The 72,089-nt window shown below is 37.3% G+C and overlaps 3 protein-coding genes across 3 annotated transcripts in view; 1 reads left to right on the plus strand and 2 right to left on the minus strand.

Moving 5' to 3' along the window:
- Positions 1-6,721: 6,721 nt before the first annotated feature.
- LOC114360793 (trypsin 3A1-like) lies at positions 6,722-20,934 on the minus strand. The gene is made up of 2 exons (XM_028315590.1): positions 20,244-20,934; positions 6,722-6,732 (listed from the first exon to the last, which is right to left on the minus strand). The coding sequence occupies exons 1-2, from the start codon at positions 20,932-20,934 to the stop codon at positions 6,722-6,724; spliced, it is 702 nt and encodes a 233-aa protein (XP_028171391.1).
- A 5,364-nt stretch (positions 20,935-26,298) lies between these two features.
- Positions 26,299-27,207, minus strand: LOC114360801 (trypsin 3A1-like). Its single transcript, XM_028315598.1, has one exon. It carries the CDS (start codon positions 27,205-27,207, stop codon positions 26,299-26,301), a length of 909 nt encoding a protein of 302 aa, XP_028171399.1.
- A 43,843-nt stretch (positions 27,208-71,050) lies between these two features.
- The window catches only part of LOC114360800 (uncharacterized), a 7,369-nt gene continuing 6,330 nt past the window's right edge, over positions 71,051-72,089 (plus strand). The window contains exon 1 of the mRNA XM_028315596.1: positions 71,051-72,089. This exon is cut by the window's right edge and continues 4,381 nt beyond it. Coding sequence (XP_028171397.1) covers positions 71,819-72,089 — 271 coding nt within the window. The 5' untranslated portion in view covers positions 71,051-71,818.

Consider the following 72,089-nt stretch of genomic DNA (forward strand, 5'->3'; position numbering starts at 1 on the left):
ATTGCCCGTTTTCACCATCAATCCATAATTTGTAAGTGACCTCTATGGTGATACATAACAGGAATTTTGTTTTTATAGGGGTCACTTAAAAATTTGGGATTAATGGTGAAAACGGGCATAAAACTCATTTATTTTTGCAAGAAGGCTTTTTTAAAGCACTTTTATAGTTTTACACTCCCAGTATTAACCCAGCCACTGCTTCAGGACATTTTTTTTACGGAAGCGGTAGATAGATATTTTGTAAAATTACCATTTAAAACAGAAAATCCACAATCACCATTTACAGACACCAAACCGAGGAATGAACTGCCGTTTGCAGTATTTGCGGACCAATACGACTTAAAACCTTTAAGAGCAGACTCTAATACTTTAAAGACAATCAACGCACCTGTAACTCACCGAGGAGCGGGTGTCTATGGGCGGTGGGTAAACACTAACCATCAGGTCATTCGTCTGCTCGTTTGACTCCTTTCCCTTAAAAAACCCAGAAACATAACCACTCACAGGTCCGTTCAATTAGAAAGGAAGCTACAGAAAAAATATAGACCTGAAAAAATATTAACGAACACACAGATTTTTTTTATTAAAAAAGGAAAAGAAACAAGACTGACAGTATACTTACCTCATCATGCGGTCGTCTGGAATAATACGGAGACAACTCGCGCACGATTATATTTGATGCTTTGTGTTAAGGTTCGATTTATATTTCACTGAATAATGAACTGCTTGTAGGTTCCCAGCTGCAAGAAAACCCGAGAAATATTATAATGAGATGAAACGTGTTTGCTTCATAGATGACATTATGAAGATAATCTTCAGATTTATATGACAAAAAATGATTCGTATTACCGGAGTACCGATTTTTATAAAATAATAAAACAATATTTTTATATCAACGACCTTTTATCAGGAGTGGACTGGTCAATTGAAGCTATAATGCTATAATTTAATGAGAACTTACAGAGCAGATAATAATACATCTGATGTGACCATCCACCAGGTTACACTTCAGAGACTGTGCGAAGGAATTACACGACCTAATTCCACCAGCCCCCTTCCATTATCAGACGCTGGTTAAAACGTATCATTCCTACATTGTCGACATTCCACCAGCTTGCACTAAGCGTTTTGATAAACTCTTTTATAATGCGAACAGGTCGCTGCCTGCTGCTGTCTCTCCTGAGCACTATACCGGACCTTATAGGCACTTACAGGTAGATATCTATCATCTTATACTGCATCTCACTTAACATCACATGCAATTGCGGTCAAATACCTTTTGCTACCTAGTTCTGCGTCGAGTTTATGAAGTCAATAGAAGACAACAAAATATAAGCTAGTGCTAAAGTAGTTTTATGAACCTTGATGGAACAGTAAAAGCATTGGGTATTGAACGGAATTTGAGCACAGATTTCAATACAATGTGAATATACCACAAATTGCAAAACCAACCATGAAACGTAACATTTTATCTGATACATCTGATCAAACTTTTTGATTCCCTTGACTGGAGCTTAGCGTTAAGTACAGTCATGGCTAAGATTCTAATTGAAATAGAATATAATGTATTTATTTGTTTAAAAAAAAAGGAGTGTAAAACTATAAAAGTGCTTTAAAAAAGCCTTCTTGCAAAAATAAATGAGTTTTATGCCCGTTTTCACCATTAATCCCAAATTTTTAAGTGACCCCTATAAAAACAAAATTCCTGTTATGTATCACCATAGAGGTCACTTACAAATTATGGATTGATGGTGAAAACGGGCATTAGTCCTTTTGATAGCTCGTCTCTCCCTAAAAATGCAATTTCTGAAAATTATAATATAGTTATGCAAAATTATTGTAACTTTTTAATTTTGAATAAAGCTATAATTTTAAATACAACCATAAGTAATGTAATTTTTCACAAGGTAAAAGTACGTTATCCTTTTTACGAATTTACTTCAATACGAATAGTTCGAGGAAAAACTACGTAAACTACACTTACACGTTGAATGCACGACTAAATCTGAACGCCAATAAGTGGTTATCTGCAATAATACCAAACAGCATGTATTCCTTTACATGTCAACAATGCAATATTCATAATTACAACAACAAGGTGTTAAATATGTTTCGCGGAATAAGTACGCAACGCTCTTTTTTAAGTTTTTCTCAAAACCTATTAAGTGTATTTTAAATATAAATACATAGGCCCCTCACAGACATTCTTAGCTATCTTTTGATGTATAACACATATTTTTAATAATGGTAATAAATTTTTAGGACAGTTTTTTTACGCTCCTGAAAAGTTGGCATTTTTCACTTGCGTACTTATTCCAGGAAGGGTGCGAAATGTGTGTAGTGTGTCTAGGCTTAAGCCCGAGTTTTAGGCGAAACAAAGCTTGGCAGAACCACTTTAGCATTACAATGGAATATAAATTTTAAATAAATGGACGTGGCTTGATTATATTATTATCAATAATAATGAAGAAATATTTGACAATATTCAATATTTCTTCATTATTTTCTCCTCATTCTCTTGCCATAAAGAAATACGTACGAGCATTTAAAGCAACCGCTTTACGAAAAATAAGTTTAGTGTTTATAATATCTATTAAAAGTTCTCGAGTGGCGACCACGGGCTGGAAGAAGTTGCGTGGGCAGGCCTCCTTCTAGGTGGACCGACGATCTGGTGAAGGTCGCGGGAAGAGCCTGGATGCGGGCAGCGCAGGACCGTTCATTGTGGAAAACCTTGGAGGAGGCCTTTGTCCAGCAGTTGTCATTTGGCTGAAACGAACGAACGAATTATCTTTGTCGACTAAAAATAATTATTAAATTGAAATGTCTTTTGTAAGCATTTACAAAATACCTAAATATAAAGTCGCTCTTGCAAATGAGTCTTTTCAGCCTACCCATAATTAGCTTCTTTAATTAATTAGTTAAGAAATTATCATACATCTTTGGGGTGTGTTCGTTGGCGGATATTTTCGGTTAATTGCACCTATACTTATCTAAGTAGTAAGCCTATCACCCGTATTCACAAACGATACTTGCTTAAGTGAAGCAGAAAATCGAACGCACAGCGTTGAATAGAGCTCTGTGATTGTTTCGTGTGTCACCATGTGCGTCCACGCGCACTGTGAGACCTCATAGTAATGTTTGTGAATACGGGCGTAAATAGATCTCTATAGGCTTTGTTCTAATTTTATGTAGGTAACATTTATTAATATTATGAGTAGAAAAATAGACTGAAGAAAATATATTGTCAACTAGCGGCCGCCCGCGACTTCGTACGCGTGGATCTTGTTTTACCCCCCCTTCATCTATCTTACGCGGTTCAGATTTTTTCATACAATTTTTTTTCCCGCTAACTCCCGTTCCCGTGGGAATTTTGCAATATCCTGTAGCAACTAAGCTTTAAGTTTACTAAGGTACCTGCATGCCAAATTTCAAGCGTCTAACTTAAGGGGTTTAGATTTTTCATACAAATGTTTTTTCCCGCTTACTCCCGTTCCCGTGGGAATTTTGCAATATCCTGTTGTAACTAAGCTTTAAGTTTACTAAGATACCTGCATGCCAAATTTCAAGCGTCTATCTTACGCGGTTTAGATTTTTACATACAAATGTTTTTTCCCGCTAACTCCCGATCCCGTGAGAATTTTGCAATATCCTGTTGTAACTAAGCTTTAAGTTTACTAAGGTACCTTCATGCCAAATTTCAAGGGTCTATCTTACGCGGTTTAGATTTTTTCATACAAATGTTTTTTCCCACTAACTCCCGTTCCCATGGGAATTTTGCAATATCCTGTAGCAACTAAGCTTTGAGTTTACTAAGGTACCTGCATGCCAAATTTCAAGCGTCTAACTTAAGGGGTTTAGATTTTTCATACAAATGTTTTTTCCCGCTTACTCCCGTTCCCGTGGGAATTTTGCAATATCCTGTTGTAACTAAGCTTTAAGTTTTAAGGTACCTGCATGCCAAATTTCAAGCGTCTAACTTGAGTAGTTTAGATTTTTCATACAAAAGGATTTTCCCGCTAATTCCCGGTACCGTGGGAATTCCTAAGTATCCTATAACCTGCATAGGAGTATGAAGAATAATTGTACCAAGTTTCGTTAAAATCCGCAGTGGACGTCCTATGGCTGAAATGATGCTGGTGATGACATCAGCTGTCTTTAAATATCCATGATATTTTTTGTGATATTTTGACAGTTATCTATTGGAAAAATCTAACAAATTAAAAACCATTAAAATCAGTCCAGCCGTTCTTGAGTCATAAGGTGTAAACTAACACAACGACCCCGTCTATCGAATGTGCAGAGCCTACAATGGCTTGAGTAAGGAAGTGGACCTGTTTTCGCAGTCTTATTCATCTTACTTAAAGATATGCAAGTGTAAGTTATAATAGAGCCATTTATCTGTGAAGTTTTTGTTTTGGAACTATTTTTGTATAAGATTAAGCTAAACAGTCGTGTCATGTACTAAGCAAATGTCGTGTATAGCTATAACTGGAGTGCAAATTTATTTGATGTACCTTTTTATTGTCTAAATTATTTGTAAAAACTAATTTGTATTCTGTTGCTGTACCTAAATAAATAAATAAAAATAAAAAAACACTTTGAGAATGAAATAGCGTGGGTACTCACGCAAACCTAGTTATTTCTGTACATCGTAGCTATCAATATTGGAACAATGTGAAATGGCACATAGCGTGGTTATGGACACGTTGCTAGGAATTTTTAAAGGTCTGTCGCGTTTAATTGAGTCAATGCCTGAGGTATGGCAGCGGTACGGGAATGGTGAAATTTATATAAAATATTATGACAATATAATAGAGCAGGGTTTCCCAATTTTTTTTTGCCCTAATTGATTATACTTTTCCTAGCGGAACCCTACTTTGATAACTGGAAATTTAAATGAAAAACAATAAAGTTTTTATGCAATTATTTGTAAACAAGTCGGTGCGCGCGAACAACGTCGGTCACGAAACGTGGGATAATATTTTTTACGGAACCCTTGCGACCACCTTTCGGGAACCGCTGTGATAAAGCATACAAATCTAGTCTCACTGACGTTTGACTTCTCAGAAACACTCTCCCGTACCGCTCCCATGTTTTTTTTTTATTTGAGTTGAGCGGCTATTCTAGTTCAATAAAGTCCTAGTATCACTGCGACCGGTACCGATCTATTGTGGCCGCCGCTATTTTCCTTACAATTCGCCTCCGAGTCCTGCATCCAGCAGTATCTTTTGGGGGGCGATATGTTTTACATCTAATTCTTCTTCTGTTCATGTCGACAACAAACATTCACATCTTGTGGGCTTAGGATGTGTTTGCCCAGGTGTAAGCTCCGCTTCTGCATCAAAGGTCCGCAGCCCGTGAGAATGTGTTGTGGCGTTTCATCTGCCTCTTGGCACATCCTGCACGTTCTTGATTCGGACAGTCCTATAGTGGACAAGTGCTTGTTTAAGCTGCAGTGTCCAGTGAGGGCTCGAACTAAGATGCGCATTTTGATCCTACTCAGTCCTTTCAGTGCTTAGAGCACTTTCGGTCATAGGCTTTTATGAGAGCTTTGGAATGAGTTAATCCTGGCGTGTCTGACCATGCCTCAGGCACTGAATGGGTTAAATGCTAGACCTGTAGTGAATACTGCGACGTAACTCGCTCGAGTCCCTGGCGTGTTGGAATCGAATGATTCCATTCTAATCGATCCTGAGGGAACGACTCAAAGGCAGTCGTGTTAGTCCATTTTGCATATGGGATCTCTAGTGAAGGTATTTTGTCTCTTTTCTTCCTTCAATAGAATGATGAAACAACAAAAACAAAAGCTTTTGACGGACTTCGTTACCAGCCGTGGGTTCCTTCATTGGGGCAAATTAATAGTGAGTCGTATTCCAGCGAGATGCGCAGTTAGCTCGATCGAGATGTAAGTGTCATATTTTTTCATAAAAATATGTTTTTACATAAAATATTTTATTGATATTTTTCAAAAAAAAAAAAATAAGAAAAAATACCTTTCGGATAATTATTGAACGACGTTTGATTAAGATTACAATCCATTTATTACAATCGTTCATTCTCACTCACTCAAGATCATTCGTTCGTTCACTTTATGACAATTCGAGTATCGATTAATCAGTCTCTATCCAACCTCCGTCGTGACAAGACGTCTCGAGGTGAAGTTAGTTAGTGTGTGTGTGTGTGTGTGTGTGTGTAAATGAAGTGATTTTTGCTGCTGGAGACGAAAATACTGAACGGGAAAGGAAAGTGCAGGTTAGTGCTCATGTATTTTATTGTGATCTAATTAGAACAAATACTTTCACTGATTGGTAGCCTCTTTTATTCTAGCTTATAGTTGTTGCAATTCACAAAGGCGAAAGAGCTTTACATATGTGGTGGCTCGCTGCTGTTCTTCTTTCAAAAGTTTAGGTAGACATTACACTATCGTTATGTGCATGTACACGTACACACAAGTAAAGCTCACTCGCCTTCGTGAGTTGCAAGAACTATAACAAGTATATTGATATAAGAATAAATAGTTACAAATAATAGGAATAACGCTGGGCTCACTGTTACCATAATGTCCACTATTCATTAATTCACCAAGATTATTGTCTTTTGTGCCATATTTTAGGCTTTATTCGCCTCTCTTATCTACCGAAAATAGGGACATCGCTAGATATCTAGATATTATTATCGATATTGCTACGTCCACCAGACTTGATCCTGTTGCAAACTAGGGTTAGAATGGCCCTGAAAAGGGTTTGCATTTTAATTTCACAATGTATCTCTGGTTTTATCAACTTGCCAAGTAAGAGAACATTACGTACAGAGGAGTCCGTATTATATGACTAAGTCAAAAATATTATCAAACCTCTAAAAATTATGTCACACTGTAGGTAGGTCAGTCTTGGTTTAAGCCAACAAAAATGACGTCCACTGCTGGACAAAGGCCTCCCCCAAGGATTTCCACAATGACTGTACGAGTATCGCGACCATCACCAGATCGTGAGTCTACCTAGTGGGAGGCCTGCTCACGTCTTCCAGCTCGAGGTCGCCACTCGAGAAGTTTTCAGTTTAAAACCAGTTAATTAGTTTGCCAACTTAATGCAACACAAAAATAATGTAATTTTTTGAACGGTTTACAAATTTGCCCTTTCGTGGAAAATATAAAGCACTATAAACCAAATACTAAGGTCTATCGAAAATACAGACATACTTGTTTGCGAATGTTCTTCTATCCGACAGACAGTGGTGACTGAGTTTGTTGCGGCGCTTCTTCTCAGCACTTGCCAAATGTTGGTCTCGAAGCGCTGGTAGGGCAAAAAGATTGTGATACATGTGAAGGCTCCATAAGAGCAAGACTTTTAAAGTATTTTTTATTATTATTCTTTTATTTTTTACTAATATTTGACGATTTGTAAAAGCACCATTTTTAATAGTCCATGCAAATAAAGGAATTTTAACTTTGACTTATCGTCACAATGGGGAGATATGAACCCTGAAACGGAATGTCAATGTTATCGCAAAGCCATCGTAGATTGATACTCTCAAATCCGGTGGAAAATGCTTGTAAAAGGCTTGGCCATAATAAAGTGAAAACAGTAGACCATCCCAAGCACTGGTTCACGAGGAGTTGAGGACAGCAATAGTGTGATTTTTTTATGATACTTATGTCTGTTTTCACCATCAATCCCTAATTTTAAAGTGACCCATAGGAAAACTAAATCTCTTTTGAAGTTATCGAGCTGTACGACTCTCTATAATTACTCAGAAGTTGTAGTGCTAGAAGAAATAGTGTTAAATCTATTCTGCTGTATTTCGGATACAGGAATACTTGTTGAAGCTCTTGAAAACAGCCTACTTTTAGATTTTTGTTGCAAAATATCACTTTTCCTATTAAAAAAGTTCCACAGTCCTTAATATACCATCGTTTGTGCGTACACACTTACTTGGAAATTCATTACTTTAACGTGTAGCTACTTGACTCATAAGTTATTAATCTTATTAGTTATCTTTTGCGAATCTCCTTGAATGGTCCTTACCTTGCCCATTGTGTCTCCGGCGCCAACTTAAAGGTAGCCTTTCGAACTAAGCGTCACAGACGCAGCGTCTTTAGCTTTGGTCTTACAGGTAGCCTTTCGAAGCGAGTTAGTGACGTGGCGTTGGTGGCTCAAGACCAAAGTTAAAGACGCTGCGTCTGTGACGCTTAGTTCGAAAGGCAAGCTTTAGCAGGCGTCTGTCCCCTCCGAGCTTTTATAATACTGTTTTCTTATACTGTGGCACCGAGCTAGACCGTCAGACAGATCGATTGTTTGACCTCAAGCTCTGGAACAGCTCGGTGGGACGTGGCCTCTCTATTCGCGGACACTCGCTATTCTTGGACTAAACCAGGTAACACGAGAGGATTTTATTCTTGGACTAATAAATCAGACTTATTTCGAAGGGATTAAACATTGAGTTAGACGGATTAGCAAGCTGAAGTGGCAATACGCAGGGCACATAGTACGGAGAACTGACGGCCCAGGGGGCAGAAAGGTTCTGGAATGGAGGCCGCGTACCGGAAAACGCAGCGTGAGACGTCCACTTATAAGGTGGATCGACGACATCGTAAAGGTAGTAGGGAAGCGCTGGAGGCAGCCCGCTACCAATCGATCAACATGGAAAGCATTGGGGGAGGCCTATGTTCAGCAGTGGACGTCCTATGGATGAAACATTGAGTGACTGGCTTTTGAAATAAGCAGTTCGTGACTAAAAAAAAATCCTTATTTGACCGCCATCGCACCTGTGTGCCTACCATGAGTTTACGTTAGGTGAGTTCGCTAGCGAATACGTCAAAAAATTCTATGAAGGTCTTATTTCTTGAAAGTAGCCACTAGGGGCGCTGCACAATATGTCATACATTTAAATGTCATTTTTTTACGCAGTCGCTAGCGAGCACACCTAACGTAAACTCATGGTAGGCACACTGATGTAAAGTGAGATGCAGTCTAGGATGGTACATTTCTGCCCTGTGTGTGCCTATTTACTACTAAGCTAGTGTAGATACTTTATCATCGTCATCATTTCAGACACAGAAATTTCTACTGCTGAACATAGGCCTTCCCCGATGATTTCTACGTTGCCAGATAGCTGCTTATATCCAGCGTCTTCCCGCTGCCTCTATGAGGTCGTCTATTCACCTTATGGGTGGACACACGCTGCGTGGCCTCCATTCCAGAACCTGACTGCCCCATCTCGGCCGTCACTTCTACGTGATTGTATGTTCTCTACCCATTGCCACTTCAGCTTGCCAATCTGTCTGGCTACGTCAGCGACGTACACGCTCTCGCTCTCATCAAATTAATGGTGATTCTTTGCGATAGAACGAGACGACATGACAGGCAATGGATAGTTAAAACTGTTGTCGATTGTACGTACCTACTTGTAAGTTATGGTACTACATACATGCATATGACGTAAAAGCATGTGAAGTAATATCAGTCCCCAAAGGCACCGACCAATGTTGGAGCTCCATACTCATGCAAATCACTTAGTCATTTGACCCAAAATCAATTTAAGGAGATCAGAAAAACTCGCAACAGATGTCGGGATTGTAGGAAATTCGTTGAAACTTTAGGGATTCCCAAACTATGTAAATGAAAACAATCGAGCATGTACCGGCTGCTTAAATTCTTGGGGGTATGTGTCTTCAATACCAAGTACAATGTATGTATACAGTATACAGTAAGCTTACGTCTACCCACCTTAGCGAGAAGAGAAGCGAGCAAGCAAAACAGAACCGTATGCGATATGACCAAGGTACATTTTTCTTTGTTAAGGAACCAGCGCACTTTGTCGAGTCGACATAAAATATGCACCTTATTTGCTATCGCATTCGATTGTTATTTGTTTAATGCGACTCGACTGCTCTGCTTTTGCTGCTTCACTTGTATCAGTTTATGCTACGTAGCTTTAGTTGAAATTATTCCTATAAGTAGGAACTAGGAACATAAGAACCAATTTCGTAGGCGTTAAATTATGAAAGACTGAAAAAAAAGCCGGAAGACGTAACGTGGGCAGGCCTCCCACTAGGTGGACTGACGATCTGGTGAAGGTTGCGGGAGGTGCCTGGATGCGAGCGGCGCAGGACCGGTCTTTGTGGAAATCCTTAGAGGACGCCTTTGTCCAGCAGTTGACGTCTTTCAGCTGAAACGAACGAAAAAAAAAAAACAATTTTAAAGCATAATTTTAGGAGATTGCTACTTATTATACCTTCTTTCATACCACTACCTTAATCTTATAGAAGTAGACTGTAAAAAATAACCACGAATAGAATAAAGATTTTTTTAAGTTCACCGACTTTCAATAGATCTTCAACCACTTTTCAAGTTAATAAGTTTTCAAAGGCTGGACAGTGAAGTAGGCTGAAACTTTTAATTTTGAGACTTCTTTTTATAATTTTAATTAAGAGACCAATTAACCTTTCCAAGGTACCTACCACAATTAAGGTAAAAAAAAGTTCGATAGTGGTTTCCTAAAAGTTTTGTAAGCATCTATATGTATAATTATGATGAAATTATTTTCCAAAGGTTATAAATATGTAGGTTAATTAAATGCAGAACGAGTCACTCTATGAAATCTAGAGTTCACACTTTCACGAACCAACCAAGCTTCGTAGATTTTGTCTATATTATGTATAAATCTTGTACCATTTTTATGAACGTTACAAATTACATAGAAAGTTTGTAATGAAGAGAATAGATGAAAATTAATGAGCGATAGCTGCCAAATTAATTGATTTATATTAAGTCCGCCCGGTTAATGCAGTGACGTAGGACGTAGGAAAGAGAAAACCCATGCACAATAACACAAGCAGATATAAAATAATAATTATTATTTCCACTTTAGTTGTAGCAATTTGACAAAACTAAATTGTATCCAAATAACTTCTAGTAGTCCCCAAATGGAATACCTGGTGTTGTAGGTGTTTAAAAATATACCTACTTGTTCAATTTACAGAGAAAAATATTTTTTATTATTATAAATAGACATTATTATTATAAATCGCTCACAATATGGCCGCGAACTAGACCGAGTATACAGCTTTGTAACGTGAGGGTTTAAAAGGCAATCTGAACAAAATTGCCTCAGAACGTTACGTTATGTGGCCACGTTGCTTGGCGCCTTTATTCTACGTTACTTCTTTATTAATATTAAAGCGCTTCATCCCTAGTCGTCATCATCATTTTAAACTATTGGTAGTTACTGCCAGACGTAATTCTGCCTAGGGCGGCAACAGGCGCGATTTTCTTTTTTCATCCACTTACAGCAATCCTGTTGAAGTCGTCGGTCTTTCGAGCAGGATCTTCCTACAACCCGATCGAGCTTAATTCAATACAACATAAGGGAGAGTCCGCTAATTTGGACCAGTTTTTTTCAATCCAATTTTATACATAGTTTTCTTTTGTTTTTGCTAATGTCCATGGTATATAATAAAAGATACATTATTCAACTTACTATTTCATAAGTATTAATTAACATGATTGTTGTATATTTAGCACAAATCAACAAAGTACGAGTTCAGAGCTTCGGTCCAATTTAGCCAACCGGTTGGGTAATTTGTACCACAGGGTTACTAAATTGAATTTCAATAAATTTCAAGCCTATAAAAAAACTATGGCAAAATATTATATGATACATTCTTAACAAATTAGGAAACGAAAAGGAACAGTAGTTAATAACATAGACAATCGATATTGTTTTACACATTATCACGATTTTGAGTACAAGTTTTGTAATTCCAATTATCGTAACGCACACTTGTACCTAATCTACTTTGCCAGTCTTTTGCTTTCATTTATTGTTAGTCAAACATAACTACGCTATTATAACTTCAAAATATGATTTACTAAAAAAAATTTCAAAATCCTTTGGTAAAGTTCCATACAACTTGATGTGGTACAATTTAGCCGACTAGGTGATAGTGCTTTTAAAAAAACGGTAAAAAATATAGCTCATAAATACCGAAAAATGTTTCAAATAATTGTAATCCACACTAATTTACGCTTCTAAATAATATATTAGAAACACCCTGTGATTAAATTTAACAAAATTACAAACTAAACATGTATTGTCAAAAGTTACTTGAAAACAATGAAAAAATACTTTTCAAAATAAAACACACGTGTTTGTTGTCACGACAAAAACCACATGGCCGATATTAATTTATTTTAGTTGTGTATCGCTGAGTGTTGCAATTACAGACATTCAATAAATACTTTACGAAATATGAGGGTGGTACAATTTACCCGGCGGTACAATATACCGAACTCTCCCCTATATCTGTTTCCGCAATTTATTACACCGATCTTGTCGCGACAAGGAGAAATTTCCGTGCTTTTAAGCGATTTTGTGAAAAATATTATTAGCAGGTAGCATTGCTCATAAGATAGACCCCCCTTAATTGATATTTATTGTCCTTGGTGCATATATCTTTTCTTAAAGGTTATATTAAACCTTTGTTTGTCACCTGTCATCCGCTTTGCAGCGGAGGGAAGTCGAACCAAAATTTCGAACTCCTATGTTCTTCTGATTAATAGCAAAACTCACTGACTCTATAGGGTGGAAACGATAAATGATCTCACTTCACTTGATTATTTCTAAACCACACAAGATATGAAAAACTAGTTACAGTTCCTGAAAGTGCGTCATGAGCTCTATCAAACGGTATTATAATAGGTTACAGAATAAACTGAATCTATCCGAAAATTCAATGTTTCCAGAAGCACTTTCAGGATTTTAACCAGTTTTTCGATATTTTTATTTTATTTACCTACCTATTTGGAAAATAAAAAAACGAAAAACTAGTTACTGATCCTGAAAATGCTATTTTTCCAGAAGCACTTTCAGGATCAGTAACCAGTTTTTCGATATCTTGTATACATAGTTTAGAAATAATTGAGTGAGATCATTTATCGTTTCCACCCTGTATACAATGTTCCTGATTTCTATGAATAGTGAAGTCCCACACATCAATGGAACTAAACCCACTGCGTGGACGTAAGCCCAGATAATTAAATAGTTTTCTGTGAACGCGTGGGTTTTAGCAAACATTAATAACATAGTCTCTGATGACAAGGCTGGAGAAGAACAGCTAGAACAATACGAAGGAAGACACGTGACGACAATATTAACAGATTTTTTTATTTATTATTTAAAATTATTTGAACCAGATTTTTTATTGGTTTTTTTTATTGTAGAGTATTGGTACAGGCGTACAGGAAAAGAACTGAGAATACCTATAGATACTGAATAAAATACTTACTTAGAAGTGTACTGGTACTGCATTTCGTAGTTTTTTGCCACTACCAAGTTTAAACCAAGAAAGGAATACCAAAAGTCGCGTTGTTCATCAGAACAGTCGACTTGGTCCACTTTTAGCAAGTCGCCGGAAGACTCAAATTTGTCCCGGGGGAAGTTAAACTTTATTTTTTTGTAGAAGGTAAACTTTAATAAAAAAGCATTATGAGTTGTTATTTATATTATTTTGGGCTATGCCATCGATCACGATCCTCATTCACGGTGAAAGCAGAAAAGACATATCTGAACATTCACATGTACAGTTAGCGTCAGATTATATACATTGCTGTTGCAAAATAGCACTTAAGACAAAGTACTTAAGTGCCTCAGTGTCAAGCTTGATGCGCCGTTGTCTGTACCTACGAGTAGGATTGAATTTAAATGTTCAGTTATTACTTGATCTGTTTGCAATGTGAGGACTTTGCGTAGGTTTTATTGAACATTGATCGGCGAATATGAATTTTAAAAGCATTTTTTTTTACACTAGCTTTTACCCGCGGCTTCACCCAGGTAAAATTTGGTATATCTAAGAAAAACTTCAGAACCGGAATCAAAAATTCAAATTCAAATAGTTTAATCAGTACGTAGGCCCTTTCCAGGGCAGTTATACACGTCCCAAATATAGCTTGCCCTACCACTACTTCGGGACAACACAATAATAATATTAAGGGCCATACCTATTATAGGCTGGTGCTGAGAAGAAGTGGCTGAAGAAACTCAGTCAACTTTGTCAAAAAACTATCCTGTCCTTTCCCGGAACTTAATTAATTCTATACCTTATCAAAATCTGTTCAGTGGTTTAGTGGTTTACTAGTGCTAAAAGCATAAACAATTCTTTTGCAAGAGTTTCTTTCCTTTTTGTCTGATAAACTTAAATTCTTAAACGGAGTAGTAAGCTTAATTATTTTTTTACCAATTTCTAGTGAAGAATTAAGCTACCTAACCAATTTTTTCTTTCGGATTTTTGTGATGGCTATGCTTACCATTCTCACTACTTTTTTAACAAACCTAGTATTAAAATATCATGAGTTACTTGAGATTTTTCGTTCATACATTGTGGACCTTCTCTTACGGCGGAAATTTTGTAATTCAGACAAGATTAGCAGCATTTCGCAATATCTTGGAATCCACAAATGATTTCCCGTGAGCATTCGCCGATTCGTGGTTCGCACGTTACAAAGTTAAATCTAATTTTGTTCTAATAATTTGGCGACATGTAATTATGTTATACTAGCTTTTGCCTGCGGTGAACGCATGAAATTCAGTTTGTCACAAATCGTCAGAAGTTTTAAAGGCTTATTTACGCGCACCATAGTGCCTATCAAGATGTGTTTATTTTTCTATAAACGAATCATAAAGTTAATATATCTAGCGGAAAAGAGCAACAAAGAACAGAGGGCTGAGTGTAAGTTAACTTTAAAAGTGGTCACGACGTCACGAGTAAACATTTAATAAATGTATGGCGGATTGTACAGCGCCCCTAGTGGAAACTTTCAAGAAGTAAAATTTTCATACATATTTTTAAGGCTTGGGCAGACCAAACGCGGGGCAGTAGCAGCGCAGTTTGAATGCGGGCCCGCGCAAGTTGCAATACAAGAAACTCTTTGAAGTGTGTCACACCAAATTTGAACGCGGGCCCGCGCTCCAACCGCGCCGCACTGCAACTGCCGAACGACAAACGAGGCGGCGCGGGTGCGGGACAGAAGCGGCACGAACGCGGGCCCGCGCTGTTGTATTACTATGGCGGCCACATTAGCATGACACACCAGACGCAGGGCGGCACTTAGCAGCGCGTTGAAAGCGGTTTTCAAATATTGAAATTTTTGACAACCGCCCGCGTTGCAACTGCTTTGAAACTGCGCTGCTTTCAGTGTGCCTCAGCCGCGCTGCAACTGACCCGCACTGCTTCTGACCCGCGTTTGGTCTGTGGAAGCCTTTAACGCAGTCGATGTCGAATGTCTTTGATGTAAACTCACACTACGCCCACTGAGCGAGCGAGATATCACAAATTACTGATTCTGAATCACTCCTAATTTGGCAACTGTTTGAAAATTCAGCCTGTATTAGGAGTTTCTTATTATAGTATTATAAGTATGACTTCGTATCCTTTTTCGAGATAATGGATGACCTGAGATTTGATGACAAACTATGAATATTTACGCTTTTAGCGCTCCTGCATACGACGCCGCTGCCGCGCCGCCGCCGCGCCGTCGCCGGCGCCTTTGCACTGTTCATACGCACCGAGTAAAACCGCCGCCGCAGACTTTTGCAAGTTCCAAACATTGAAAGTAAATTCGTCATAAACATAAAGCAATATTTAAAATAATTTGCTACAAACTAATACAAGTGTGACGAATTTACAAAAGCTATTTTCGTGACGTTGACTTTGTGGCAAATGCTTTTTATTTGACTTTGTGGTAAATCGACAATAACCGATTTCTTTTTCGTTTAAAATAAACAACGTGGGAAAGCGATATTTTTATTATTTTAGCGGATAAATACATAAAATATAGTATAATTTCACTAATAGTGAACAATGTTAAATTATTCTAATTGTAACCTATCAAATATTCAGATGTCACCCTTATTGATAATAAGGGTGAGTTGCACCATCTAACTTTGACTGTAACTTTAACGATAACCGGTGGTTTTTGTATGGAGTTTGACAGATTTTTGACGTTTGTCAAAGTTTGCCTTAGTATTAGAACTGAACTGTGCCCTCGAGTTCATACGCGTGAAAGTCGTTTGAGGATTTTGCAAAGTTTTTTATGACGCTCTGTAGGAGTAGGAATAGCACCAATAGGAATTAGTTGTACCAGAATGGTAATTAGCCTATAGGCATCCGCAGTAAATGTGCATAGCGCAAAAGGTTATTAGCACCATCTACCAAACAAGCTCTTCAGCTTCGACGTGACCACCAACTAACGGGAGCACGGGAGATATTGTTCCTCCTTAAACGTCTTGCTTCAGCACTTTCATGAGTGTTCATATTTGCCCTTATCCAGTCTAAATAAGGACTGACCGGAGTGTGAATCTCATACAAAAATTTATTCAAGTCATCATTATTTAAAAATTTACCACCACTGACAACTGCGACAATTTTTTCATCGAGAAACACTGGCCCTCCAGAGTCCCCCATTGCTGGTCTATGATCCTTCAACGTGCATTTGGCCACCGCACATAGCGCCGGCCCTCGATCTATTTTTTCATCGGGGATATCAGATTGTGGACAAGAAATGACCATGCTTTCACCCAGCTGAAGTGTCTTAAAGTGATCCATCAATATTTCTTTTATTTCCAACAACTTATTTTTCTTCCTTTTGCCAGTTCTTCCGTAACCAGCATACGTCACTTTCTGTCCACTTAAAGTCCTGTAATCTACAGAAGATACCTTGCCAAGTACAATTATCGGTATTTTTTCCACTAAAGCCAAACCGATGTCATTTGTACGTTTAAAGAATAATTTGTAGTTGGGATGAGGTATTTTCTTCAGTATTCTTCTGGAGAATTCGGTGGAATTCCTCGGGTTAGACATATTTCCATATCTGACAATCTCCAACTGTGGTAACAGACAATGCCCTGCTGTTAATACCCATTCTGAAGCTATAAGAGTGCCTGTACAAATGCGGTACAACTCCAGGTCAGGAACTTGACTTTGAAGACTTTCTAAGCTAACCACGTAAGGATATTTGTTGTCTTCATCATCAACTCCTTGAATTACGCGGAATTTGGGATGTGATGTAGTAATGGCAAACACCACAAATAAAATTGACATAATAATGAAAATCTTAGATTGCATTTTTTAAAGTTAAACTTAATAAAATTTTATAGTACAATACATTTTATTCAAATTCTAGATTCGTATTTCCTACAGGTAGATTTTATGAAAATGTAATCGATGTTTGGTTTTATTGGTATTACAGTACCTATCCTTTTACATTAAACTGTAGTTTTTATTGGGTACAAGGAAATTTGCTGTGTTAGTTACGGTAGAGTACCATACCAACACTGCTCTTTCCGTGCAATCAGAAAATATTTTCTAAATTTACCTCCTATGGGGAGGCAAGATTCTGGAGTGGAGGCCGCGTACCGGAAAACGCGGCGTGCCACGTCCACCCACAAGGTGGACCGACGAAATCATAAAGGTAGCAGGAAGGCGCTGGACGCAGGCCGCTATCAACCGGGCAACATGGAAAGCATTGGGGGAGGCCTATGTTCAGCAGTGGACGTCGTATGGCTGAGATGATGATGATGGGTAATGTAGGACTCCTCTAACCAGAAGAATAGGGCCTGGTACCCACTTAAAAACCTGTATGTTTCCGGTGGAGAGCATATCGCTTGAAAGTCGATAGATTGCATTAATTTGGATTCTGTAGGCAATAATTTGACATGTCCTTTAAAATGTGTTATGACAGTTAAGAAAATGGAATTTACTTGTCGTTTTTGTAACCATGTTTCATAACCAGCTCCTACGAAAATTGTTTATTTTTTCTCTGTTCATAACTGATTATTGATTAATAATATTTTAATTGATAATTTTGAATTTTGATTGATTAAAAATAGAAAAGTTAGGAACAGATAAAAACATCTTTTTTTTTATGCATAACAAGGCAGGTATTTGACCACAATCGCACCTGATGTTAAGTGGGATGCAGTCTAGGATGGTACATATCTGCCATGTAAGTGCTTATTCATTCTCGCCTTGAAGAGGCCCGGATTATAGTTTTTGGGAAAGACAGCAAGCAGGCAACGAATTCCAGTCCCTAGCTGTTCGCATTATAAAAGAGTCATCGAAACGCTTAGTGCGAGCTGGTGGAATGTCAACAATATAGGGATGATACGCTAACCTGCGTCTGGTTCCCCGATGTTGGAAGGGGGCTGGTGGAATTAATTCGTGTAATTCTTTCGCACATTCTCCGAAGTGTAGCCTGTAGAAAACCGATAGGGATGCTACCTTACGGCGATGGTCAAGTTCCTGGAGCGCCGCTTCAACAAGGGTAGGGCTGTCGATAAGTCTTCTGGCACGCCTTTCCACCGAATCCAAAGCAGCCAAATGTTTCTTGGCAGAGCCGTCCCAGAGGTGGCAGCAGTATTCCATGCAAGGTCGGATCTGTGCTTTATAAAGCTGCAGCCTTTGCTTCTTGGAGAAGTACTGCCTTGCCCTCGAGAGGATACCAAGTTTTTTGGCAGCAGTTTTCGCTATGGATTCGATGTACTCGCCAAAGTTCAGCTTGCTGGACATTTCAATGCCCAAGAGTTGCAGTCGCTCGGTGATTTTGACAGGCACACCTCGGAATGTTGGAGCCATAAGAAATGGACTTCGTTTTGCGGAGAACAGACACGCCTGTGTTTTTGACGCGTTAAATTTACGTAAACTCGGCTACAAAAGTGGATAAAATATTTATTCATTAATAACCAGTTATGAACAGAGGAAAAACAAACCATTTTCATAGCTGGTTATGAAACACGGTTACAAAAACGACAAGTAAATTTATTTTTTATAACTGGTTATCAAGCAAAAAAAAATCCATGTCCGTAGCTGGTTTTCAAATTTCAGTTACGAACGTGGACTAAAAGTAGGCGCACACCGTTGATTTTTTATCGGCCGATAGTTTAGTGTGGCAGTTGATCAGTATGGGCATGTATGGGAGTGCGCACACTACGCCGATTCGATTTGGCCGATTCTTCATACAAATTAAAATCTTTCACAACTATCGGCCAACTAAAAATCAACGGTGTGCGCCTACTCTAAAGGGAAGCGAGCTGCGCGGCGTCAATTTTCTCCGTTCATGGAGAGGCGGCAAGCTTAGTTTCACTTACAGAAGAACGGGGGGCGCTATACACGCCACACAGGCCGCAGCGGCCCACACAAACGTCACTTGCCGCGACACCTGTAGCGGTAACCGCAGCTTTCTTTCATCCTGTCAGTCTTGTTTGAAGTCCGGTCGCCGAGCAGATAGAATTTCGTCCAATGACCCCAAGCTCCCCATCCTTATCGCTCTCATGTAATTATAAAATATTGCTGCCGCAGTGAGTGTGCGAGCGCGACAGGTTACAGAATAAACGGGATTTATCCGAAAAATCTATGTTTCCATCTTCCATACATTTAGTACTACCACAGTCATGGCACTAGTCTCTTGATATAGCAAGTAAAGCCTATAAAGTAATGTTTCCATGAATAATTTTTAATAAAAATGCAATTTTAGAGTTTATTATTTACTTCAAAAAATACACTTCGTATCTTAGACACATAATAATATATTTAGTATGGAAGCTGAAAACTTTGAATTTTTGGATAAATGCAGTTTATTGTGTAACCTACTAATGGTATCTACCGTTTGAAAATGCTTGTGTGAAGCACTTTCAGGATCAGTAACCAGATTTTCGATACCTTGTATAGTTTAGAAATGATCATTTTTGTTTTTACCCTGTATGTTTGTTTGACAGCGCCCCGCGTCGGGTACCGCGGCGCCTGCAGCCACGCGTCTCCTTAGTTTAAGAAAATATGTTTTAATGTTGTCTTGGCTGCCTAAGGCAACATAAAATTTTATTTCAGCAAAGTTTTATGCGAAGAATTTTATTGCGCCTCATACGATTGCATGTATGTAATCTTATAAAACGCACGTAGCAACTGATAGCAAACAATGTTACATAATTCTTGTGTACCAATGTAGTTCACATTTATTCAATATTACATTTAACACAAAAAGTTTTCTATATCGGATCAGAAGAAGCATGTTCAATGAAACATCTTTAGCTAACGGACCACCAACTGACGGGAGCACGGGAGATATTGTTCTTCCTTGCACGTCTTGCTTCAGCACTTTCGTGAGTGTTCATAGTTGCCCAAATCCAGTCTAAATAAGGACTGACCGGAGTGTGCAAGCTATACAAAAAAATACTAAAACTTAAATATTTATTACCACTGATTACTGCGACAACTTTGTCATTGAGGAACACTGGCCCTCCCGAGTCCCCTGCTCCTGGTGCATGGTCCTTCAACGTACATTTGGGCACCGCACAAAGAGTCGGCCCCCAATCCCTTATATCAAAAGGAATTCGGGGATCGGGGATATTAGATTGTAGACAAGAACGGACCATGCTTTCACCAAGCTGAAGTGGCTTATACACATCCAAAGTTTCGCCAGTTCCTCCGTAACCAGCATACGTCACTTTCTCTCCATTTAATGTTCTGTAATCTACAGCTGATAACTTGCCAAGTACCATCATCTGTATTTCTTCCACTAAAACCAAACCGATGTCGTTTTTTATTATAGCAATGGATTTAATAAATAAGGCACCTTTGTAGTTGGGATGGGGTATTCTCTTCAGAATTCTCCTGGTGGATTCGGTGGCATTCCTCGGGATGGACATATTTCCATATCTGACAATCTCCAACTGTGGTAACAGACAATGCCCTGCTGTTAATACCCATTCTGGAGCTATAAGAGTGCCTGTACACATGCGGTAGAACTCCAGGCCAGGAACTTTACTTTGAAGCCCTTCTAAGCTAACCACGTAAGGATATTTGTTGTCTTCATCATCTACTCCTTGAATAACGCGGAATTTTGGATGTGACGTAGCATTGACGATCACCACAAATAAAATCGCCATAATAAAGAAAATCTTTGACTGCATATTTAAAAAGGGAAGCTTATTTGATGTTGTAATGTATTTTATTGAAATACTAGTTTCGTGTTGTCCACAAGACGTGGATTTTATGAAAATGAAAAACAATAAAGAAAAATAATCGATTTTGGGTTTTATTGCCATTACAGTTCCTGTCCCATTACATTATAATATAGGTAGCTTTTTATTGGGTACACAATATTTTGCTGCATAGAGTTGCATTTCATACGCTTTCTCCGCGGAAGGAAACCAAATCCTCCATTTGCTTCCTGTAAACTAGTCTTGCTCCAGCAGTGGAGACTAAATGAGCTGCAGAGCTCCTCTAAAAAGCTGTTTACTTTTCGCTTTGTGTAAGGGCTATATTTCGCCGGGACACCATGGCGGCGCAACTAGTCGCCGCTACCAACAATGTATACAGCTTTGCGCAACCAAACGGACACCAGGTGAGTAACTCTCTATAGAGCCGTATAACATTTTGTTGGTAGCCGGCGACTGGTGGCTCCGCCATGGTGTCCCGGTGAAATATAGCCCAAGAGTGATGGCAACATTATAAGCTGTAGTATGTAGTTTTTTAATGTGCACACATTGCTACGTAACATACATTTTGCAAGAACAATGTTGCCTCCAAAGGCATTTAAATAGTTTCATGTAACATTCCTTCAGTATGACTTCGTATCCTGTGTCAAGGTAATCGATGACCTAAGATGAGATAATATGTTTTTTTGTGTTATTGTTGATTTGTCACATCTTAGGCAATTCGTCATACTTGTAAGTTCCACACATTGAAAGTAAATTCGTCATAAAAGTGTATGGAATAATATTCCAAAATAATTTGCTTCAAATTAATACGAGTGTAATGAATTTTATTGACAACTATAAGTACTTTTTTGTCACAATGCGTCAAATTGATAATAACCCGAATTTTCAGTAGGTTTTACGCAAACGCTGATCGTTGAAAGACCGATTTTTTATTTTTTATTATTCTGGCGTATTAATTATAAATTTCATTATGTACTATATTACGAGTATTAGACTTAATAAGATTTTTTGGGCATGGCTTATGAGCAAACCTCTATTAGGTATTTATTCAACCAAGCCTCAGTTTATCGTTCGCTAAAATTAGTAATTTACATTAAGAGCCATTTTACATTTTCGTGCGAATTTCTAAGATTTTGGAAGCATGAATTACTATCTTAAGCAACACCCAGAGATTATTTAATAACTGCGAAAGATAGGTCAATCCTTGGTGTTGACCATTAATGAAACGGATTTACTAAAACTCTTTTGCTTAATTCACAGTGCCCCATCTCCCACAACCATTTTACGGAAAAATTGCCGCAGACTCATTTTCAAAGTCCTGTATCTATTATTTACGCTCCTATAATAAGCTTAAAAATATATAGTAATCATCGGACATATATTCTTGTAGTCCATTAATGAAATAGATTCTTGAATTTCATTACCATTATTGAGTAAAATCTAAAAATAATTTGGCAAATTTGAAGATTAACGTCACATTTTGATCGTGGTTTTTGGTTTAAAAACACAGCAATAACTGCAATAAAAGTATCCCAAAATAAAGAATATTCATTGTAGAATTGATTTCTACAGTTATTGTTTAAATATTAGTAACCACTTTGTCAAAATATTGATGTGAATATCAGTATAAATTACAATGCGCAAGCCGACATCGATTAGTATGGCGCGAGCGCCCGTCAAGGCAGGACCTGTGTCATTTTTCCCGCCGTGACGTTTACGTGCGTTCGTGTCGTAAAGCGGTGATTTGTACGGCGACCAAATACATTTGATACTATGCCGAGAGGCTGTTTCGAGTCGGCCGGCCGAGCAGAAATTGAAATGATGAATTTTAATTTCTTTGACGGATCTGGGTGTAACTATGTATAATATGTAGGTACCATGTATTTAATTTAATAAATAAATTATAAAAAAGTATATCCATTATGATAGCACCCTTAACACAAGCATATTGGTTGCCTACTTTTGGACTAGATGGCGCTGTGAAATTGTCCAAAGATTTGTTTATTTATTTATCCGCTTTGAGTTTTGTTTCGTGAAGAAGAAAAAGAAGCGTTTTGTTTTGTTGTTAAATCTATACTAATAAAAGAGGAAAGATTTAATTGTTTGTTTGTTTGTTTGGAGGCAATAGGCTCCGAAAAAAATTTCTTTCACGATTTAGAATCCTAATTTTTTTCTATGTTGGCTATAAAATATTTTCAAAAACTTTAGTCCAAAATCTTTGATAAAATTCGACGTTTAATAAATAAATTAGATAACATATTAATACTTTTTTTTTCAGTACGATTTTAGTACTTGTTTTTCAGAAATTCTACGATTTAACTAAACTTCTAAAGTGTTTATATTTTATGCATAATTTATTAACTTCTAAAATATACATATATCCTATTGATAGATGACGTGCTTCGTATTTTATTAAAATTATTACCTGACTAGGTTAAAAAGGTGTGGAATGTTATTTTGGAGATAACTTGGTTCCATAGAAATATAGAGAGATGCTAAGTAATGCGCTGAGTTCGAAACTCAGTGTCGTATTAGAAATTCACACACACAAAGAAATCAAATTATGTGCTCATTATCCATTGCGGTATCAGTATTCAACGTTCGAATAATCTTTAGTACTATGCAAGCAATATAAACTGTTTACATAATGACGTCGCTACTGTCATCATTGCTTTCACAAGCAATATGTTCCAATTTGTCCCATGTCACATTTCCCTTTAGTTTCTGTGATCTGTGCTTGTTTCTAAGTTGATATCAATGAAATATTCCTTAGTACTTTTCATTTTTTTTTTTTTTTTTTTTTTTTATAAATATCATTGGACATTGTACACTACGCTTGTAGTCCCAAACTAAGCAAAGCTTGTACTATGGGTACTAGACAACGGATATAAACATACTTAAATACTTTTTTTTTTAAATACATACATACATATTATACATAGAAAACACCCAGTCCAATACAAACAAATATGTTCATGCACACAAATGTTTGTACTGTACGGGAATCGAACCCGCAACCTCTGGAATAGTAGTCCGTTTCGAACCACTACACCAAACGGCCGAAAATTATTTTTTTTATTTTGACACGTGTTTGAAAAATCAAGGTCAGATAACAATATTAAAATAACAAGTGAAAACGTAACATTGCATTGCAACTCGCAATTTTGCAATATTGATGAGGAGATTCCATTGGAAAGTCTGTATTCATTCCTAGGATTCCCCTAACACCATCAAATTCAAGAGAATTCAAGAGAGTGCAGTTTCCCATCTCATGCTTAAAATAGTGTGGTTGCATAGAGCCTGCAACGGGCAACCGCGTGCGCAACTGCTCATACTAATTTTCGATACAAAAGTAAGTGTTGGCGCCCTCACGAGTTTTAACGGAGTTCTATATGGTAGCGGGAGTAGACTTAATGGAAATCTATGCTTCTCCGACGACCAGTTGTATGTGGAATACTCCAGAGTATGCGCACACAATAGCCTGGTGATTTTAGCACCTGAAGGAAAAACAAAAAAACATTGTTTACAAAGAAATCTGCGGCAGGTGTAGTGTTTTAATTTTGTTTTAGAAAGATCTCATAATTTTGTAAGTATTCAAATATTTAAACATACTAATTTGTAGATTTTATATCAATAAATATAATCATTTAACAAAATTAATTTTCTTAGAATATTTTAATTCTATTAGAACCATTTTCCACTTCATCGCAGAAGAAGTCGCGGGCAAAAAGCTAGTATGAAATGTGTAGTATTGCCCGCGGCTTCACCCGCTTGAAATTTAGTTTGTCACAGATCGTCATAAATTATAGCCTATACATTGTTATTCTGGTCGACGCCAGGTATGGATGAGCGTCGCTGTCGCTGGCGACAGGGTCTTCTGGTTCAGGGTTCATGGCGTAGGTCTCAGGCAAAATGAAATCTACTCGTAGAAATTAATAAACTCAGTGTATTAACGAAAATAATTACACACAGCACTAGAGTCGTATCGGAACTGAGTGAACCAAAGGTCTTGCGATAGGAACGTCCGACCCGAGTGATAGTTGAACACAGACTGCCTAGTACTGCTGTACTGTACTGTAAAGTTTCATCAAAATCTGTTTAGTAGTTTTTGCGTGAAAGTGTAACAAACATCCAGACATCCACACAAACTTTCGTATTTATAGAAAATCGACTAAATAAACAATATGCAAACATTATAGACATGCGGGAGCATGTTAAGCCTAGTTCCAGGGAGGGGACTGCATCGTGCGTATATTTAGACGAACTAATTGGAGCCACTTTTGACTCCTCATCACTCAAAAAGCACTATGCATTAACACTTCAAATTAGGCTCATGTGTTGAGACTTGCAAGATAAACATCAGCTTCAAATTTCATAAATATACCTGAAGCGGTTATTTAGGTATTGACGTTCAAAAATCGACATTTAGGGCACTAAAATCTATATATCACCTGTGAAATATTAAAATTTACTGGTTTTTTATTTGTTCCTTTGTATTTACATAACTACCTATCTGGATGCCAAATTTGAACCTTAAAGGTCATCTGGAAGTGGTTGGAATTTGGTGTTATAGGTCAGCCATGTAGATTTTTAGACGTCAATACCTAAAGAACCGTTTGAGGTATATTTATGAAATTTGAAGCTGATGTTTATCTTGCAAGTTTTAACACATGAGCNGGCGGTTTCTGACAATGTCCTTTGAAGTGTTAATGCACAGTACTTTTTGAGTGATGAGGAGTCAAAAGTGGCTCCAATTGGTTCGTCTAAATATACTTACGGTGCAGTCCCCTCACTGGAACTAGGCTTAACATGCTTCCGCATGTCTAGAATATTAGCTCAATGTTGATTTAGTCGATTTTCTCCTGATGGAAACATGTAAGACAAAAATAAAATTTCCAATATTACAGACCTTCTAGAGCAGATGCCGCGAAAACTATACAAGATATAGAAAAACTTGACTATCTCACCTGTAACAAATTGAATAAGCTTTTTTTGGTTCATTATAGTCATGCCACTAGGACGCATAGTTTCCGAGGATTAAGCGAAAAACCGAAAATTGGTACCTTTAAACCCCCCTCGCCCCGCCGGCTCAAGGGCTAAGGACGGGGACTTTTGCTATGTTCACCTCCTAACTAGTCTAAATAAAGTCCCGAAGTCAAAAATTGTGTTCCACGGATTTCCATCTATAATGCTTTATTTACTGGACTAATCTCATAAAAAGTATATAGCAACTGATAGCAAACAACGTTACATTATTCTAGTGTAGATTTGTATTACCTTTTAAACACAACTAAACAAACAAAAAGAGCTTCATAATACTCGAATAGATTCAAGATCACCAACTAACGGATCACGGGAGATATTGTTTCTCCTTACACGTCTTGTTTCAGCACTTTCGTGAGTGTTCACAGTTGTCCTGATCCAGTCTAAATAAGGACTAACTGGAGTGTAAAGCACATACAAAAGTTTATCATGAATAATTAAAAATTTAACACCAGTGAGTACTGCGACAACTTTGTCATCCAGAAACAAAGGTCCACCCGAGTCCCTGTCTGATGGCCTATGACCCTTCGACGTACATTTGGGCACCGCACATAGAACCGACCAGAATTTTAGATATTGTGGACAAGAACGGATCATGCATTTACCCAGCTGAAGTGGCTTAAACTCATCCACCAACGATTCTTGTATTTCCAATGACTTATTTTTTTTCCTTTTGCCAGTTCTTCCGTAACCAGCATACGTCACTTTCTGTCCACTTAAAGTCCTGTAATCTACAGACGATATCTTGCCAAGTACCATCATCTGTATTTCTTCCACTAAAACCAAACCGATGTCGTTCTTACATAAATCAATGGATTCAATAAATAAGGCACCTTTGTAGTTGGGATGGGGTATTCTCTTCAGAATTCTCCTGGTGGAATCGGTAGCATTCCTCGGGATGGACATATTTCCATATCTGACGATATCCAACTGTAACTCTGGTACCAGACAATGCGCTGCTGTTAATACCCATTCTGGAGCTATAAGAGTGCCTGTACACCCACGGTATAACTCCAGGCCAGGAACTTGAGTTTGAAGCCTAGCTAAGCAAACCACGTAAGGATATTTGTTGTCTTCATCATCAACTCCTTGAATAACGCGGAATTTTGGATGTGACGTAGCATTGACGATCACCACAAATAAAATCGCCACAATAAAGAAAATCTTTGACTGCATATTTAAAAAGGGATGCTTATTTGATGTTGTAATGTATTTTATTGAAATACTAGTTTCGTGTTGTCCACAAGACGTGGATTTTATGAAAATGAAAAACAATAAAGAAAACATAATCGATTTTGGGTTTTATTGGCATTACAGTTCCTGTCCTATTACATTATAATGTAGTTTTTTAATGGGTACCTACACAACATTTTACTGCGTAGTTACGGCAGAATAGCATACCTACCACTCTGTTCTTTTCGCGGTAGGAAGAATACCAAATATTCCATTTGCTCTCGGTAAATTAGAAAGCCTTGCTCCAGCAGTGGCGACGAAAGGTCGTAGCAGACCAATCAACCCTGAAAGGGTATCGCCTTTCGCACGCTATCAACTGCGAGGCGTTTACCTTGACCGCTATCTAAAGCCTGGTCCGTGAGCACGTAGAATTTTGTCCAATGACCCCAAGCTACCCATCCTTATCGCAGTGAGTGTGCAAGCGCGACAGCAACATATTTACGCGCGAGCGATAAGGATGGGTAGCTTGGGGTCATTGGACAAAATTCTACGTGCTCACGGACCAGGCTTTAGTTGATACGGCTATGATCCCTTCGCGGTTGACAGTCCAGCGAAAGGCGATACGTTGTAGATCCCTTTCCGAGTTGATAAGTGTGCTATGACCTTTAGACGACGCGCAACACAGATCTGGCATGGCGTCGCAACGCCCGCCGCAGCGCATCGTGTATTTTGGGCCAAAACTTTTGGCTCTAACATACCAATGTAAACTCACTTTAAACATCGTTACCTACGTAAAGAAATTTCTACATGACTTCTAATTAAATAATCATTCCATCAATACACACAGCGAGGTTACATCACAATCCAAAGGCAAACTGACAGAGTTCACAATTTCGCGTTGACATATACATCACTAGCTTTTTGCCCGCGGCTTCACCCGCGTGTAATTTAGTGCCACAGATTGGCATAATTTATAGCCTATACAGTAGTTTTTACGTGAAAGATTAACAAACATCTGCACAAACTTTCGCCTTTATAATATTAGTAGGATTAGTTGAACATTTCATAAGCCAAATATACAAGTTATAAACGGGGGAGGGACTTCCTCCTTTTTTTAAGTCAGTTAAAAATAGAACACTTACCTACGTTTAATTACAAAAAACAATAACTTGTTCTAATGCTATATTTTTACAAGCGGTAACTTGTAATAAGAAATAGGGCTTTTAAACACGCTAATATAACGCGTGAGATTGTAAACTAACAGTGGGTTAGGTTAGGTTAGATTGTAATTTAACTACGTCAGATTATCTGATGGAATTCACAATATTACGGTGACATTTTTAAGCAAAAGTTAATGTGAGTTTTAGAAACAATGCCATTAGTGCAGCATAAATTGTGGCCTACATTTAGAGACAAAAATTAATATTTCTTTGCCTTCGAATTTGGAAGAAAAAAAATAAAATGATATTGGTTTTGAAGACTAGTAATGTGTGTAAAAATAAAGTACCTATAATACCTTCTAGCTGCATTAATATTATTATGTTAACACTAACGCCATCCAGCGGCAACTGGAGGAGAAACGACACGTCACAGATTAGCAAGACATACATCGACCGGTGCCGCACAGTTCTTCGGTACTCCGATAGATGGCGCTGTCCTCCATGTATAAAACGCGATGACATAAATTTCGCCTACTTCACTTCACTTCATTACTTCACTTATTAACATTCATTCGATTACCATTGTAAACGTCAAATAAACGTTATAGTCTAAATTCAAATCAAAATTATTCATTTGAGTACGAGTACTACCTATCCCAGCTGTACCTGCTAGTCTGAGGCGCAAACAAATATAATGTCAAATCTGGAAGTTAAGCCAGCTCGTTCCAGGCGTTCCTCTTAAAACCCAAGAACTAAACATGTGAGGCATAGAAAGCAAAGTTAGTAATCTTTGCTATAAATTTTATTCCCACACGCCGACTCCATCTTTTCTTACACCATAAACATGTCTGAAGCAATATAACAAGAAATCACCTAACCCAAAAATAATGCTACTTAACCCAGAAAAGTGGGTAAAAGCCCGAACCTAAATTGGAAATAAGTGCAAAACCCTCTATTCGGTCATGACTTCACACTAGTGTTGTTATCATTAATCGTATATTATCGAGAGTATTGGATTGTAAGTGATGTTTTGGCCTTTTGTTGTAATAGTACCACACTGCAAAAGTGTACCCGCTACAGACAATTATTTTCTACGTAAGACGACGCAGCGACACCGCTCCAGCGACGCACCGTAAGTACAAACTCAACAACGCATCGTCTGCTTTGGCTCTTAGGCCCAGAACAGACGGTGAAACGCAACTGCAACGAAACTGCAACTTTGTGATGATTCTGATGAATGAAACTGAAACTGAAAGTTTCAAACTGGTCGCGTCATGTGTGGTCTCTCAACAGACGCTACTGCAGAAACTTAGATGCAACTCAAAAGTAACTAGCAGTTGCAGTTTCGTTGCAGTTGCGTTTCACCGTCTGTTCTGGGCCTTAGACTGAAATGGACCAGCAAGACAATCGTTTTTTCAACCGACTTCAAAAAAGGAGGAGGTTCTCAATTCGACCCGTATGTTTTTTTTTTCTATGTTTGTTACGCGATAACTCCGCCAATTATGAACCGATTTGAACAAATCTTTTTTCGGCGTATAGGTAATACCTCAAGGGTGGTCCCATTTAAATTTAATAATAGAAAAAACAACCCCCAAGGGTGGAAAATTGGGGATGAACTTTTTTATACGCAATATCTCCGCCGATTATAAATCAATTTGAACGATTATTTTTTTGTTGAATAGGTATTATCAAAAGGGGGGTTTCATGCGAATTTGAAGAAAATATTTCACCCCCAAGGGTGGAAAATTGGGGATGAACTTTTTTATACGCAATATTTTTAATTTTTAGTTTTTTTTTGTGTTCACGCATTTGAAGTCGGTTTTATTTTTTTTAAAAGTTAATTATTATGGGACAGGAGGCTAACGAGCAGACGGATCACTGGTACGGCTAGCACGAAAAACTTTCGAGTTATAATCGTTTGCGTACTCGAATCGCCATCAAAAGATTTAGCACGAAAACTACAACAGCGCCCTTGTGAACGTGTCGTAAAGTGAACTTAGTATGAGACATGGTTGAACGAAACTTTTTTGAGAATCAAAATTGTCACGTTATTGTTTAATTCGAAGGTTGAGTATCGAATTTTGTCGAATACGCAAACGATTCGAAGACGAAAGTTGTTCATGCTAGAGGTACTGATGGTAAGTGATTACCGTCGACAATAGTCCCGGGGGCGTTACAGGTCGTGTTAAGTTGTAACTTATCGCATTTCTTTTGTACTGCTGTATGTTTTCTAATGTATTGGAAATATTTAGAAAAAGGGATAGAATTGTTATCCCTTTTTATATTTGATGTGAACTAAACAGTAATTCTACACAATTTTTACTTAATATTTTATTGAAAAACCGTTTTTTTTTCTTCAATAATCTTTTGCTTCTTAAGTACCTAGGTAAATTTATATTGTTTGCAAAGAGGCATATTTGTTTGCAATAGGTATTATCATTATTGTGTGGCATTGTCTTTCTTATTCATATGATATGGTTCTTCTTACGGCTGGTCAGATATTGTCCTTATTTTTCCCGCTTCCTATGACCGCCTAAATTCTACCATTTCAATTTTATATAATATCTTTTATGTCGGTGTTGTATGCTCTCTATGTCCTCCATTTACCTTTATCGTGCTCATTATTATTTTTTCTCACGATAATTAACCAAGAATGAGAGGCAAACACTCCAACTCGATATTCTACTGTATATCGATAATATTATTTTTCTTTCCTACTTAACACTGCCAACCACTAACGGCTTATTAACGTCACGTGGACAGACAAGGGTGCGAGCGCTTTCAACATATTTTTTATTGATCAAGAAAATAAGACTTGATGTCTATCGACAAGTGGTAATGTTTGCTTAATAATACGGACATAATGAAAAATTACTGACTTGCATAAAAAAGAAAATAAATAATTATTATGTAAATTCGTTGTAACAATAAGAAATATAAAAACCGTCTCAGGTCCCAAAAGAAACACTAAAGACCACCAAAAAAGCAGAATTTAGTATAAAACGGTGTCAATCGAACGTCACGGGAGTGCTAAACCGAAAAGGGTGAATCTATTTAAGCGAAAAAAATTGTATTTGTGGTGATTAAGGCTGAGTTGCACCACCTAACTTTAACGGTAACTTTATCGATAACCGGCGTTTTTTGTATGGAGTTTGACAGATTTTTGACGTTTCTTAAAGCCAAAGTAAGATGGTGCAACCCACCCTAAGTTTATCTTTGTTAACAGTTTTATAGGGATAACAGTAACTAGAATAAATAACAACCAATCTTTTAAGTTTCATTTTTCCATTTCGCGTCACGACTGACGAGCTATCAGCAGAGTAAATATAAATGAGTAAGCCATCTTCATAGAAACGCACCGAGCGCGGTTTGTATGTGAGCGCGCCAATACGAATGCGGCGCACACGCACACACGGACAAAATTTATCATACAGCGCATATTTGTTAGCTCGAGACTTGAACGCGCACTGTTAAAAGTTCGCTACTACGAGTAGTTAATAAGTTCAAAAAATGGATAATGTCAAAACTCTTCGTGTGTCGTTCCACGTAAATTCATTGTATATATGTATTGACATCGTAAACATTAATTTGACAACTTTAAAATTATGACATCAAGTACTTTCAGTTAAAATTAAGATTTTTCAATATTTCTGAAGTTCTTGACATTAATATTGATAAATAAATAAATAAATAAATAAATGTTTGGAAAACACAATGTTGCTGCTGCTGTGCCCAAACCGGGTCTATGTTTGAGACCGTAAAATGTACAAAATCCGTTCAGTAGTTTTTGCATGAAAGAGTAACAAACATGTTCACATCCAGACATCCAGACATCCATACAAACTTTCGCATTTATAATATTAGTGGGATATTAGTAGGATTGACTCTCCTCAATTAGAGCTAGTGAACGCCAGACCTTTAGAGAGACCTACGTCATTTTATAAAAGCTAAAATGGCGTAGATCTGGCGTTCACTAGCTCTAAGGCTTGGTTGCACCATCTTACTTTAACTTTGACAAACGTCAAAAATCTGTCAAACTCCATACAAAAAGCACTGGTTATTGTCATAATTACTGTCAAAGTAAGACAGTGCAACCCACCCTTAATTACAACTCACCTCGGTCTCCCCTACGCAGCTTTGACGTGCACTCCTCTGCCGTCCGACAATAAACTCGTTTTACGACAAAAACCCGTGTAAGGTGTAAAATTGGTAAGGCAAACAGTGTCTGGATGTAAAAACATTTCGTATCCGAAGATGGGAGGCCTGTCCGTCCGGATCTGTTGAACGGGCTCCGTACTCAAGGGACGTATTTCCCAAGAGTGTGGTGGAAGAAGTGAGATGTTCGCGATTGAGAATAGTATATCTATACTAATATTATAAAGCTGAAACTATTTATTTGTCTCAAAACAGGTAAATTTACAGTTATCACAGATACAATATTACAGTGGTAAGAGACAAAAAGGTAGGTATATGACTCAGTGATTGCAGGAGACCAACAAACTCTGTTATTTTGCCATAGCCAAGATATAAATAAATATTTCAATAATAATAGTTAAGAGCATTTGACGATTTGTAAGTACTAATTTAATTAGTCTAAACAAATAAAGATGATTTTGATTTTTGATTTTGATATTAATTTGTACCACAGAATAATAATAAGTACTGTTTGTACTTAAATGTTTGCCTGAACGCGCTAATCACAGTAACTGCTGGATGCGGCATCGCAACGCATCGTGTGCTTTGGCTCTTAGATATTGAACTACGCTACAACTTTTTAATGTTCGTACAATTACACTGTCTTTCGCTCCGGATCATTATTATTATTTTAATACAATTTTGTTTATTTTAACAGTATCTTTCGCGTCAGATTTTAACTTAAACCTGTGTTATAGAAGTGGGTAAGGGACTCGCTTGATTCTCTTCCTAAATTTACTTTTTATACATAGGTACCTTTTACAATTCGGCGGAATAAAAGACGTTTACTCGGGCAAAATAAAATGAGTTTGTATGCTATTTCATTTGCCAACGTGACTTCTGAGAGTCAAAATACAAGATATTAATAAGATTTACTTAGAGGTTTAATCTTAATCGTCTTCACATATTTAAGACAATAATGTACGTTTGGGGGTTTGTAATACTAAATGTAGGTAGATTTGTTTCTTTTGGATTTAGATATTTCAAACGAGAAAAGTATCGCAAATATGTATACAGTTACTTAATTAATTAGGGAAGTTGTCATTATAGTTAACTCGTGACAGAGATTACATTTAAATGTGTACATGTTTTACACATTTTATTTTAATAACTAAAAAGCTATTTAAAAGCAAATTATATAAGTACGATAGAGATATTAATCGAAAGAGGTCTTTCAACTTTACAATAAAATAAATGTAGGCTTCTTTTTGCTGATTTTGTATTGGAAGCATAGATTCTGTAAGTTCTGTTTTGGAAGCATAGAAATAAACACTACAAGTAAAATTATGTTAAATTTCCACAGAAAGTTATTTTCCAATACATTGTCAGGAGGACGCCATTATAAATACTGGATTATTAGTTCTGATTTTGCTACGTTGCACAGCCATATAATTATGACATTTACAGAAGTGCGCTACTATCAATACTTGGTTGTTTTGTTAGTTTTGCTTTTTTCCACTTGACGTTTCAAAATCGTTTGCCTATAAACGCTTTTGAAAACTTTATCTTCATTACAATCCCTCTAAAGTGGAATATCACTCGTATTGACATTCACAAATCGGGATTCTACAAAGAGAATGCCCTGGAACTATGTGAATCCTTTTTAAAATAGCTCCAGCATTCTTTGATTCGTAGAACTGAATATGGAAGGCGGAACGCGAGTTCGTATTCAAGTCCCTCGCCCATTACTATTGGAACTCGAATGAAACCAATTGAAACTCATTCAAATTCGAGCCAACGGTTTTCATTTCAGTCTTTCGAGAGTGCAATCATCCGGCATAGTCCCTTGAGTTTTTACACTTTTTACGCTGCAAATCTTACAAACTTTGTAGTATTAGACAACTTCGAACTGTGACGTGCAGTTCAGAGTTGTCTCTTACAAAATTGCATTGCAATTAGCAAAAACTGGTGTAGCAATATTACTGGCGGTTGATGGAACAAATTGATGTAACTGTCTGTAAATAGGCATGGTGATAAACGCCACCTACGCTGGAAAATGTAAGAGCCAAAGCACACAATGCGTTGCGTCATCCCAGTCTTGATTTTAATTGTGATGTTTTAAAATCATCAAAATAGGTTAGTACTTAGATTAGTAGGTGTAAGAGAAAGATCGTCACATATACCAACTGCTACTGCTTATTTATTTATTTTTATTATAATAATATCAATTCAATAATAATTTCATAGTACGGCCCAATCAGATACAAACCACATTTCGATGTACAGTGGAATACCTGCATACACAAGATGCATTTGAAAATGGAAGGGGCTTCCCAAAGTTGCTCTAGAGAGCGTTTTACCTTCTCTGAGGTGCTCAAATGTTTTCTACTTCTTTCAAGTCAAGGATTGTGGCTGTGCCTTTGTCTTTTAGAGGTATAGATAATAGATACAGTCGGTGAGTTGAGAGAACATAGAAAAATTTAGTACAACTGCATGAAGTTTAATAATATAATATTTACCTAAGAGCCAAAACACACGATGCGTTGCGGCGTTGCACGGCTGGTTTGCCCGCCGTATGGCTCTATCACAAGTATGGCTTTCACGGTGAGAAAATTCGAATAATTTCCGGGAAAACCCTAAAAACAGCCCTTTTATTTTTCCCATACAAACTTTTCTAACTACAATGTAGAGTCAACGCGTACGAAGTCGCGGTCACAGCTAGTAGCTAATATAAAAAGTTACTGTATTCAAGCTCCAGAACAACCCTGTCGGATCTGACTGGGTTTTTTCTTATTATGTTGCGTTACCAGCCCCTAAACTAATAATAGGTACCTATCCATCATCACGTATAGTAAACCCTTGATCGTCCTTATTCCAAAGACATAAGCGATTTGCTGCAATTCAGGAAACAACATAAACTGCTTTTACAAGCAACTGCTCAATAAAACGTTGTCGTAAACAATATAGTAGCTGTACAATGTTAAGCAATGTAATGTACAATGTATCAGTGCTGAGAAACTCAGGATTTGGGTGGTTTATGTTTAGACTTTTTAAGGACGAAGCGCAGTTATTAACTCGGAAACGGATCAACTCGAGGCGGTCAGTAAATTCTTTGTGTGAAACTCCGTACTGCAACGCACACTTAGGCCCAGAACAGACGGTGAAACGCAACTGCTTAGTTACTTTTGAGTTGCATCTAAGTTTCTGCCATAGCGTCCGTTGAGAGACCACACATGACGCGACCAGTTTGAAACTTTCAGTTTCATTCATTATTCAAGAATCATCAGAAAGTTGCAGTTTCGTTGCAGTTGCGTTTCACCGTCTGTTCTGGGCCTTATCCGCACCGTAACTTAGGCTGGGTTTCACGTCGTCACAAACGTCAAAAATCTGTCAAACTCCATACAAAATGCACCAGCGTTATAGTTACCGTTAAAATTAGGTGGTGGGTAAAATTAGTGGTAGGCCCTAAACGCCTCGCCTCGCAGTTGACAGCGCGGCAAAAGGCGATACGGTGTTGATCCCTTTCCAGGTTGATAAGTGTGGGATTACCTTTACTCGTACTTACATTTAGGTAATATAGGCACAGGTAGGTACAAACATGAAGGGAATAGTGCCTTAGGAATCAAACTTAGAACCTGTGAGACTATTTTATTCTATAAAACACCAGCGGCCCTTATTTGCAGTATTTAATTAGCAATAATTTAAGTAAACCGTCTTTAAGTTATAATTAAAATTCACGTCTAATTTATACCTCTAAATCTGTTTTAAGATTTTCATTCATTTTGAAATATCGCTCGTAAATTCATTAGGAGTTACGAACTGTATCTTACTGAGGCGTATTATCGCCATATTTTTATTTAATAAAAGCTTTAATCTTTTTTTTTATGCGGGCTTAAATCCTGTTGAATTCGTAGCCAACCCAGGCTGGGTTGCACCATTTTACTTTAACTTTGACAAACGTCAAAAATCTGTCAAATTCCATACAAAAAACTCAGCCAGTGTGCTTTCAGCATTTTTTACGCAAAGTCATAGTTAACTATCATCTACTTATCAATTTATTTAAGGTAAGTTTTTCCATTACCTAGTCACTGTTTAGGATGTATTCCTACTTACTATGTATAGAATATATTCTTTATATAGTAAGTAGGAAAACGCAGCGTGGGACCTCCACCTACAAGGTGGACCGACGACATCGTAAAGGTAGCAGGGAAGCGCTGGACGCAGGCCGCTACCAATCGATCAACATGGAAAGCATTGGGGGAGGCCTATGTTCAGCAGTGGACGTCCTATGGCTGAAATGATGATGATGAAGTAGGAAAAGCTCTTCTAAATTAAGTGTTAAGAAATAAGTATGACAAACAATTTATTTATACAACCGTTAAAAGTACATACTCAAAGGTATTATCCGGGAATACGTAAACAAACACAAAAGAGACTTCCCGATAATTTACAACACGAAAGAAACACGTAAATAATCCGATAAAGAATTACCGATTTCCCTTTTCGTTTCAGGTTCCCACAAACAGGGGCTTATACTCGAATAACTCAAACCTTTCACGCAAATACACTCGGATTCAAATAAATCGCACCTCCCGCGACAAGCACTTTTCAAACGTATGCATCCCCACTTCCCACCAATATTGGTACCATTTGAAAGTTCTTTCATTTCATTAAAGGAAAGGTTTTTACCCCAAAAATGTGTCTTTAGAAGGATCCAGAGTATCTTCTTAAAGCGACAGGTAGTTACGCTTGAGCCGACTTTTATGGCTATAAAACTGTTAAATTGGGATTAATCGCTATCCATCTGTTAAAGAGGACAAGTGAGATCATTATTTGGTTTTATAACCACAAAAATTGGTCTACTTGGTCCCAGAAGTGAGCCCCAAATGTGGCCTTTTTTCTAGTCACATTTATGGTACCTGTTAATAATAATTGTTTATAAAAACAAATGTGTTTTTCTTTTAAGTTTATTTATTGGGCTTTCAGAGAAAGAGTGTCAGAAGAAAATCTTTAAAGTTTGTTCGTTTATTTGATGTTGAGTGTATGTTTCAATAGCAGGAAAAAAGGTAAGCGCAGAACATTTCGATTTCCATTCAATTTTGTTCTATTGACGGAGTTGGCGTTCAATGCATTTGCTTAAAAGCATCGGTGGTAATACTTTAGTATTTTAGGACTGTAGTTGGCTCAGGCTTAAGCTATTTTAGTGCAACTAGACAGGACGATACGAATACGAATAGTGCTGCGCTACGGACGACGTAGATGCGAAGTATCCGACGAACGGGTTTTTAAATTAATGGTCCATTAAGTTTCATTATAAGTAGTGATTTGAGCCACCGATAGATGGCGCTGTGTGAAGATTGAATCACAGTATGATATAAAATATTTGCTTATTAGTGTCAAGGTGCCTATGCTGTGGCTTGTTTTTGAAGGAAGAGGTGAATACTAATAATAAAAAACTTAAATCCTTGTAATTTAGCGAGAGTTGGGTCAAGCCCCAGGTTTACGGAACTCGACTCACTGTTGCGACTAGGGCATGAATATCGGAATCTCGGAATCTCGTAATATCGGAATCTCGGACTGCGAGATCCGATATTTCAATTCCGATATTGAGCGACCCAATATCGTAATATCGGAATAAGATAAAAGTTTTAATTGAGATTTTAAACAAAGCGTTTAAACTCGCCACAACCTGCCACAAAGCCCAAAGTACATGATTGGCAAAGACCAATGATTTTCTCATGTCTCTCACCATCACTTTTTGTTCCACTGCAAATATTTTAATATCTTTACTATTTATGGTTAATTTAACTTGTTCTAAATCAATTTTAGCATTTGCCATAGGTATTTGGTCAACAAAGAACGACATCTCAACTCCCTTTAAAACAAGAATTTTACTGGCCTATGGACCGTCAGTTCTGCGTACTATGTGCCCTGCCCATTGCCACTTCAGTTTGCTAATCAATCAGGCTATATCAGCGACTTTAGTTAGTTTACGGAGCTCCTAATTTCTGATTAGATCTCGTAAAGAAACATCAAGCTTATCCCTCTCCCTAGCACGTTGTGCCCTATATTCAAAGGCTACGTTTTCGAGCCGTATATCATCACTGGTAACACACACTAATTGAAGACTTTCGTCTTCGTATTCGACGATTTACCTCTTTCTCGAAATTGCATCTAACTACCTAGCTGATCGTTTGTCCGAGATAGACATACTTACTTGTCAACAATCTCGAGAATCGAACTCCTAACCGAAACTGGGTAAGGAGCAACATGGACATTCGACATAAGCTTCGTTTTTTCCATATTCATCCGAAGGCCTACCTGTTGGGAAACTCGATTAAGGTCTTCGAGCATTGTGATAAGGTCTTTCAACGGTTCTGCCTTAGTACGCAAAACAGACGGACGAAGAGGCAGCAAGGTTCTGAAGTGGAGGCCACGTACCAGAAAGCGCAACGTAGGACAAAGTGGACCGACGACCTCATAAAGGGAGCAGGAAAGCGCTGGATGCAGGCCGCCACCAACCGGCCATTGTGAAAATCAGCATCGGAGCCTGTGTTCAGCAGTGTACATCCTATGGCTGACATGATGATGATGATGGCTTGTGGTTTTGTGAGCTGTACGTACATCGATAATCAAAAAGGAACAAATTACAAGCATATTCAAGTTTTTTACCACTCTCTTCAATTTTTGTAACACGTGATTTGAATTACTCTAAAATTCGTTCCACCAACATAAAACAGGGTAATATAATGAAGGAGTAAAAGTTACACTTTAATTATTTGCTAGTCCATATAGGCTCATTATCAGTAACCATTCATTATCAGGTGATCCGTCTGCTCGTTTGCCTCTTGTCACATAAAAAACCAAATGCAATGGATGCCCATAACGTAAAAATATGACCAAATATTAATTTTATAGCACGTGAACTCAATTCCGATATTAATATCGGAATTCCGATATTGAGATCTAATATCGGAATCCAATATAGGAATTGAAAACCTTCCGATATTACATGCCCTAGTTGCGACTCAAACTTGGCCTGTTTTTAAGGTAATTTTGTAGTCGCATATCCGAATTTGCGAACGCTGAGCGCACAACCCGTTTCCCTTTACCGAATTGTAGCTGAGCACTTAAACCTCGAGCAAGAAGATTGCTTTGAAATTATGATGGACTGACGGCCGGGCTTACAGTGTGAACGTACATACATCAAACTAAACTTTTTTGGTTGCAAACTAGACTCTATTCCAACGAATTAAGATGCTACTGTGTGTGACTTCATGACGTGTTCGTCTGTGTATATTTTCATATCTAAATATATAAAAGGAGAAACTGACTGACTGACTGACAGATCAACGCACAGCCTAAACGGCTAAACGTAGGCACTTGAAATTTGGAAGGGACGTAGCTTAGGTACCGTAGAGGTGCACTAAGAAAGGCATTCCCGAAATTCCCACGGGAACGGGAATTAGTGGGAAAAACGGGATTCACGCGTACGAAGTCGCGGGCGGCCGCTAGGGTTCTATATTGGCTCACATAAAATTCTAAATCCTATTCTTTGTCTTACTACCGATTTGTGTTCATAATAATCTCTCTTCATAATTTTATTTTTCATACTTTTTTTATTCATACATTTTTATTACTACCATCGGAGCTCATAACAGTTAGTAATCATAATTTTTTTATCAATACTGTTACTACCAAGAACCATTTAAAATACATAATTTTTATTTTCAGATCTTTTTTCTTCATAACATGCATTGATCATATTGTTTTAATTAATAATGTTGTTACTAAGAACATACTTCAACTCATAATGTTGTTCTTCAGAATAATTTACTTTATAACAGACATACTCGTATCTTTAAAAAAATCATATATAATCTAATAGAGTAGATAAGCATGGAGAGCATGCAGCATGAAACTAAGCATACAGCATGCATTGGTATCTCCTCGTCTCCGGCGCTGCGGGATGTGCAGCCCTTCCGCCCTTGCGTAACGAGGCTCAGGCACCCACGCTTGCTTCCGCAGCTTCGGCTTTTTGGATCGCCATCGGCGCCTTCGGCGCCTCGGCGACCAGCCTCAGCCGCTCCAGCTCACCCGGGCGCCTGAGCCTCGTTACAGCGGGCGAGGGCTGCCCTCCCTCCGCGCCTCCGGCTTTTAAATTACACTCTAGGGGTAGGGCAGACAAGACTACGTGGAGTCGGTTTTGCAGCGATTCGTTTCTGTCACGTTAGTTTTGTGGCACAAAATATTGCCTGTTTTGGACCATTTCAAATTAATTTAATGTTAAAATACGATTTAATACGAATATAGACATCATGATTTTCAATAATATGGATAAATACACTTATGAGTAATAAATTTATGAAAACAAATATTAGGATACATCACATTTATGAATATTATAGTTATTTATTCGAATGATTATGAGTTTCGATCATTAGTATAGAAAAATATATGAAAACAAATATTAGTAAAAACTAAGTGTATGATTAGTGATATTATGAATATCAATGATTATGTTTTTAAATATGTAGGTTTTAAATTTTTTATGAAGAATGATCATTATGGTATCAAATTGTATGAGAAATATTTTCGGACCTCCAATGATAGGAATTGAAAAGTTATGTAAGAAAATGCGTTACCGGCCGCTAGTCCTAACATATTAGGCCTCAGCCTCGAACTTAGCGGGCAGCGGGGCGGGAGCGGCGGCGGTGCTGGAGCGGGGCGGGCAACGCAGATCCGTTCTCGAAACAAGCGGGCAGCTCGCGCGGCGCTTTAGCGGCGAAGTGTTGTGTTCGGGGTTGTGTTGTCGAGATATTTGTTTTTATTCGCAAACGAAATGTCTGAACAACGGCGACAATTTTATTTCGATTCAAATTTATTCCCAACGCTCGATTTATTGTGGGCAAAAGAAGGAGTGCGCTGCCCGCTCGTTGCCCGCTCCCTCGCCGCTGCCCGCTCGTTGCCCGCTGCCGCCCCGCTTCCGCGCCGCTGTTTTCGAGAACCGGTCTATTTGATTTTACGCATAAGATCCTGCCGCTCCCGCGCCGCCGCCGCCGCCGCCCCGCTGCCCGCTAAGTTCGAGGCTGAGGCCTTAGTGTTTTGGAACGAATGGCTCCACGTGAGATTATGGTTTATTTGTTGCGTAAAAATAGGGTTATTGTATTTTTGTGAAAGAAAATAGTTGCTTTTGGAGAAAAGGGAAAAAGTAATGTAAAGTAGGCATTATAGTGTTGAGTATCATCATGTTCCTGAAAAAGATTTAGGTGAGTAAGTTGGAAGGCGCTGGATACAGGCCACTAGCAACCGGGCAATATGGGAATCATTGGAGGAGGTCTATAATCAGCAGTGGACGTCCTGTGACTGAAATGATGATGATTTTAAAAACTGGAATAAATGTTATGTTTTACTCAGTAAACATTTAATTCCATTAAAAAAATGTGCATAAAACGAACTTACTGCCGTTAGAGCCAAAGCACACAATGCGTTGCGGCGCCGTGCCACTCGTGTGCCTGCCACTGATTTTCTATGTGAAGGCTGATTTACACGTATGTAATTTAATCACTTCAAATTAAGTTCAAATTTAGTTACCTACTTTACAACTTACGTGTAAATCAGCCTTGAGACGACGCAGCGACACCGCTTCGGCGTCGCACTACCGTCGCAATGCATCGTGTGCTTTGGCTCTAGGGCATTCTAATTGTTTATTCTATCCTTCTATCTGTCGCTTTCGCTGGACTATTAGTAAACTTGATATTTAGCTTATTATTATTGTTTTTTTTGGGCTTTCATTTGCGCTAGCTCGACCAGGTTTGATCTATTGTGGCAGCCCTTGTGTTTAGAGTTCACTGCTTAGTCCCGTTGAGTCCATAAATTTCCAGATTCTTTGGAGCGTGATATCTGCTATCTCATCCGGGTGCATGATGTGTCGCCCGAGATGGATACTTCTTTTGCTCATAAGCGGGCCGCATGAGGAAAGAACATGCATGGCCGTTTCTTCTTCTGTATGGCAGAAACTGCACAGAGTTTCCTCGGTCATGTTCATGTTTGATTTGTGTTTGTTTAGTTTGCAGTGGCCGGTTAGTATTCTAGTCACTGCACAAGCTTTGTATTTTTTTAACTTTAGCAGTTCCTTAGTTACTTTGTTGCTATATCCCTGAATGAGTACTTTTGAGTGTTTTTGTCCCGATGTAGACTTCCACCACTCAATAGCCTCTTGTTTGCAGAGGACGGTTAGTAGCGTGGTGGCTCGTTGTTTGGTGATGCCACAGAACGGTTGATGTTTCTACAAGAGTACCTAAATCTCTCTAAAAATATTGTAGCTACTTATGCACGCTTCTAAAAGTTGTACTGACGGTGTTATTCACGGACTAATGGTGTTTTATCGCCGAGACAATTGCGTTACCAACTTCGATGTAGGGTTAGCTAACGCGAGTGCTTACGACAAAAATGGAAAGTGAAACTCTAACTCCATTGGAAAGTGTTAAAAGTATAAGCATTTAAAATGGTTGAAGTGGAAATAAAAAGTTTAAAATGGAAAACGCTTCTCATGATGCTTTTTTATTTCTTCTGGTCTGAAGCTTTTGGTTAAAAAGATATAAACATAATTAGGGATAGTCTAGTCGTAGTTTCCGAGGATTAAGCGAAAAACCGAAAAGTGGTACCTTTAAACCCCCCTCTCCCCACCGGCTCAAGGGCTAAGGGCGGGGACTTTTGCTATGTTCACCTCCTAACTAGTCTAAATAAAGTCCCGAAGTCAAAAATTGTGTTCCACGGATTTCCATCTATAATGCTTTATTGACTGGACTATTTCCCATATGGATACATATGGATATTCAATCCTTGTCCAAATCCAGATTGCAACTGTCAAATTGAATTCAGCTTTAAATTAAATATCCAAAATTCGACGCGGTTAGACTTTAATATTGTTTAAACAATATAAAAATGTAAAAACATCGAAAACCGCAGATATTTTGACCAAATACATATTGAAATTTGACAGTTGATGGACGGATTTGGATTAGTATTGAATATAGAAATCCAGCATTAGTCATACTACATTGTTTTTTTTAAAGAATTTTAGTAATTTGTATTACACATAATATTACCCTCGTGGTAAGCTAAATTATGCTTCTGTTACGAGGTTCTCACCACAATAGACGAGCAGCGGCGGGTTTCGAACCCGCGTTTCTCGGATATCGAGTCGGCCAGTCCGACCCCTTTACTGTTCGGCTATCGTGGACTCAAGTCACCCACGTGTTAACTAGACTATTCCCACCTCTCGTTCCCACCGCTGCAACTCCTGTGTAGCCAGGATCTACAGCTTGACCGCCAATAAACACCCAACCAATGAGTTAAGCTAAGTTCCATAGAGTATTTCTGTGTCGAACCGAAATACACTCAGCGAGCCCAGTTTGAAATATTTAAAACCTAACATTAGTTAACCTTGCCCTAAATTGTGCCCTTTGCCTTACATCCTTAGGTGTATCGTCACAATAATGATTGATTGCAGACGTCATCATTAATGAAACTTGATTAATGATCATTACTATTCGAATGACGTTTGATTGGAGAGGCTAATGGCTCTAGTATTAAAATGAGGTCAAAATGTTAGTTTTGTTGTTATAACATCTGTAAGATCATTTTCATTCACAAACTCTACACCTTAGTCAAAATATAGGTACCTACTCATCATCATCATCATCTTTTAGATAAGTTAAGACTACTTTTTATTGACGGTTCGAAGTTCACTGAGATATTAAAGATTTCGCTATGAGTGTTATGTTAATTTTCCCACTGTTAAAACAATATCAACAAGGGTGCAGGGATTCCGTCTAGAAGACAAGACAAATATTTGCTGGGCTCAATCCGTCCCGCTGGCGGGGCACTATTGTATGGGAGATGGAATTTTATATTGCTCCCTAGTAGGGCTCGCGACGGCGCCATCAAAAATGAATTGGGTGAGCGCATGTGAGTTTTTTTGGCATATTCAAAACCATGGTTGAAAACTTATCTATTGGACAAATTACCGATTTAAACTCAAATTCATCACATAAATATTATAAAGGCGAAAGTTTGTGAATGTGTATGTTTGTTACTTTTTTACGCCTAAACGGCTGGAACGATTTTGATAAAATTTGGTATGGAGTTGGCCGACAACCTTGATTAACACATAGAAAATAGTAATTATTTGAGAGCGTAGGTACAACGAATCGCAATCAACAAAATATGGATCAAATACATACTCGGGTATGCCATAAAAATGAAAAAAAAAACATCATCTCAGAAAAGAGAATCCGTTTGACAAAGACGGAAAAGCCTAAAAGATACGATACAAATGTTTTTGTTTATTTATTTATTAAGGGTAAATAATTTATACATTTTATATGATAATGATTGACAGCCCTGTATAAGCAGGATTGCGATTTTATCGAGTCCTTGAGGGAGATGGTGAATCTAAATACGTTATTTGCTGTAATAAAATATCTTTTTGGTATCTCGATGGTTTTGTTTTTGTGTCAGATGTGTTTTTGACTGGGAGAATCGGGTTTCGTTCCGGCCATTTCAAAATAAGGGGCCAAACATAAATTTATCATCATAAATACGTAAGTTTAAAATTGCGTTTGCTTAAGAGGGTGCAACCCAACCTGGGTTGCACCATCTTACTTTAACTTTGACAAACGTCAAAAATCTGTCAAACTCTTTACAAAAAGCACCAGTTATCGTTATAGTTACGGTCAAAGTTAGGTGGTGCAACTTAATGCAACAACCTTTTTCAACTGAGTTCGGTTCTGAATTTCAGTCTGTCACAGAAAATCTTTATCGCACAAGGGTTTACTTACCAAAAATAGGAAAAAAACTAATTTGTTAAGTTTTCACTGGGTCTCGAACTATCTCTACACATTTAATCTTAATCGGTTTAGTGGTTGCGGCATGAAAGAGTCACAAACATCAATCAACTAGCGGCTGCCCGCGACTTCGTACGCGTGGATCCCGTTTTACCCCCTTAGGAGTTGAATTTAGCAAAATGCCGTCTTAGTGAGCACCTACACGTTCTAAAAGGAACCCCCATGCAAAATTTGAGACTCTTAGCACTCGTAGTTTCTGAGATTTGGTGATGAGTGAATGAATATTAGTAGGCAGTGCTAAACCGTTCGTTATTAAAACGTTTCAAAAAATATTTTTCTTGTTTCCTATTTAGTGACTTTAGGGTTTACTCACCATTGCTAAAAGCAGCATATCCACTAAAGCCTTCTAGGATGAGAGACATCCTTGAAAGCGTCGCAGGATTACAAACATCGCTACGGATTAGTGTCCAATGTCAACACAATCTTAATGAAACTGTCGACACTAATACCTGCCCCGATACGTAGAGTGATCGAAGACTTAGCTACGTTTCTACTGCTGAACGTGTAGAATGAATAAAACATCGTTTTTACTGAAAAAATATAGGCTACGTAATCTTAATAACGAATCCGCAAACGAACTAAAGTCGCTGACATAGCCCGACGGATTATACATAGTACGCAGAACTGACGCAGCGTGGGACGTCCACCTATAAGGTGGACCGACGACATCGTAAAGGTAGCAGGGAAGCGCTGGACGCAGGCCGCTACCAATCGATCAACGTGGAAAGCATTAGGGGAGGCCTATGTTCAGCAGTGGACGTCCTATGGCTGAAATGATGATGACGATGAATCTTAATAACATAATATTGCTTGTCATGCCCAACTAATAATAGTTTACTGTTCCTTATTAGGCAACTTTAGTTGCTAATGATTCAACCAAAATGTACTCAGGTATTTTTACAACCGTAGATTTTTGTTAAGTATAGATAGAACTTTCTGAAAATTAAGAAACTGATTTAAAATTACTAACACTGTAATACCTACGTGTTATTTTGCCAAACAAATCTAGTCTCATATAAGTACCTATATATAGTCAACCTAAAAGAAACAGAAAATATGAACTTTTCGCTAGCCATAATAATTATAATGACGAAGCTAGATACTCCCAAGTATTTCTTTAATAAACGATTCTTAGAGCGACAAATTTTTTTTTGCCATAAAACCAATCATTACCAGAACTTTTTGCCGTAGTCGTCTCATGAAAATAGCTATACCGATTCGGCGATAGCTCAGAAAGTAATATATGTCGGACAGAGGTATTAAATCGCCAAAAGTTTGAGCTCGTAAACATTTGCTGCTGGCTGATAAATGGAGCACTACATGTAGCCAAACAAAAACAAATAACACAAAAATAAATCGGTAGAATCTTTACGAGAAAATGAGGAGATCCGTAAACGAACTAAAGTCGCTGACATAGCCCGATGGATTAGCGAACTGAAGTGGCAATGAGCAGGCATATAGCACGCAGAACTGACGGCCAAAGTGGCAGTAAAGGTCTGGAATGGAGGCCACTTACCGGCAAGCGCAGTGTAGGACGTCCACCCATAAGGGGGAAAACCTTATGAATAAAGGTTGCAAGAAGACGCTGGATGCAGGCCGCTATCAACCGGTCAATATAGAAATCAAATGGGATAGGTCTACGTTTAGTGAATAAATAATAATAATAATAAATAACTAGTGTATGTACTGTGACTAAATTGATGACGGAGATGAATATTCTTTAAAAAATAATATTTTAGGTGAATGTATGAGATACTTTCGAAAACGAGCTGACTGCTTAGATTGATTATTTAAGTTTAGTTTAGTTATGTATGAAATTCGTGGACATAGTAATTTTGATTCGAAAGAGTAGACTGTTTAATTAGAACTGTGTCACTGCGCTTACAGTTTCAAACTTTTATACATAAAGTGATATTTGAATTGTTATTATTTTCGACCGAGCGCGTTTTGTCGCTGTTTTGGTCAATTTGTAGGCTTGTTTTGTAAAATAATGTTATTTCCAACGAAATTTTACTTACGTTTAATGAATTGTTAGTCTGTCATTGTTTAATTCAATTAAATAAAATATTTGGGTTTCTTTATGCAGGCAAAGAAATCAGTTTTAATATTGGGAAAAAGCCGACTATTTCTTGAAATGGCAAAGACGAAGAAAATGCTCTTCTACTATTTTCCAAAAGCTGTGCGATTTGACTAGATATTTTAAAAACAATACTAAATAAAACGTCAAAAGTTCTGTCTTTAAGCTTACACCCTAAAAATAAGTATTTCGTTGAATTGACTTGGTTAAACATCGCTCTACAAAAACTAGTTGTACTCTTTTGTACCACTAAAGTACTGAAAACTCAACGAATCACCTTACAACATATACGCAGTAAGTTTCCATTTATTAAAATGTATTTTCTCTATACGTGGGAGCAAGGAGATACTTATTTCAGGTAGTGGTTTGTGTGGGTATTTACAAAATACTAATTGTTGATATCAATCGAGTACGTACAGAACATCAAGCTTTACATTTTGTTGTAAAATCAGACTTATTACAAGTAATTAAGGTTCTACATTGTATAGCTTGATGAGCTCTCGTCCGTACCTTCGCATAATAAAGCAAACGTCTCTAATCTCTTTGTCCCGCCCCCTTTTGTTTCAGACATCAGCCGGGTGGTATTTTAGTGTTGTTAATGTGTCGATTCATAAAATATACCTACCATAGAGATGACTAACTCAGTTCTTGGTCAAATCACAAAGGGCGCCATTAGATAGGTCATAAGATAGGTCTCCTTCGTTTTAGATGTTTATTGTCCTTGGTGCTCTTTTCGGTCATTCTCACGATTAGGCGTTCTCAGCCTAATTACCATATCATTTTTGAAATTTGCCTTAATTGACTTAAACGCATTTAAATATAAAACACCTGAAAAGTACGAATATAACAATCGTAAAGGCGTCAAATTATTCAAAGCGGTTTCCGCGTAAATGAGACCCAAAAATTTTATGGTCACGGTAATTAGATAAGGCTAATACTTAATCTAACGGTAATTAGAAAAGATATGTAAAATTACAAAAAAACAACATCTTGCATTGATAAATTTGTACACAAATATTATAGCGTCATAAAAAACGCTGTAGGTACTCTTACTAACCCTTTTTAAGAAGAAAAACACTAATTTCCATTATTTATTGAATCAAGATATTTTCAATATACTGCAAGAATCGAGGCTATAACAGGAACACTTAGTTTCAGCAAGAAGGGGCTACGTGTCACATTTCAAATGAGAGCATTTAGCTGAATCAGAATATGAATTATCATTTATTTGCTTTAAATGTGGTACAAACGATGGATACAGATAATGGATCTCAAATGGTCTCACAAATTTTTCTTTTCGGATATGCATATTATATCGAAAAATTAATTAATGATATTATTAGCGTTTTTTTCCTCTTTTTAATCTATCTGCGATCAGCCATCAGCCATTATCAGATTGGATTGAATTTGTAATAATGACAGTTCCACCAGCTCTGCACAACCCATGATTTGTCACCTTGATTCTTTTACAATACGTTTTCAGATTGATGCTATTCGCTTTCTCCTGAGCCTGAATGTAGAGTTCTCAGAATTCAGAATCATCATCATCATCATTTCAGCCATAGGACGTCCACTGCTGAACATAGGCCTCCCCCAATGGTTTCCGTGTTGATCGATTAGCAGCGGTCTGCGTTCAGCGCTAAGCTCAATGTTGCACAGCGTGCTATGGAGAGGGCTATGCTTGGTGTTTCTTTGCGAGATCGAATCAGAAATTAGGAGATCCGTAAACGAACTAAAGTCGCTGACATAGCCCAACGGATTAGCAAGCTGAAGTGGCAATGGGCAGGGCACATAGAATTCAGAAGATATGCAGCAAATATATTTCCTCTTTGACGTTTGGTATCACTTCAGTGGTCTTTGTAAACCAAGGTGCATAGCTCAAGATTTTTAATACTTTATTTTGAAAACGTTAAAGTATTTCTACATTGCGTTTTCCGGTACGCGGCCTCCATTCCAGAACCTTTCTGCCCCATCGGCCGTCAGTTCTGCGTACTATGTGCCCTGCCCATTGCCACTTCAGCTTGCTAATCCGTCGGGCTATGTCAGCGACTTTGGTTCGTTTACGGATCTCCTCATTTCTGATTCGATCTCGCAAAGAAACACCAAGCATAGCCCTCTCCATAACACGCTGTGCAACTTTGAGCTTCTGTATAAGGCCTATAGTGAGAGGCCACNTGGGACGTCCACCTACAAGGTGGACCGACGACATCGTAAAGGTAGCAGGGAAGCGCTGGACGCAGGCCGCTACCAATCGATCAACATGGAAAGCATTGGGGGAGGCCTATGTTCAGCAGTGGACGTCCTATGGCTGAAATGATGATGATGATGATGATTTCTACATTTGCGAGGCTGGGTCGATGCCATATTTCTACATGGGTCTTAGGATGCATTTGTAAATAGTTTGTTCTCCTCTTCTTCTTCTGCCCAGTATCCATTGCATATCACGAAGTTTTTTCTATGCATAACAAGGCAGTAGTCTAGGCATGCAGTCTAGGATGGTACAAAGTGCCTATACACTCTCGCCTTAAAAAGGCCCATTGTCTGTTCATTTGTTCCCTTTTGTTCTTAATGTGTTCACGCCAGGTAAGTGTTACTGTTGAACAATCTCCTCTTCTTAGGGCGAAGGTAATATGGATAGATTTTAAGGGTATTATATTAATATTAATTAATGATTTAACTAATTAATGAGCTAATATCTGGTATGAGACATGTTTCACGCAGGGGTGACATCTCCTGGACATCAGGAAACCCCGATTTCACTCCAGCTAACTTCTTTTTGTGCGGTTACCTTAAGAGTTAAAATATAATCCAACAACCATGCAGCAACTGAAGCTGAACATTCGTCATGAAATCGAATCTATTTCGAGGTAACTCTAACGAAAGCTTTTCAAATGTTGACGTCAGATTGGAAGAAAAGTCCGTAAAGATATTATGCGAAAGTCTAGGTATTTTTTCATATTTTATCATCGTACTTATTTAATCGTGAGTGCAATTTGTAGGTAATAATTTCATACAACGGTGATTATAAATATATGGTAATTAGTACATGGAAATTATAAAACGATAGTTTTTCTTCAAAATTTCCAAAATCTGCAGGGTATGCAAATACTGTCTTACTACAGTGTATGGAGGCCAAAGTAATGTTTCTATTTAAACTAACGACGTGGATCTACCTTTATAAATCTAGTATTAAAATAAGGACATGGTAATTAGAAAAATTGAAAACCAAAGATATGGTAATTATACTCTTACGCAATTCATCGACGGTTACGCCAACGCAATAGACATCCACTTGCTAACAGGTCAAGGCACTAACTAAGGGCTAGCGCCACGCGCGGTAATGATGTGTCAAATACTATTATTTAGGCTAGTATGACCACGACCAGAAAATGTAACGGTAATTAGGGCTTTAGCTCGGACAAGCGGTTTTTTAATTATAATTATTTACAGAATGGTTCTATTGAATAGATATTTTGCCAAGCATAAGACAATCTTATAAACTCTTTAAAATGTTGAATGGAGTAAAACAAATCTATACGACATAAAAATTACAGCCAACTTTTAACATTAAGTCGGTGTGCGGACGCGTCATGGTAATTATAGAACAGAGGTTCATGAAATTAATTTAGCCACTTACACTTAAAATAGAGGCCTATGATTTTATGCACAACTGGATAGGGTTGTTAAGTAACATATAAAAATACTTGCATGTCTCTAATTTGTCATTTTTAAGGATTTAACAGCCCGGACACGTAAAAACTAGCTAATCTGAGAATGGCCGTTTTCTTAATAAACTTTTGTTTGTCACCTATAATCCACTTTACAATGGAGGGAACTCGAACCTTAACTTCAAGCTCCTAGGAGTCCTATGTTCTTCTGATTAATTTTGTTGCGGGTCCAATGACAGTGTAACATTCCTTATCCTTAGAAACCATTTTTTTGCATCAACTCCGTAAATGGGGTCTGGGGTCAAGGGTCCTTTCTTGCGCCTCAAAGCCATATAGGCCCGAAAAAAACTGTATCATTCATTTATTCATTTGTAAGTAAATATCACTTTCTTCTTTTTTATTCTATTTTTCATACCTTGAACCAAGAAGTGTGCAGGAATACTCGGCACAGTGAACTGAAATGACGCAATACGAGTTGAAAAGCTTGGAAATACCTAGTGTACATATTTTTAGTGAGAGTAATAAAATTCAGCTCAGTCAACAAAATTAGAGATTTTGAAAGTTTGAAGAATTTGTTGGAAATTCAGTCCCATTAATCGATTGCTAGCACATCACTATTTACGGGCACAAAGGAGCTCTCATGTTTCGCTAAAACGAGTCTAACGTGTAAACAGCTAATTTCAATTTTGCCCACGATTTTACGTTTCCCTGTAGCGTTTTGCTATAAATATCTTTATTTTCAGAAGAAATAGATACTAGCTTTGTGTATTAAGTTACAATATTATTAGATCATAATTTTCATAAAGCTTATTAAAACTTTGTAACACTTTTGTTCAATCAAGTGGCAGTGGGTGGGGTACATAGCTCGCAGAGCTAATAATAACGCCTTTGTCCAGCAGTGGACGTCATTCGGCTGAAACGAACAAACCCTTTTGTTATTAAGTAAGGTTAGGTGGCGATGAAAAATCCCCAAATTAGTAAATTATTTCATATGGTAGGCGACAGGCAATACGCGACAGGCAACTATTGTTGCTCTATTAGTTCATTTGGCTTATCACAGTTTATATCTTGCATAAGAACAGAAGGAAATCAAGCTAAATACTGTGTATTTAATTGTAATGCATGTTATATTGCAACAGCAGTCGCAACCAATTATGCGACTGCTGTTGTCACCTCCCCTACTTTGAAAACATAACCATCAGTAAAGTTGAGTTCATAACTTGTGTGATTGTCCAAAGATATTTATAACTGCAAATAACGATAACCAGAAATAATTTTCGCTACAGCAATTATAATATTAAATGGACCATGGCTACAAATCTGCTTAAAACTCGTATCGCAATTATCCACGTGTATGCAAAACTATTGTTATGAAGCGTTAACACACGAACTACGACATACTAGAGCTGAGGGCAGTAGGTTCAATTCGATGGGTTTTTATCTTTACTTGCTTGACTTCATTGAGGATGGCACATTATTTGTTTAAAAAAGGTTCTGATAGCAGTTATAACGTGTGGATTTCGATCTGTAACCAACTGTGTTCACAATTTCAAAAGTTATCATACGAACTGTGATTGGTTAAATATTGTTTAGCATTTTTCTTCTTTCGTTTAAGCTGATGCTTTTACAGCACTGTATTATAGAATTCTAGATAATCACAAATTTTCTATAATATTTGATGGCTTAAAAAAATTGGCAATATTTTACCGTTGATTATATCGAATATTTTATATTCTGATTACATGAGTGTGATATCCAAAGTAGGCATTTCCTAAAAATCGCATCAATTAAAGAATCCTTGACGACTTGGAGCGACATCAAACGCGAAGCTCAAGACCGAACGCAATAGAGGACTGTTGTAGACGCCCTCTGTCCCCATCTAGGGGACATAAGACCTTAAGTCAAGTCAAAGAATCCAATGTCAGCACTAAGAATGGGGTGACTCTAAAACCAGCCTTAGAGTCACGCTGACGCACGCTGACCGTCAGCGCTGACAGCCGAAATGTATGAAGCGTCGGCGCCACTCAGGAACGTTCTCTTCAATTACATACATATTGATCTGTCAGCGCCGACGATCAGCGAGCGGTCAGAGCGATTCTAAAACCCGCCTAAAAATCACCACAATGGTACTTCTCAATCTTCTTATTTTATCCTGACTTTTCAAAACAAACGTAAATCCGGTCAGAAGTTCGGACAGTTTTAAACTAGATTGACACGACCCCGGTGTTTTGGAAGGCATCTGCACGTACGGGATTTGGACTAGTTTGGCGCACAGTGTGTACACATTGTAGCTGGATTGAGTTAGTCTTTGTATTGTCTGTGGCTTTGACCATTTGCTTTCATGTGGAATTAGTAAAGTTTTTGCTAATAAATGCAGTTTTATGCCCATTTTGTCAATGTATGTGTCTAGACTCAACCTTCTTACTCTAATTAAGCAGGTCATCATCATCATCATTTCAGCCGCAGGACGCTTACTGCTGAACATAGGGCAATGATTTCCACATCGCCCGGTTGGTAGCATTTTTTAATTTAGATTTATTTAGCTAATTATCATTTTTGTCTACATCGATACAAACTAGCAACTCACAAACAACTAAAACTGAATAATATTGAGACGGAAATAATAACTAGTTATTTGAGTTAACTATCTTTAAAAAAAATCTTTGATTACAGAGTGAAAACTCAATAAAGATGAGTAGGTACCTACAGCAAGGGAGTTCAATTTCTATTTAGGTCGATTTTTACTTCAAATAATATGTATAATCATGAATAACATTTGTTCGACGAAAATATTGAATGCTTTCAAACGTTATTTTTGTAAAACTCCCAGCATAACTTTTTAATTGGCCAACTACGACAACAATGGCATAAAAAGCAAACTCATCTGTTTACGTTGAGGCAAATCATCGCCGACAAACACCCACAGCGGCGTCGAACTTCAACCCCAACCACAGACAAGAGAAAACAGCCAAATAATATGAAAAAAACTTGAACATCTTCGTCAAGCATCAATTAGCTTAAAGTCTCGTTCGGCTCAAGCAAATGACGTTCACTGCTAGATTTCCACAATGGTCCTGTGCTGCCCGCATCCAAAGTTGGATTCCAAGTACCTACTTCTCGCAACCTTCACCAGATCGTCGGTCTATCTAGTGGGAGGCCTGACCACACTACGTCTTCTGGCCCGTGGTGACTCGAGAAACTGGTGAAAGCCGCGCGAAGTATTTGGAATTAGGCAGTGGCGGTCATTTGGCTGAAACGATACGAAACGAACTCTATTTAATATGAAAGGGTGTTTTTAGTGCTCAAATTTTAAAAAGCTAAGTGGCTGCTCCATCCTGCTTTCCATTTTTTTATCTTTTAACCTTTTTTCCATGCCCAATCAAACTTGTACTCTCAAATAATAAATTATGATTATGCCCTTGTTGCTAAGAATTCTGGAAGATTTCTTTAATAAACCGATTCTCTTGCGAGTTTCAAAAACAAAACTAGTAGGTAGGTACTAGAAGAAAAACAAAAAAGATAAATCTGTCTTGAAAATATTTTCTCTCGTTTGTTTCACTAAACGTTTCTAAGTCCTAGCTAGATTTATTCGTTTTAATCTAATCATGGCTGAGCTCGTAAGCTTCATTTCCATAAAATAATACTTAACGGATTTGTTATAAAATTTTAATCAAAATGTTAACAAATTACCCAATGTTTTGGCTATAGTTTTGGTAAATCTGGTCTGTAAAAGGTAGATTTATATTTGTCTGACGTGTTGTGTCGTGATGCATCAGAATGGAAAAAGATTAAGGTTGTGATGCACCACCTAACTTTAACCGTAACTGTAGCGATAACCGGTGCTCTATGGAGTTTGACAGAATTTTGACGTTTGTTAAAGTTAAAGTAAGATGGTGCAATCAGTCTAAGTTATAAACCCAATATCATAGGATGCTACTTCCTACGAATAAATGTGAAAATCTATGAGGACGGAAAAAGGGTTGGATGTTTATAAATAGTCCAGTCATTATAGTAAGTTCACCTCGGAATTCGAGATACCCAGCTGTAAGTCTGTAAATACGTGTATATTGACACCCTAAAAGTTGTCTCAAAACCTACATATGGTAGGGTGTAAGCAACTATTAAATTTCAAGGTCAACGGTCACAAAAATCGGTTTTTTGCGCTTTTTTTAGAAATATCTCTTTTCCTGGAGGGTTTTGCTATTTGTATTTATTATCAATATTGTATAATACTAAATTCTCTACAAATTTTGTTTAAAAACTTTTTTTATACGGTGAACCGTTTTCGAGATAGAGGGCGGAGAGCGCGCGGTCACTGCATCACTTCAGGTCTACTTAAGCGGTTTAGATTTTTCATACAAAAGGATTTTCCCGCTAATTCCTGTGAGAATTTCGGGAATTCCTTGTTGTAACTAAGCTTTGAGTTTACTAAGGTACCTACATTCCAAATTTCAAGCGTCTAACTTCCGTTAAGCGTTTAGATTTTTCATACAAAAGGATTTTCCCGCTAATTCCTATTCCCGTGGGAATTCCTAAGTATACTATAACCTGCCCAGGTGTATGAAGAACTAGCTTTCCGCCCGCGGCTTCGCCCGCGTGGAAATTTGTCTGTCACAGAAAAACTTTATCGCGCGCGTGCCTGTTTCAAAAACCGGGATAAAAACTATCCTATGTTCTTTCCCGGGACTCAAACTATCTCTATGCCAAATTTCATCAAAATCGGTTGCGAGGTTTAAGCGGGAAAGCGTAACAGACAGACAGACAGACAGACAGACAGACAGACAGACAGACAGACAGACAGACAGACAGAGTTACTTTCGCATTTATAATATTAGTTGGGATTTTTTAAACAAAATTTGTAGAGAATTTAGTATTCAACAATATTGATAATAAATACAAATAGCAAAAAACCGATAGGAAATGAGATATTTCCAAAAAAAGCGCAAAAAACCGATTTTTGTGACCTTTGACCTTAAAATTTAATAGTTGCTTACACCCTACCATATGTAGGTTTTGAGACAACTTTTAGGGTGTCAATATACAAGTATTTACAGACTTACAGCTGGGTATCTCTAATTCCGAGAATCTTACCTAATTTAAGCTTAAATGACTGGACTAAAACCCTTTCACGCTTATACCAAGGGTACAAACATAGTTTATAAGGGACTCAGGGAAACACATAAGATATTTTTATCCTGGTTTTTCGAAGGACACACACGTGCCCGATAAAGACTGTGCTGTGGCAGACAGAAATCGTATCGGCGAAGACGCGAGCAAAAGCTATAATAGGTAGGTATTTTTTTTTGTTTGATAGTAGGCTGATCAAATCAGAAGTGAGGAGATCCGCAGGAGAACCAAAGTGACCGACATATCCCGCAGAAACGCTAAAATCAAGTGGCAGTGGGCGGGACACATAGCTCGCAGATCTGATGGCTGGGCAGAAAAGTTTTCAAGCGGCGACCTCGGGCTGGAAGACGTAGTGTAGGCAGCCCCCCGTCTAGATGGACTGACGATCTGGTGAGGGTCGCGGGAAGTGCCTGAATGCGAGCAGCGTAGGACCGATCGTTGTGGAAATCCTTGGGCCTTTGTCCAACAGTGGATATCATTCGGCTGAAATGGACGGATGGGTTAGCTGTTCTAAATGATGCCTTAGCCTCAACGCTGCCAATTTCACTAACGCATCATCAATCATTTCGTACGGGCCAGTGTAGGATATTGATCGATAAAGTTAGCTAGTAACGTCACCGAGTTAGACTTGACATTCCTAAGGGTCGAGGTTTTTGTGTCACTCGAAAAAATGTCGAGTGATGGGTTTTTGTGAACGTTAAGAGCGTTTACGNGCGACGTGACCTCACTCTGGAACGCCTCGAGGCGGACTGAATTTGAACGATTCGTGCGCGGCGATTTATAGTAGTTTTCAAATACTCATAGAAAAAAAATTACAATGAATTATTTTAAATTTCAAAGTAAATATATTAGATAAGATATTCTTCTATTATATTAAGCTATTTTTGTGTTGAATAAAGGAAGAATATTGGTGAAAAATTCACTTTGATTTTTGAGTATTTCACATTCTTTTAATTTGTGATTTCTTATTGTAAAATGCTTAAATCTAAAAATTTTCTCAGATAACTATTTGCCCAAGGATCTATGCTATAGGATATAAATGTTTGTTAAATCGTTTTCACAGTATTTTTATAAAAAAATCAGCTTGTAAACTGACGCTAAAGTGGAAATTTACAAAACTTGTGTGGATATATCTTGATAGAATTCTTAAATGCTAAACTAATCGCAATATTTTCTCAATTAACTATTTAGACGACAAAATTGCCTAACTATTTATGCCTATAACATATTTGTAGTATTACTGGTTAATGATTGTAACGAGTTGAAAAAGTACTGTTTTTGCGCCAAACGGCGTAAACGCTCTTAACGAATGCTTTGAGAGCATTTAATGTCAGATGAATAGGGCCTTTTTCTAAGTGATTTTCATGACAAATTGTAATGTCATTCCGCATAGCAGAACGTAAATGTAATATTTTTAACGCAATAATTAAACGACTGTATATTTCACTAAATCCTGTTGATTTTTCTTGCTATATTTTTATATTTTTCAGTATTTTTAAGTATCAACAAAACTTCAAACTTGCTCATTATAATTTCGCAGTCCATTGATGGATCTCTACATTGCTGGATCGTGTGACTCAACCTTTCAGAAAAGCATTCTTCGGTTCTTATCTTGATAGTCTTTGTTTATTCCACATGATTTTAATCTATGGATGCACTTTAGTTTAACCACAAACTTTTTTACTACAGAGTTTTATAGTTAGGTTAACAAACCAAATAATAGATATCATAATAATTTATATTAAAATGAAAAGGCTATAAAATGAACGTATTTTTATCCAAAAGTCCTGAGTAAACAAAAAGGATTTCTTTGTTTCCAGAGAAGGGGCGAGCGTATGTTTTGGACACAGATTTATATGGCGGCTTGGGAAGTAATATAAAACTAATAAGAAAACACTTAGTTTTCAAAGGACGATGCTCTTATGTGAATAAACTCGGGATATAAGTTATTTTAACAATCCTGTCGAGAATTCTTGTAGGTACCTACATTACGAAAATACTATTGAACGATTTTTATGAAGAATGTCAGAAAGGATAATAATAATTTTAACGGTATTACCGTGATATATCACAAACTGATTTTCTCTGCTCTCGTTACACCTTTCATGCAAGAAAAGCTTGATAATTTGAAGAATATTAGAAAATAAAATAGTTTCCAATTTTACCACGAAACAACATTGATATTATGATAACATTTCCAACATATTTTTCGTATAAGTTTTCCGAAAAGAAGTACACGTTTTTCCTGTAAGTCTTAAAAAACCTAATGTATCTAAATGAAATATTTTGAGAAGGATATTATGTACAGTCGCGGAATGAAAAGGTTCGTCACCTTAGTGTCGGTTTTCGCTTGCACTAGGTACTGTAAGAGTCAAACCTGCCAACATAACAGTGCAAGAAACAGTGCTGCTAACATTGAAATAAATATGACGTTTGCTAACGAATAAGGTTTTGCTTGTTTAATTTTCTATCCCATGCAATGTTACAAAATGTAGTTTTTTTTCATTTAATAGAAATAATAATGGCAGGTTAAACCAACAAGAAGGATTTAGTTTACCAATCATAATAATCTTGACAAGATAAATCGTCAAACAACTTTGATCTGAATAATTTTGAACTTTACTGACGAACAGTTAAAGATTATTTTCTCTAACTCGAGATTATTCTGTAACATAGTTTCAAAAGGTAATATTATTATGTGCTCGCGATTCGTTGAAGGAATCAATTTGAAAACTGACGAACCTTTTCATTCCGTGACTGTACATACCTACATAAATTTCCTTACATAATGATTATGCTTAAGAACCTCCTGATAAGCCTGCAAAGTAAATTATATTAATTAGAAGGAAAAATTTACGGCTGAAAGCACTAAAACGAGCGCAATAAAGATTCGGTTTAAAGAATCTTTATTCTCATAAGAACAGGGTAGTTCACTTACATGAGATTATAATAATTTACAACAATAAAATTGTCTTGTGACGAAGCATGCGCAAAGCCCACAAACAAAAAATAATGTAGGTACATAAATAATCATTAACATTATTTCGAATAAGTAAACATCAGATCTGCAACTCCGTTGACACAGAAATAATGGCCCTCAAACTAACTATCATTTACTCAGTCAGGACTAGGTAGGTGTGACTAGGTGTAGTGAGTAAGTATCCACCTACTAAATAAATAAGATTGTAGAAGAATACGAGATTTTATTTTTATTTTTACTGTTCGGGTACTCGTAGAAAACTGTGCGGGAGGGATAGTGTTTGGTTCGCCCAAGTTGGCAAGTTAACAGTGAGCATTGGAGTTGTGTAGTGTAGGAGACAGTGTACCAAAATTCATATTTACAAATAGTTGTTTAGTTATTATATTTTTGTAGTTTATATTTCAAAATAAGTTTATATATTTAATTTATTAATTAATTTATTTATTTATTTAATGTATTTTATGAGTCTTTCTACAGATGAAAGTTTCATAATTAGATTGCAAAATAACAGGCGATATTAAAAAAATACACAAAAATGCCAACAAATAATACAAAATGATACTTTTTGAAAAAAATCTGCTTTAAAATACGTGTTTTTTTGGTTATTTGATAAATTTCTCCAAAAATGCCCCTATAACAGGTGGTTTTTATTACTTTTTATTATTCTCTATCGTATTATCTTTGTAAAACCAAAAATCGCATGTCTCTATCCCTATCACAACATTTGCTATGAACGTTTGAACAAAGGCCTGCCAGAACATTATTCTCCGCTACAGGTAGAGACCATTTTAATTGTAACTAAAATGCTTATTTTACTTCGAAATCTTTTGTTTTTATTTGAAATCTAACTTGTCTTTATCAAAATTACAAATCTAGAGCCATTTTCAGTTTCGTTGATAACGAAGCTTTGAATGGCGCGCCCGGACAGGCTTAGTTCAAACGATCATTGCAGACGTTGTGATAGAGATAGTCATGCGATTTTTGGTTTTACGAAGGTAATACGATAGAGAATAATACAAAGTAATAAAAACTACCGGTTATAGGGGCATTTTTTGGAGAAATTTATCAAATAACCAAAAAAACACGAATTTTAATGCAGTTTTTTTTTTTCAAATGTTATTTAGCATTATTATTGTTTTTGTTTTATAAGGATATACCGCTTAGTTTTAAAGGTATTACGTTTTCTTTACAATAAGTAATTGGAAGAAAAAAAAATCTATAAAAAATTACAAAAAATCTCAAAAATTTTATGACCTCTTTTTTGTCGATAAGAATAGATCTAGTTTCATCTATTTTCATAATTATGTATATTTTAACGTGACTCACACTGTATAGCTTTAAATAGCTGAACTAGGGATGTTATGGATATGACTAGTTTCGGTTATGGATACGGTTACGGATATAGGAATAATATTATACCGGTTTCGGTTACGGTTACGGATATTATTTTATTTTGGATATCCGAATGTTTCGGTTACGGTTACGGATATCTGTGCTATAGAATGAAATTTGCAATAGTTTTCCAACCCCGTTTATTCATGGCACTTTACATCGAATAAAAAGTAATCTAGTAAGTAATTCTAGTGAATTGCTGTTCGTTAGTCCAGTAGCGGCGTAAGGGGGGGGCGGTGGGGGCGGTCCGCCCCGGGTGCCAAGCATCAGGGGGTGACACAAGTCGCGCAGATTAGTACTCACTGGCACATCTGCATGGCAAATCTGCGTCTAAGTCATGATACGGGGGGGTGGGGGTTGCGGTTGTCTTTCAATCTTCGAATCGGTAGGTAACCTCAAAAATCCTGGGGGGTACCAGGGGGTGCCATAGGACTTGTGACGGGGGGGGTTTTTATTTTTACTGTTCGGGTACTCGTAGAAAACTGTGCGGGAGGGATAGTGTTTGGTTCGCCCAAGTTGGCAAGTTAACAGTGAGCATTGGAGTTGTGTAGTGTAGGAGACAGTGTACCAAAATTCATATTTACAAATAGTTGTTTAGTTATTATATTTTTGTAGTTTATATTTCAAAATAAGTTTATATATTTAATTTATTAATTAATTTATTTATTTATTTAATGTATTTTATGAGTCTTTCTACAGATGAAAGTTTCATAATTAGATTGCAAAAAATAATAGAGGATTATGTATTTTAATTTATTGTTTTACGTTTTATTCACTTTATAAGTAGGTGTAAGATTTAGTTTTTAAATTAATTTGTCATTCAAGTAATAGTTAGTATAATATGTTCTTTGAGTTTACGTTTCAAGATTCATATCGGATATCAACATTTTACTGCTACGAGGAGGCGTAGTAAAATTCGCTCACTCACTCAAGCATCATACTTAGAATATAATTGTAATATTATGTATATTTAGCTTCTTTCGGGTGTTATAGCAGCAATTGAGGCCCTTGTACTACGGTATCCAGTGTACTTTTCTTGTTATGAGGTGAGGCCAATAAGCTATACAAATGTAAATGAAAAAGAAGACTACGTTTATATTTAAGTAGGTAGTACGCTAGAAAGGATGGACATTGGATTATAATATAAAAATAATTTTGAAGTTCCATAAAAGGGAAAATATTTTTTTATCTCCTGTGCAGTTAAGTATCACTTTGAAGTAGTTTATTTGATAGCACTATCTGTAAATTAAGTACCTACACTGTGCAATGTACTTCCAAAACCATTACATTTACAAATGACTAACATACGGAACGAGAGCCATTACCTATGTGATTATGTAGTTTGATATTTCCAAAGAAATCTGGCTGCCCTTTTAAATTGTTATTTGGTGTAAACTCAAAAAGATTGCAACCAATGTAAGCAAATCGAAAGTAAAGCTGCATGATATTCAACCTTTTATGGACGTGAAGCAGTGGATGTTAATACCAGTACAGTATAGAGAAACAGTAAAACATCTTCTTAAAGAGATAAAATTAACACTCAAATAAGTAGAGTTAAGTATATAAGTAGGTAAGCAACTATGCCAACTACAAAGTGGATTCACGATAGATCCGAAACGTCTAAATACATCTTGGATATTTTTAGTTCCACAGTACCTTTAGAGCTACATGTCAATAAACTTGTTGGTAAATGAGAACGCAACCATTATTTGTTTCTTTAGGTTTATTTATTTATTTATTTATACTTCGGCTGGCTTTATTGTTTAGTTTAAACGTTTCATATTGGCAGCACTTTTCTCTCTCTCTCGCCATCATTCTTCCTGTAATGTGTGAAGTCCTGGAATATAATACGTTTGTTAATATTTCTCAGTTTCAATGGTTTTCCCCGAAATTTCAACAATACTCGTTGGTACAAAGTTATCATCATCATTATAATAAGGTCATTTTATGTTCACTGAGCGCGACACTCTAATTCACCAGAGGCAATCGAATGAGACGAACATTTTACACTGGCGAGACAGGTTGAGGAGGCTTGTTGTGTAGAAGGTACATCAAGGAAATGTACAACTGAGTTGAAAATGTACACATTTCACACATTGTGGGGTACGTCCACCCACAAGGTGGACCGACGACCTTATAAAAGTAGGAGGAAGGCGCTGGACGCAGGCTGCTACCAACCGAGCGATGTGGAAATCATTGGGGGAGGCCTATGTTCAGCAGTAGCCAACCTTTCGCTGAAATGAGTTACACATTACTTACTTTAATCTTTTACTATGATATCGGCGTACGAACTATGACCTTTGCCTCTTGCAAATATGAATGCAGCATTGAACTCATCTAAAACTGAACGTCGGAATCTGGTTCAGAACTGAAATAACTGCATAGTTGGACTTAACTATCCGATTTAACGAATGCATCAGAATTCCACGTGATTAATCAATCTTATTTTGAACCTAATTAAGGTTTAAAGTAAATAGGTAATAAGTAAATAGGTATTTAACTGACACTTTGAAAAAAAAAACAAGGTATTATCGCTTTTACTTTAAATATTCATTTTGTAATCTCAAAACAAATGTACGGAATCATTTTCACCCAAAACCAACTCGCAAGTCACTTGTTTTCGTTAATCCAATCACAAAATATTCTCACAATTTTTTAAACACTGTGTTTACATCAGATTAAGCTGTCATATCATTCAACAGTTCTTGACAAAGACTACACCACCTGATACAATTTTATTATATTATGTGCAGAAACTAGCGGCCGCCCGCGACTTCGTACTCCTACGTAATCCTTTCTTAGCGGATGCCTACGTCATAACATCTACCTGCATGCCAAATTTCAGCCCGATCCGTCCAGTAGTTTGTGCTGTGCGTTGATAGATCACTATGTCAGTCAGTCAGTCAGTCACCTTTGAGTTATATACAAAATCAAAATCAAAAGTATTTATTCAGTTTAGACCACAAGTGGCACTTATGAACGTCAAAATATTATTATAGAAAATAACAAAAAAAGAAAAGGTAGCCCTTATGGGGCACTTTACATGTCTCCTTATCTTTTGGGCCCTACCAGTATATTTAGATAGATTACTTACAGACTTACATGTACACCAACCACCAAGCAAATTACAATATTTAAGTACTTGTAAATAAGTACCTAGATGCTATTTTTCCACAATATCGCCCGTATTCACAAACATTACTATGAGGTCTCACAATGCGCGTGGACGCGCAAGGTGACACACGAACCAATCACAGAGCTCTATTCAACGCTGTGCGTGCGATTTGACGCTTTACTTAAGCAAGCATCGTTTGTGAATACGGGTGTATGTGTCTGATATGCTATAGACTATATAGATGATACTGCATTTCCCCGTCGAATGTGCCACCTACTGACCCAGTTTTTTACGCGCGCCAGGTCGATTTGACTTCCTATAATCCCCATTATTTGGCCGACTGACAGGTGAGCTAATCGGGCAGATTGCCCGCTTATTGGAAACCATAGACCAGCTAGTTGGATAGACGCCACGTGTATTTTAATAAAAAATGTAATAATGATTTTGTAACTTCCAAGGAAGGTGTTTTGAACGATCCACCTTTATACTCTTTCGGCCTATAGATTTGTAAAAAGTCATTGTCATCTTTGTACTTTTTACCTTCTTGTGTTATTTGTAATCCTTGTGATAATATATTTCAGTCGATCCCGCATCTCTCTATAATTTAATCAAACTCAAATACAGTCCACATTTTCTCAACAACAGAAGAAAGGAAACAAGGATGTCTGCTGATGCGATGGCATAATAATTTAACCCAGATACTCCTGAAACATTTAACTATCTCCAAACTTAATGATCTTTGTATATGAGGCTTAAAAACTGACAAATAACATGGGAAAAATAAGAAAAAAAATATTTCCCTCGTGGAAATTCGGAAAAGCGGTGTCGTTTATAAACAACAGTAGTAAAATGCACTACTATGAGGTATGATGCATAGTATAAGGAAAACCGTCCTTTATTTTGTTTGGCTTTTGTGACAAAACTGAGTAATATTAGTACTTTTGGTACTATCTTTTGTTTCTTTAATTGTAAAAATGCATAACGTAAGATAGGTACCACGGTATTTCCCTGCATTGCGCACCCTTTTGAGCGGTAGCGAACTCGAGTCGATGTCTCTTCGAAAGGATGTGCGATGCCAAAAGCAAGAGCGTCCGAGGAAGACCAGCTTCTTGACATGCCCTTACGAGAATATCAGGATAAATGATGAGCGGGGAGCCTATTAGGGGGGTCAGTCCACTTTGTTCACCTGGGTGAAGAAAGTGAAATAGAAATATTTATTTGTCTTTTTAGTGTCCTCATCTCACCTGGGAACCATTTCACCGAGCTTCATTTTCCAGGTGGATTGCGTCGACTAAAACGATAGCCTTTGTTCACCTAGGAATTAATTCACCCTGGTAAACAAATGCGAAAACCTGGGTGATTTAATTCCTAGATGAACAAAAGCGACTGCTTTAGTCAAATCAAGTCACATGGATAATATCATCTGGGTGAAATGGTTCTGAGGTGAAATGAGGACACGAAAAATAACACTTTCTTCACCCAGGTGATTTCACCGAGGTGAACATAGTGGAATAATCCTATTGGGGCAGTGGCTCAGTAATTGTTTTTATTCTAGTTGTGTTGTTATTGTTTATATCTATGTATTAACTACTGTATCAATAATGATCAGACAATCTAGCACTGGAAAATTATCGTCATTTTCCAGCTCCTCGACGATTTCATGAAGCTTCAGAGCCCGATAATGTGTTCTACAATAAAAAATAAAATAATAATTTCTTGAAAGATAAAGTAGTACATTTTACTGCTGGCGTTTATAAACAACACCAGTTATTTTTCGTTATAATTTCTTACCAAAGGTTCTGAATCAGTGTGATTTGATGTTTATATGTAGTTTATGATACTAACATCACGATTTATATAAACTATCTCAATAAATTGTGCAACTTATTATTATTACTTATCTTGAAAAACTCATCGTTGAAAATGGCTAAATAAACTTGTAAATATTAAGGACAACCTAATGAATTATTAAGATTTGCCACATAGACTATGTCGACAAAACCTTCACCTGTCAAGTAACATAAATAAATAAAAATAAAAGTACCTACATATTCTCCAACATTTTTTGTTTCTATGTGTCGTTTTAAAACGACGGTAGTATAAAGTGGGTTTAGGGATTAGTTGCAAGAGAATGGAAAGAAAATAGGACTGAGCATTTGCTACTTACTAAAAGGATGGAAGTTCGGGGAGATTCCATAACAAGATCGACATCTGAGAATTTTAATTAAAAGTTTAAAGAAACAATGTTATTTATTGCATTAATACTATAATCAAAATGTATATTTAGATGTAGAGTGATGATATAAAATAAATGTAGGACAATAAAATGCACTACTTCCTTTAAATTAAATTTTTAAAAATGCGACATGAACTTAAATTTCAGGTTTAAGTAACCCTGTGCTAGAAAATAGTGTTCTGTTTACACCTGGCCGCGTCTATATCACCAAGTTATCTGTATCAGAAGCGAATAAGGGAGCAGTTATTGCAGGTATAGTGATTGCTCATAGATAAGGCTGGGCTTTGGGGAGTTATGTGGAGTTATGTGGTCTAGAATGAGTCGATAATCTTGTTAACTAGGGTAGTATTGACATTCTGAGAGAGACGTTTCATAGTAGCTGCTATTTAAAGCACTCTATCAGTAACGTATCTGGACTTAGCTATACAATTTACTGATAGACTAGGTTTTGCTAACGGCTTCGGTCGCGTGTAATACAGTTTGCGTTGCAATTTCGCCAACAAAAGTGTAAACAATAATTACTGTTTTTGCGTTAATAACAAACATTACAACAGAGTAACAATCCATTCATCCTCAAAAACATTACACTTATAAATTAACAGGCGATATTACCACCATAATACCATGGACACGTGTCAGTGTATAGAGTGCCTTATCAGGTCGTCGGTCCACCTTGTGGGTGGACGTCCCACGCTGCGTTTTCCGGTACGCAGCCTCCATTCTAGAACCTTGCTGCCCCATCGGCCGTCAGTTCTGCGTACTGTGTCCTACCCACTGCCACTTCAGCTTGCTAATCCGTCAGGCTATGTCAGCGACTTTAATTCGTTTACGGATCTCCTCATTTCTGATAGAGTGCCTTAGCTAGCATAGATACATAATTATTGAAATATCTTCATTTATATTAAAAAAACAAAAAAAATAGTCAAAATAATGAAATAGACACTATTTACTTAGGACTATGCGATGCGGGCCTGAATCCAATAAATCCATTATTGGAAATGTCCAAATTTTCTCGCTTCCTCTATTACACCATTACTAGTTTATTAGTTTAATAGATCCTAAAATCTGATAGTTACTCGTAAATTGCCTGTCATTTAGTAATTTTAAAGTCACAAAGGGAATACTTTGTCTGTACTAATGCTATTGTGGCGATACAATCAAAATCAGTAATGAGTTAGGCATTGTCAGGAGCACTAGTGTTGTTATGTGTAATTATCGACACATGGTTTAATATGATTTTTTTTCTTTGTCATGAAGTAGATTAGTGTGACTGAAATATGACTGAGTGTCTTCCAGCCGCTTTTTCTTCTCTTTACCTATTCTGACGACTGTCCTCTAGGTTGTCTAGAAGAGGTCGCTTTATAGCGATAAGAGCGCCTAAATGTGTCGTGTTTTTTGTATATTTAATTGTCTTTCTCTTTCTTTTCATATCGTCTTGTGTGGTGTACAATAAAGTGTGTTCTATCTACCAGCAGATATGTTGTCCCGAAGTGGTAGTAGAACACGCCATAATATAAGGACATGTATAATTACTCTAAAAAAGGCCTACAGAGGAATGAATTGAATGTTGCTAGTCTAAGGTCTTACAACTTTCGTTAAATTCAAAGGCAAATAAAGAGTTTTTTGTTTGAAAAATGATGTTTTAACTAGGGCCCAAATGTACGAACTTTAGCAAACTAGGACAGGTCAGAGAAAAAAGTTGAAACTTTCAACATTACTATAGGGTTTCTGTGGCTCAATGATTGGAGCAGTCGCCTAGAAAACGAAAGGTCTTAGAATCCCGTAAACTTCATTAAAAATATTTTTCTTGCGAAGCTTTATTTTAAAATTATCCTGCTTTCGCCTCCGAGATTTATTTTACCATGTAGTACCCCTGTACGACAAGCCAATCCGCACACAATATTCAGCGCAGTAGTAGTAAAAAACAAAAGAGCGGGCAACCCCACCCCTACCACGCTGTGGGCTCGGTGTCCGAGCGGTCTCATTCCTTTGTGCGCACGCGCAACGACCGCACGCAGTATAAGAAAAATGCTTAAGTGACGTCACCAGGACGTTTTTACCGACAAAAAACGTAATTATTCTAAGTTGTGCAGTGAAGTGACGAGAATTAGACCCAACACAAGGTTGGTTGTAACAACTATTTTGTGCAAGTGCTCGTACATTTTTATTATAAGCGTTGTGACACGACGCGTAACTTTGACCCATTTTTAGCTCCAAGTTAACGCGCGATGTTAACCAGTAGCCATTTTTTGTACGTTGAAAATGAAGGCGCGTCCGGGTGTGCGCACTAGTACGTTCGCAGAGGGTGAGAGTTCGACGACGACTGGCGGCTCTCGGCCGCGTGTGCGGCGCGGTGAGCCGCTAGAAGCTTCTCACCATAAAAGGCGAGAGGCCTCCGACCAATCAGCGGGCCGCATTGCTAACGGCTAGCTCGGAATGTTCTAGGCGCGCGATAATATTATTACCTACGCGCGCACCCAGATTCGCTTACTTATTTAATTATCCAAAATCACATACACACAGTGTAAGTTCGACATGTTCAATTTACAGTTGACATAGTTAAATATATTATTATTACGGTGCAAATATAGTACCTATTCATTGATAGGTACATAGGTACACACACATAGATACATTTCAGGTTAAAGGCAAATTAGATTCATAAGTAACTACATTTACATAATTAACAATATGTAGGTCTATCAACTACCTACTTCTGGTGGCCATCGTCAACAGTTGCCATCCGTCCGGGTTTCCCCGGATTTGTCCTAATTTAGAGGGTGTCCGGGGAGCGTCCGGGCAGGGTTTTATTTATTATCCGGGTATAAAAAATTAAATCTTGGGCCAATGCCGGGCAATGCAACTAAATTTTATAAAAACCTGTTGACATAGGGTTCTGGGCCCCAAAATCCGGGGTTTTCACGCGTCTTATCCTGGTTGTCAAATTTTGAGATGGCAACCCTTTTTGAAGGTCCAAAATCAATGAAAAATTTGGACTCGTTATGCCCGCTTATTTATGGAAATGCTTAGCAAAGCTTGTAGGTACCTATTATGAGTATAATCACACATGTCTATTTTTTTGGAAATACATACATAGGTATTATTACACATAGAAAACATCCAGACTATTCCAGACCAATGCAAAGGCAAACAGTCAAGGTCATGCACGTAAATGTGCGGGGATCGAACCCGCGACCTCAGGCTTAGTAATTCAGTACGCGAAAGCGAACCCTTTAGAAGTTATGAATTAACAGCTTTGGACTTCTTATTTTTAGATAACAGTAACACAGCACTGTCGACAAACTGTTCAGCAGTTTGGCAGATTAGTATTAAGTAAAATCAATGTTACTTTTATGAGATAAAAAAATTAAAAAAAAGATACCCTAAAAATAACATTAAGTACTAACAATAATCGATTAATGTATAATGTAACGTACACTTGTAAGGAAGTGTACGTTTCCAAAAAATGTCGTTGTCAGAGATTGACTGAGTTTAATAAACAGTATATTATTAGAAAACCCTTATAAGTTGGGAAAAAAGCAAATGATACCGCGATCTAAAACCAGACAGCGCCATCTATTGGTGAGCGCGCATAAACTTATATTTTCTCTAGCTAGCGCGTGTTTGCCCTAAACCATATGGATGGGTGCGAAGTATAAGGTGGGGGAACCACGAAACGATCGCAGCGCGCGTCATGGCCAAAAAAGAAACTTTCTGTGGCGGACGCCGTCACTTTTTACTAGAGATGAAACGGATATCCGGCAACTATCCGGTAAGCCGGATATCCGGCCTAAATTTACTATCCGGCCGGATACCGGATAGTAGCTCACTATCCGGCCGGATACCGGATATTAAAAAACAACGAAAATTTCCTATAATAAAATGAAACACATTCATCTTTGAGTTAAATATCCATAAAATGGCTTATAATAATGACGATTTTTATCTAAAGTCTAAAAAGTTACAAAAAGCCATATTAAGGCCTTTCAAAAAACTAATTTCCTTTCTGGGCTATCCACTCTAATGACGAATACATAAATAGTAAACATATTTTAATGTCGAAATATTGCCTAATAAAATAGGCGATCTTTTTTTCACTGATGGTCTGATGACATACAGGGTGACTTTGAAATCGTTGGCATCCTTTTAATATAAGACTACTCATAAAACATAGTGCATTCCCCAAATATGAGACAAATCCAATGAGATTTTTTGTCATTATTTTAACTATTAGTTCCATTCCCCAAATATGAGATTTGTCTCATATTTGGGAAATTGGATATTGGATTTGTCCAATGATATTTTTTGTCATTATTTTAACTACTTAGTTCTAAGCACTTCTAGCTATAGTAATTCCATGTATGCGTGTTTGTCTTGTTGGTTGTCCTAATAAATAAAATTAAATGAATAAAAATAAACTATGTATTTGTATTAGTGTGCTCTTAAAGAGTTTAAAACTATTGTATAGTCAACAGCACATCATCCTATACATTTTGTTGCAAAATAACACTTAATACATTGAAATAAGATGCCACAGAATGAAGATTGATGTGCTGTCGTCTGTACAAGATTTCAAATATTGAAATTTTAATTCATTTGATATGACTCATATTTGGGGAATCATGAGTAAAGTCTTATTTTAAAAAGAATGCCAACGATTTAAAAGTCACCCTGTATAATGCAGTTCAGTCAGATTATGCAGCAAGTAAACTAATTGAATTTTCGCTATTCAATCACATACTCACGATGGCAACCGAAATCGCCCGAATTGATCTGCCCCTTAGACGAGTGGCAAAATCTGACATTCTATTCGAACGAATTCGATTTTTGAAAAGTGTGACTTGTCTAGTCTACTAGACCCACTAATCGCGTTCGAAGCACCTGTGTGGCGCTAAACTCGTTACGACATGCAACATGACAATGGGACAACTATCCGGCCGCCGGATATCCGGCTATCCGGCCTAGCAGCTCGCCGGATATCCGGTATCCGGTATCCGGCCAAACAACTATCCGTTTCATCTCTAGTATTTACATAAGTAGTCCGAGATGATGTTTTTGAAATATACACATTGTGGTTGAATCTTGATAGTGGTTTTATTTCGCCTACTTCTCAAGATATTTTTTGGGACTTGAACATGGTCCTCGAGCCGGGTTGGCATCTGAGAGGCTTTGTCTTGTCCACTTGCGGTACCGACTAGGCGGCCGATTGCCGTCGATGGTGCTTTCTGGGTGTTTGGTGTTCCGAACACGACTCTTGGAGTAATTAGAAGGAAGTTGAGGAGACGGAAGCCATACCGATCCAGAAGAGGCGCAGTTTACCAGTCGGGCCGACAGGGGGAGCCACGTACGAGCTTCGAGAAAGGAGCGGATGGAGGAATGACGGATTATTTACAATGGGACAGTGACAGTGAGTGAAGTGATAAACTGTAAGTAAATTTGAACTTTATTTACATAGACAATTTTACTTTGAAACTTTGAAGTGATACAAGCAAGAAGAAGAATTTGAACTTTATTTATATGGACAAATTAACTTAGTGATTTTAAAGAAATATTTTATGGACTTGTAATAAATTTAGTGTAGATTTAGACTTAGAATAATTTCGTTAAAAGTTAACTTACGGGGAACCTATGCCCGATTTTTTCTAAGTGTCTTAATTCTAAACACTTAGAAAATTTTTGCAAACTTCTCAAGGGACTTAGTCGTTTTTAGCTAGTGAAATTTTACTTATATCGGACTTTTGTTTAGTGATATTTTTAAGTGTTGTAATTTTACAAATCATTTATTTATTATTGTAATTAAACAATTTTTCTATTATGGAGGGTTTAATACAGTTGCAAATTGATTGTCAAAATACTATATCTAAGGGAAAAACGAACTTTAAAAAGGCTGGTAAAGATCGTTTAACTATTGCTTACATTGAGACACGATTAGAAAATTTAGATCAGCTATGGCAAACTTTTTGTGAAACACATAGGCAAATTATTAGCGAGTATGAACCTAAAGAAAGAAAACAATCAATATATGAGTTACAAAATGTTTATGAAACAACAGAGGAATTATACTTAGATTACAAAACAATACTTA

This window comes from Ostrinia furnacalis, unplaced genomic scaffold (assembly GCF_004193835.3).
Source record: "Ostrinia furnacalis isolate ACB-3 unplaced genomic scaffold, ASM419383v2 OfSCF5175, whole genome shotgun sequence".
Lineage (NCBI taxonomy): Eukaryota > Metazoa > Arthropoda > Insecta > Lepidoptera > Crambidae > Ostrinia > Ostrinia furnacalis.

Bases quoted from the DNA above. Each gene is read 5' to 3' on its own strand.
- LOC114360801 (XM_028315598.1), bottom strand. From the start codon at position 27,207: ATGCAGTCAAAGATTTTCTTTATTGTGGCGATTTTATTTGTGGTGATC.
- LOC114360793 (XM_028315590.1), bottom strand. From the start codon at position 20,934: ATGGCGATTTTATTTGTGGTGATCGTCAATGCTACGTCACATCCAAAA.